The sequence below is a fragment of the Toxorhynchites rutilus genome, chromosome 2, assembly GCF_029784135.1.
Source record: "Toxorhynchites rutilus septentrionalis strain SRP chromosome 2, ASM2978413v1, whole genome shotgun sequence".
NCBI lineage: Eukaryota > Metazoa > Arthropoda > Insecta > Diptera > Culicidae > Toxorhynchites > Toxorhynchites rutilus.
In genome coordinates, this window is record NC_073745.1 from 10,999,539 (window position 1) to 11,071,627 (window position 72,089).

At 37.4% G+C, this 72,089-nt stretch overlaps 2 protein-coding genes across 2 annotated transcripts; both read left to right on the plus strand.

Annotated features, from left to right (window-relative positions):
- Positions 1-20,285: 20,285 nt before the first annotated feature.
- On the plus strand, positions 20,286-21,150 carry LOC129765535 (tigger transposable element-derived protein 2-like). The gene is made up of 2 exons (XM_055765937.1): positions 20,286-20,475; positions 20,544-21,150. Exon 2 carries the CDS (start codon positions 20,551-20,553, stop codon positions 21,148-21,150), a length of 600 nt encoding a protein of 199 aa, XP_055621912.1. The 5' UTR covers positions 20,286-20,475; positions 20,544-20,550.
- A 217-nt stretch (positions 21,151-21,367) lies between these two features.
- On the plus strand, positions 21,368-22,425 carry LOC129765536 (jerky protein homolog-like). Its single transcript, XM_055765938.1, has 2 exons — positions 21,368-21,630; positions 21,780-22,425. The coding sequence occupies exons 1-2, from the start codon at positions 21,368-21,370 to the stop codon at positions 22,333-22,335; spliced, it is 819 nt and encodes a 272-aa protein (XP_055621913.1). The 3' UTR covers positions 22,336-22,425.
- Positions 22,426-72,089: the final 49,664 nt, after the last annotated feature.

The window sequence follows — 72,089 nt, forward strand, 5'->3', positions numbered from 1 at the left end:
ATATTTCTGATCAGAACATTACATATTTTGTGCCAACAAATGCGCACTCACTGGAATCTCTGCTGTTTTGATTTCGTTTGAGGAAAAAAGCATAAGTAGGCCATCGAATGATCCATCAATTTTGATCCATGATCCATCTATTTTAGCCTGTGAATACTGGTTTAGACAGCTCAAGAGAGAAGATTTCGACACATGCGACAATCAGCTTGAAGAAAAGCGTGCAACGGTTGAAGATAATCTCGAGAGAATCCGGTCAAAAATTTTGGAGTAACACATTGCAGGTAGAACGGAATTAATAGAAGACCAGGAACACTATATCGGCCACATGTTGCGAAACCAGTTAAAAACTACTTGAACAATGGTTTGGATGGAAAGTTTTATTACATCTGCTAGACCCAGCCCCCTCGACTTACCATTTCTTGAAATCAGTGCAGAATGCTTTGTCTGGAATACGTGAAACTTCAGTTGATGGAATCAAAAATTGGCGCTGCCTGGGAGGAGGAAAAAGGGTGTTGATGTGGATGGGCTATAGTTTGAATGGAATGTGTTTGCAATTTTTTTTTTTTTGTAAATAAAGTTTTAATTTCAGTTTATAATGTTTTTTGACATGTTTGTACACTCAGTAACTGGAATGCATCGCTAGAGATGATATAAAAAAACAATAAAATTACCTTTCCGAAAATGTGCCAAATTGTCACATGTTCTCAGCTCTAAACGAGCCCTTTCGAGGTCACTCCACATTTCTACTGAAGAGAAAATTCTCAATTTTTTTTGCAATTCTGAAATGGTACGGAACAAGGGAAATGAATGAAACGATTTCCTAGTCCTACGTCAACAATGCGGTTGAATCTTGAACATAACTCTCCTTTTTTTTCGTATCATGACACTTATTTCCAGTCATTTATTTGAAGTTCTTTGACGTAGGACTACGTCTTACATTAAGGGTGCCAAATGAGAATACAGGTCACGTTTTTATGAAATAAAGTTCACGTTAATAACTATTTTTGCTGCGAACAGATTTTAACGATTTGCAAACCAATCGAATCGGAAATTTTCTAAGATTTCTTTCATATGCTATACATTACAATCTCATAGTATGTATATGGTTTAAATTGATGAAAATTGGGATTTCCCCATTTCCCCATACATTTTTTCTGTCCATTTGTGTGCTTTCTCAGAGCTGAGCTGTTAATAACAGGCAACTTATACAGCCGCTAGAATAGAAACAACGAAGAGGGATAGCGAAAAGAAAATATTCGCGAAGTAAACTCCACCCTTGTGTAGTAAGTAAGCTTTCGCTAGGGTAAAAGTACGGCATCTTCTCTGAGAAAAATTCTCAGAATCTTTCTGTGCCCGAAACAACAAAGGTCGCTGATTCTGTTTGTTATGTGTTTTATGTTGCCCCTCGAGCTGTGAACGCTAGCGAATATTTCTCATGAGGTTCATCTGGCATTGCAATTAACACAAAACAGGCGAAAAAAACAAGAGTGCAAAAGATTATAGGTCGCTTCTAGCTATCAGTGTTTGGCTTTGTGTGTGTTGCTTGTTTTCGTTGCGCGAAACTTAGAATTTGTTCATTTCCTGTACATGTGAATAGCACACCTTCGATAATTTTAGTTGCCATTCGTATTTGCTCTCGTACGTATCGGCTCTGTCCTGACGCAACTAGCTCCTAGCTTTGTTGACGGTTTTGATCGAGAGTCGAGGAACGATTTTTTCATAAACGGTCATTCTCGCGATGTTTCATTTTTATCGCTGCAACTGGGTGCATCTATTAGACGCGTGTTTGATGTTTGTTGAACGGAAGATGCCTCTCGTTAAATACTCAGTGCAATACGTGCATTGATATAAAGAAACAAATTGCGACATATGACCACTTAGTGTATTGTTCTTGCAAATCGTTGCTTCTCGAAATGATTCTACGAAACCACACAAGTCATTAAACCTTTTCAGGGTCCCCGGAACTATTTACTGAAGAGTTATTTATGAAATTTCGACGTATTCGTGAATGATATCCGAAATGATAAACCAACAAATTAAAAAAAAAATGATTGCGTAGTCCTACGTCCTAAGCGGTCCTGTGTCGGATACAACCCCTCGAATGTTTTGTTCATCTTGTTCTGTTGATTCGAAAAGAATATTTCTCACTTATTATTCACAAGTTTAGAATGAAATTCCGATCGAGTTGATATTTTCAGTGTTTTCAATGAAAAAGAAACAATTTTAAATAACTTTCCAACAAGAAACGTTATTTACAACGCCTTCCCGTTCGTATATCACAATGCTATTGCCGCAGAGCCCATGTCGATCAGGGAGCAATTCATTCGAGGCAGATAAGGCCAGCATCGGTCAATGGAGAATTAATCGTCATCAAGGCAAAATAAAAAGTCAAACCCAAAGCGTAACTTTTCCTCCACGCTCGCACCGCGAAAGCCACGGTGCAGGTTCTCTAATCGAACAACATAAAAAGTGTATCTACACCGAGGCAACCCGTCCCCGCCCATTCAATAGAAGCGGCGGAGCACACGGGATTTATCAGTCACAAATTATCTGACATTTTATACCCGCTCAGTGTGTAGCAATATCTATCTCGGGTACGACAAAAACTTCCTGCTCGCAACGTGGTTTGCATTGGTTCTAAACACTTGAACACACTGCTCGGCGAGACAGAGCCCACACTATCTCTAATGCACGTTTAACAAACCCCTCGATTTTAAAGTTTTATACTTTCCCATTATTTTGTTTTTTCGTTTTTCCCGCTTCCTATCAGACAGGCATAGTGCCTCCAAAACGGGCAATGCTTCGCTTTTTGTTTTTAATTTACCTTTCGAATCCCTTTAATAGGTTCGACCCATGTTCAAGCAGCGTGAAGTTGACCTTTTCATGTCGTCGTCGTTTACCACTATCACAAACTTCCGCTCATGTTCTACAGCGGACCCCTTTATTTTCACCAAATGCGCGACCATATTTCGGAACAACCTGATTGAACTCGAACACCACGCAACCAATTGCAGCACTGTTCCCACGAATTGTCCCACTTCACGCAAACGATTCTTCGCCTTGGGGTAGAGCGTTGATGATTAGTAGCGATCAGCCTTGGACAAGTGCGAATGACGCAGAAAAAATAATGCAACCTCTTTAAGCGGCAAGCATCAGCTTGACAGACTACAATGTTGCGATCTTAAACAATTTGATTGAATTTATAGATAACCAGTTTTTATTTATAGCCGATTGGGGCAAAGATGCCCGTTTTCACGCACTTGTCTTATTATTGAGGTGGAAGCGTGCAAGCGAGTGAGTGAGCAAGTGACTGACCAGTTCATTACGCCAGCATAACCAGAATACCTCACTGCATGGCACTCTGTCAGAATGATAATAGACCGATACGGTCGTGCCGTTGATAATAGGACCGACTGTTGCCATGGGATGGAGGATGCAGAAGGAGCAGGAAATTGAATACAATGTTTCATCGTCCATTTGGACAAGCAAGTATTTCTGGTTACCGGATGCTAATGTCTTTTGGAGGACCGGTCCAAGGATCAACTGGGAGGCGTGTGTGATTATGTGATCGCTCTATTGTGTTGATATGTACCTGTTTTAGGATTATATTCCTTTTTATATTTTCATTTCGAAGAATTTACTCCGAAGTGGATTAGCTAAAATAAGATGTTGAAATTGTCAGTTACTTAAGAGGCCTCTCTTATTATCTTTTCTTAAGTGGAAGGGGGTTCTATTGCGACAGCTAATATCCGAATCATTAATTCAAACAACTTGCCGTTAGAAAAATGATCTGCACTTAAATACTTTTAACCATTCAAATACCTCCAGCTTCGACACATCTTCATCATATTCCCATCATTTTTTTTATATCATCACATTGTGTCTAGGCGTGATTAGCTCTCTGTGCGAGCAATTTCCGCCGCAAGCGTTGGAGAAAAGCTTAACACTTGAACCCATCTCACCATAATGGCGTCCAAATTACGTCCAATTTCATAACCATCAACGCTCTAAACTCGTCTCGCACAGTGCAGCGTTTGAAGAAGACAGTCGCCCCCCAATACGGCTTCGTCACCGTCGCCGCATTCATCGCCAGGGGAGAGACCACATATTCCCCGCCACATAAACAGCACAGCAAGTCGTTGACATTCACTCCACAAACTCTCGTCAAGTTCCATAAAAGTCCGAGAAAAGAAGAGCCACGGGCAAGGCTTGAACCGCACCTTGACTCTCCGAGACCTGTCGGTCAGAAGTAGAAAGTACTTTCATAGATGGATTTAAATAATTGCAAACGAGTGTACCACCATTGTCAACATCGCCATCATCGCCATCGTCGTCTTGGTCGTTGTCAATTGGCACAACCAGTATGAACATAAAAAAATTATGGGAAAAACGAGAATTCCATTTCATTGACTACATTCTTCTTTCGCCGCCTGCCACTCCCTCCTGACGCAGGGACTCCACGCGCGCACACAGATCTGCGGCCAGCTTCTGCATTCGGACTCCATGACATGAATTTACAATCGGCAAACGACAGAAACAGTTAAAAATCAATGAACTCATCATCTCCCAAGCGATTACGACATCCAAATCGAGATGTCCACCCGAGCAGGCAGAAGGTTAGAATGGGTTAACCTGTTCACCGTGGGGTCAATTGCCAGCGGGAGTCGAAACGTCCGTCGGCAGCGCGTTATGATGAACTGTAATTTTCTGTTTCCCCCCAATCAATTGGCATTTCACCCTAATTCATTTAAGTCGGTTATTATATTTTTATTACAGTGGTTCGTTTCCCGTACATTGCGTCCGGTGTGTGTATGTGTGTGTGTGTGTATGTGTGTGTGTGTGTGTGTGTGTGTGTGTGTGTGTGTGTGTGTTGGAATCCCGTGCTCAATGGTAGCTCGGAAGTGATAGGGGTTGGGGGCAGATGATCACGAAAGGTTCTACCGTGCTATTGGAATAATATATATGTTTAACCTGAGCGGAAATTACTATGTCCCATTGATAGAAATTAAAGTGGAGTCACGTGACAATCGATTGGTTTTTCAGCGGTATCAGGTTTTCAGGACGTTCCAGAGAGCAGTTTTCTAATTACACTGTTCCAAACAGTTTCAATTGTTTTTCAAACCCGTTTTCACAATAAAAAAATTTGAAACATCCATACTGTCATCACTAGATTAGTTGTATACAAATTAAGAATCGAACATCGTGATTTTCTTTAACTTTTCCCACTAATAGTGTTGCCTACATCGACGGTGCGGCTGATACCGCACCTAACTCTGATGCTCCCGTCGTTTCTGCTGTTTGTCGGCCATCATTCACCGAATTAGAGGATACATCGTCACCGTCACCGCTGACTGTTTCCAGCCGTCTATGGTTACTCCCAACGGAATGCGCGCAAAATAGCATGATGGAAGCTCCCAAACCGCCCGGCACAGTCGAGCACCGCTGTCGTCTCTCCGCTGACTGCTCCTGCCACTCAAGACATTCCGTTCCTGTGTCCGGAGCTGGTGAGGGAGTCTTCCAACTAGCTACTTCAGGCAAGTACGATTGCAGTACCGTTTCTCCGCTTCCTGATATTGGTCCCATTGATAGTGCTGCATACATCAATGGTGTGGTTGATGCCGAGCCGAACCTCGATGCCACTGTTGTTCCAGCTACCACAACCTCGCATTTCAACGCTCTTTCCTCCAACCGTCATCAGGAAATTAGTGTATATTACCAAAACGTTGGCGGTATCAACAACAGGGTCGACGATTTCCGGGTAGCTGTATCAGATCAATGCTACGACATAGTAGTTCTCACGGAGACTTGGTTGGACTCACGTATACTCTCTCACCAAGTGTTCGGCTGCGACTACGAAGTTTTTCGTTGCGATAGGAACGCTGATAATAGTCGTAAGGCTAGAGGCGGAGGCGTTTTAGTAGCCGTGAACTCCAGACTTGAGACGAGGGCTGTAGAAAACCAAAAATGGTCTTGTCTAGAGCAGGTATGGACGGCGATCACACTTGGCGACCGCACTTTATATCTATGCGCATTGTATATCCCTCCTGACCGAACACGAGAACGTGAACTTATCGAGATCCATTGCCAGTCAATTTTCTCCGTTCTGGAAGCCGCTAAAGCAACAGATGAAATCATCTTGATGGGTGATTATAATATCCCAGGAATCTCGTGGAAGAAATCACGCAACGGTTTCCTTTATCCGGATCTGGGTCACTCAGCCCTCCATTCCAACGCGTCTTTTATGCTAGATACTTATAGCTTAGCCACTCTCTCGCAAATTAATCACGTCACTAACGAGAACGGCCGTAGCCTGGATCTTTGCTTTGTGAGTGCGCAGGATACAGCCCCATTCTTATGCGAGGCTCCCGCTCCTCTCGTGAAACTTAACCCCACCACCACCCACCCTTGCTGGTTGCCGTTGGCACAAAACTGTTACAGGATATCAATATTTCACCTGTAGTCGTTTCTAACGACTTCCGTAATGCTGACCATCGTCGTATCAGCCAGTTGTTCTCTAGCTTCAATTGGGGCGACATATTAGATACCGCTAACGTCGAGTCTGCAGCTGTAACATTCTCCAACGTCCTGGCATATGTCATCGATAGACATGTGCCAAAGGAGAAGTGCCTCCATACGTCCCGAAAACCATGGCAAACACGAGAACTTCGACGAATGAAATCCATAAAGAGGGCCGCATTAAGAAAGTTCACCAGATACCGCACACAAACTCTTCAATGCCAGTATGCGAGAATCAATTATGAATACAAACGTGTCGCGAAACAATCTTTCCTGAATTGTCAGCGTAGAATACAGAGGAAACTCAAATCCCGCCCAAAACAATTTTGGAATTTTGTCAACGAGCAGCGCCATGAAGCTGGCCTGCCTTCGTCTATGACGTTCAATGGAAATGCGGCCTCTACTCAGCAGGATATCTGCAACCTATTCTCAGAAAAATTCGCCAGTGTTTTCACCGATGAAACATTAACCGACGACTATATCAGGCATGCTGCTAGCTACCTCCCCCGTTCTAACCAAACTCTGAGTAGGTTCGACATCAATACGGAGATGATTTCAAGGTCATTCTCAAAGCTCAAAACGTCGTTCAACCCGGGACCCGACGGTATTCCTTCAGCTTTTCTCAAAACGCACATGAATGACCTATTGATCCCGCTGCTCCACATATTTCAACTCTCTGTAGCCACCGGTGTTTTTCCGACCTGTTGGAAACTATCGCATATGTTCCCAGTCCATAAAAAGGGAAATAGACGAGATATTAACAATTATCGCGGCATCACTTCGCTTTGCGCTTTGGCAAAACTATTTGAGCTCGTTATTTTGGAACCGCTAGACGCTCTCAGCAAACCGTACATAAGTACTGACCAACACGGATTCACGACGGGCCGCTCCACCACCACAAATTTACTGTGCCTCACTTCTTACATCACCGACAGCATATTGAAGCATGCCCAAACGGACGCTATTTATACTGATCTGACTGCAGCCTTCGATAGATTAAACCACTGTATAGCTGTCGCCAAACTGGACAGGCTTGGGATTAACGGCAACCTTCTACAATGGTTTCAATCACACCTCACTGGCCGTCGACTAGCCGTCGTTATAGGTGACTGCCAATCCCCTTTTTTCGCTGCTACGTCTGGTATACCACAAGGTAGCCATCTGGGCCCCTTGATATTTCTGATATACTTTAATGACGTAAATCTGGTAATTGAAGGTCCACGGCTATCATATGCTGACGATTTAAAAATTTACCTTCAGGTCAGCTCGATTGAAGATTGTCGCTTCCTTCAACGACAGATGGATGCTTTCGCCGATTGGTGTATTCTTAACCGAATGGAGGTTAACCCCGCTAAATGTTCTGTCATCTCGTTTTCGCGCACGAGACAGACCATATTGCACAACTATGTCCTGTTCGGCACGGAAATTGAGCGTGTCAGTGAAGTCAAGGACCTGGGTGTCATTTTAGACGTGCAACTCTCTTTCAAACCGCACATCACATACATGGTGAATAAAGCATCCAGAACTCTGGGGTTCATCTTCAGGATTGCTAAAAATTTTACCGACATCTACTGCCCAAAATTTGTTGATGCACGGGCCGAAGGTTGTGCAGTCCACTGATTATTCAACAAGAGTCAAAGGGTGTACCGCTCATGACAACTCTACACGAGCTGATGATTGCGCCGGCTAGTGACCATTCTATCCTGGATTCCTCGAGTCGAGAAAGACGCACCACGCTAGATATGGGGTACAGACAAGGGGGGCGTTGCTGATTAATGGTCAGCTGCATCCCAATATTAAGTATCCCGTGTCGGGCACACGTACAGAGCATCGAAGACTGCGACATACCAATTATGAGAACACTTGTAATACTAACCTCGAGTCAACCGCGAGTAATCGGTTACATATTACTAACATAGTCTAAGCAAACATTGTCAAAATATTGAACTCCCGGCCCCGTTAGGCTGACGCCCTATGAGCCTTAATAAAATATATATTTTGGATAAAAAAAAATCTACTGTCTGAAATCCCTCTACTGCTCCCTCACTCGCTCCATCTTATGTATGGTGCAGCTGTTTGGACTCCACACTACAACAACGGCGTCGAAAGGATCGAATCAGTTCAACGAAGATTTATAAGATATGCTCTGCGTAGATTGCCGTGGACTGACCCCCTCCGATTACCGAGTTACCAGAGCCGATGTCAGCTGATCAGCTTGAAAACTTTGTCGGTTCGTCGAGACACAGCCAGGGCTTTGATGATAGCTGATACTTTACAAGAACGCATCGATTGTCCCGGTCTTCTGGAAAAAAATAATTTCAACGTTCGGGCTCTTCGAAATAACTTGAATAACTTGATCTCGGGCTCTTCGAAATAACTTGATGTTACGATTGCCCGCCCTACGTACAAACTACGGCATGTTCGGTGGATTAAATGGTCTACAAAGACTCTTCAACAGGGTAGCCATGCTGTTCGATTACCATTTATCCCGAACGCTTCTTCGTCGGAGATTTAGCTCTTTTTTTACAGAACAAACAGTCCCGTGATTATTGTTTTTAAGTGTATCTTTAATATGTGATGACTGTAATTTGATGTAATTAATTGTAATACGATGTCATTTGATTCATGTTTAGATTTAAATGTAGATTTTGAATTTTATATATCCTTAAGCACATCATTGGGGCCCTTACAGCCCGTTGATGAATTGACAAATAAATAAAACAAAGAAAATAAAACTTTAACTCAGCACTAGATTAGTTGTATACAAATTAAGAATTGAACATCGTGATTTTCTTTAACACATTTGTCGCCAAACGCGACCCGGCTGAGTTTTTCGCAGCACCCAACCCTCCGAATAAATTTTTAAATGAAGACCAAGCTTTGTCTGTATACAACTTTTACATAACCTAGCAATTTTTTTTTTTTGCATTTGAAGATTAACTGACAACAATAACACATGTAATATAATATGGATTTCGTATGAATATAATATATATAGTACAAACCATTCGTAATATAAATTGATAAAAAGTATAGAAGAAACATTATATTTTTAAGGTTTTGATTTTGATTATCATGCAAGTGAATGATTTTGCAATAAATATTTCCAATAGTAGGGGAAATCAGGGAAAATCGACACATCCTGACTTTTCCAGTTAGAAGCTTTTTTTTAAAACTAGCTGACCCGGCAAACTTCGTCCCGCCCAAAATTTGTTTTTTGTTATCAATACCTTCAAACATTCACGTTCTCTTACTATGAGCAAGTTCATGGGTCCAATCGCAGAACTGTTGATTGGTTGATCTTCTAATCGACCCCGTTGAATTCACCTTTTACTATAAAATTCCTAGTATTTCTAACAAAACTCATCATTATAATATCAGATTATTTTCAGACACAATTCTCGTTCAAGATTTTTCAACCACTTGCAAATAACATGTTTTATACAGAAAATATGATAGAATAATGACAGCCCTAAATTGGACAAACATTGGAACATTGGAACATTGTTTGTTTTTTCGCAGTTTGTGCCTATTTTTACTGTTCTATTAATAGATATTTATGCCTGCAACAGATCCAGTTCGCTTTGTTTTTTTTTTATAATACTGGTCTCTTGATATTTTTAAACCTTATTATTATCTATAAGATAAATCGTCCTGCTCAAACCTTTGTAGGGGTATGATGTGAGCCATCATCATCATCATTACCAATTCCTTCCTCGAGTTCTGCTCTTATCAACACATTCGGCGATACTTTGTTATTGGTAGATATAGGAAGAAGAATATATAGGAGTGCGTTTTATCACAATCATACCCATTTCCACTTTCGAACGAAGATCCATTTCGTTACCGGAAATTACCGTTACCGGAGGGGAAAGGAGTGTCTAACCACCATAAAAACATTTATTGCACCCCAAAACCTCCATATGCCTAATTTGGTTTCATTTGCTTGATTAATTCGCGAGTAATGCAGAAATTTTTGTTTCACTTTGTATGGCAGCCCCCCTTTAGAGAGGGGGGGGGGGGTGGAGTATCTAATCACTAACCATTTTGTAAATTCTTTTTTAATCACTTTGCTTTAGTTCACTTTGTTTAGCTATGTAATCACTTTGTAATTTCTTGAATTAAATTAATAGATGAGTGTATTATCATTCAAGCTCCAATGCAGCTTCACAAAGCGTTCTCAAAATAAGCACAACAAAATTGTACAGTACCAAGCTTGTTTTCGGATGGATTTAGATTTAGGATTACGTCTTTCATTTCTGTACCGGTGTGTAAGTTAAAAGCTTAAAAAACAAGAGGTTACGTCGGAGGTGCAAGTTTTTGAGCGTGAATAACTCTTTGCCGATTGAACGAAGTGGTATGATAATCACTTCATTCGAAAGATAAAATGTCTACGAGTGATGTTTTTTTCATATCAGGAGCATGTTTGGACTTGAATTTGATCATGACTACCTTCTATTTAATCGAGTATATGGGCCAAATATAGCACAAGTCAAAATGTGCCTGAAGGACTTGTACACTCAAACACATCATCTCGCACGACCTTGATCACGCTTTTTTACTTGCCGATTTTCTGATCTTTTATAAATTAACTAACTGACCCGGCAAACTTGGTCCCGTCCAAAATTTGTTTTTTTTGTTATCAATACCTTCAAACATTCACGTTTTCTTACTATGAGCAAGTTCAGGAGTCCAATCGCAGAACTGTCCATTGATTGATCTACTAATCAATAATTATAGGATAATTGCTAAAAAATTCCTAGTACTTCTACCTAAACTCATCATTATAATATCAGATTATTTTCAGACACAATTCTCGTTCAATATTTCTCAACCACTTGTAAATAACATGTTTCTCCGTTACATGGAATAAATGTTTGATACAGAATATATATCCTCTTCTCCTCTTAGAGAAAGTGGGAGTGTCTATTCACCATAGAAACGTTTCGGGCCCTCTAGAGTTGTGTGAACAGCTTCATTTCAACATCATTTACAGATATCGATACAGCTTATAATTTATAACACTAAGCATTTGCAAAAAAGTGACTATCAAAACCAGTGATAAAATGTTTGCATTGGGAAATTTCGTAAAAACAAGCATCGTGAACTGTTCAGTTTTTGTTGTTGTTTTAACTGTTTTGTTTGCTGTTTTCATGTTCAAGTGCTAGAAAAGGTAAGAATCTACTACAAATAGATGCACAAATGATCCAGAAATATTCGCTAAAATTAGTATTTACGGTGTCGGACAAAACATTGAAAAAAAAATCCAATCCAGTGCTTCAATCCATTTATTACAATTTATTTGCATTGTTCGAAGAAATTTATATCATCTGTAGTTAAAACAGTAGGGATCTTTCTGGGAGGTTCGCTTCATGGCCTCCATCTTTCGCGATCGTTTTCCTTGGATGTCCAGTTGTTTCGTTTTTTTTTTTGCGGTCGTGGAGGGCATTAAACAAGAATATTTTGGATCGACCCAAGAGCTCTGTGATTTCGCGTTGACTGCTGCCTGCCTTGGACGTTTTGTGGATGATAATCCGCTGTGTTTTCATGCAATTATTCACGTGACCCATTTTTTGTTGGCTGCAACTAGAATTCGAGAATTAAAACCTTACATACTTCTTGTTTACATGATAAACACTTATCAGGATCCAAGAAACACAAAATACCACCGAGAGACAATCAAATTTCTTCAAAAATCGGTCGTACCAACACTCGAAACAGTGGGAACGTGGAACTGGTCCTAAATTTTGTCGCGTCATTTCAGTTGTTAAGTATGCTTAAAACGCATTTTTTAATGAATGATTTTTGCTCTAACTACACTGTCATTCTACGCATAGCTGTCCCATGTTCCAAAATCAGCAACTGAGAAAAACGCAATCAAAGTGTTCTAGCATATTTGCCTACCAGAAGCTTTGAACATTTCAGTTTAGCAATAAACCGGGTCTTTCATGAGCACTAGACTATTGACGAAGTTCATGCCAACTCATTTTTCTCAAAAACGATTTTTTTTAATTCCCAAAAATATATATATGAATAGCCCTTACAATTTCCAACAAGTCGTCCATACATCGGAAGATGGGCACTTTTACAGGGAAAAAGTTTCTCGAACAACATCTTTTTCATGTTTTCTTTGAAAAAAATACAACTTATCCTAAAATATTGTAGGTCTGATTTTTTTTTCAGGTTTTTTTTAAATTTTGAGTTTTTTCAACTTTTTTTCGAAAAATCTCAATTTAAAAACTATAAAATCTACAAAAGATGGTCAGAGAATGAAATGTAGGAAATTACTTTGGTGTTCATTAGATAATCAAAGAATTTTTTGGAAAAAAAATTTCATTGAAAAAATATATTTTGAAAATTAAAATTCATTTTTCTCGAAAACATATCCTTTTTTTAAAATTCAGGAAAAAATTTATATATATATATATATATATATATATATATAGCCCTTGGGCACATTTACATGGAAAAAGTATTTCTAACAACAACATTTTCATTTTTTTCTTTGAAAAAATACTATAAATGTAACATTTTTATGTATAAATTATCGCAATGTGTATGCTCTGCTAACTTTTCTCTATTTGGAAACTCGTCAAGAACATGTCAAACGTGAGAATTTATACCCAAAAATGTTACGAACAAAACTTTTTTTTTCATGAGTCTTCATACAAAAATGACTTATATTCCTAAAACTATAACAAATAGAAAGTTGACGTCTTCGACAAAAGTTCACAGTAATAAGATCTAAAACTTTGACGAATACACTATATCGGTATCTTGACTTTAAACAAAATTAGGATTAGGATTAGGATTATTTTTTTCAAAGAAAATATAAAAAAGCTGTTGTTAGAAAAACTTTTTCCCTGTTAAGGTGCTCATCGTCCGATGTATGGACGACTTGTTGGAAATTTTAAGGGCTATTCATATATATATATTTCTATATATATATGTATATATATGTTTAGGAATTTAAAAAAATACGTTTTTGAGAAGAATGAATTTTTATTTTTAAAATAACTTTTTATTATCGAAACTTTTTTCCAAAAATAAATTTTTGGTATTTTTTCGTAAATATTTTAACAATTTCCTACATTTCATCCTTTGACATAAATTTTGTAGGTATCATAGTTTTTAAGTCATACATTTTTATAAAAAATTAAGAAAAACAATTTGGCTTTTTCCAAAAAGTTGTCTAATTATTTTTCGAATATTTCAAGTTTGCAAAGTTGGTTAAATGACCCGTGTCTTTACACCCACAACGTTTCACTCTTTTCTGAGATGGTGCTGCCAACGGCCAGTCGTGATGGCATGAAATTCGTCTATTGTCTAATGAAATGTGGAAAATTCCCCTCACTTTAATCAATCAAGCATGATTAAAAGTTTAAAAATTCATGGTGGGACAGTTATGCCTACAATATCAACATGGGACAATTGGACTTGATGTTGTTTTTTGAAATTCTCGGAACAAACAATAAGTTTTTTTTGGTTTTCCGAAAGATTATGCATAAAAACATCATTGTATGAAAAAGGGAGTGATCCGCAACACCTTTGCAGAATATAAAACTCATTGTTATTAGACATTCGCTAACAAAGTGTACACGTGTTCTGTTAAACTTTTTCTTATTTGTTTGAGAATTAGTTCGTTCTTTCAAACCAGAAATGAGTACATTAGCCCTACTGAAAGCATGGCATGAAATTCATGTACTTGAACCGATTCATTCATTATGGATTTCACAAAAATAAATACATGGTTGGACAGTTACGCCTAGAATATCAACATAGGATAATTGAGTTTGGTGTTGTTTTCTAAAAAGCTGGGAACGAACAATCATTTTTTTTTTGTGATTTTCTGGAAGATTTGGCCTAAAAACTTTGTTTTATGAAGAAAAGTAAAAATGGTCAAAAAGTAACATGGGACAACTATGCGTAGAACGACAGTGCAGGTGTTATCAAATGAAAAGAGCTTGTTTTTTGGGAAGAAATATCAATAACTTTGAATAAAGTTTAGATATTGACAAATTCTGCATCGAAAAATGTTTGTATTAGTAAGCTTTAAAAGCCTACTGAAGACAGTTTGCATGTAAAATTTGAAATATAAAAGTTAGAGCAAAAAAACAGTTTTTTTCATGGTGACCATAACGTAGCTTAGAAAAAAGCGCTATATCGGTTATTTCAAGAGATAGAGAAAAACTTTGTTCTACAAAGATGTCTCAAATAATTGGAGCTACAGCATGGTAGAACTATGTTTACCTCTATCTATAAAGATAAGAAAGTTAGATTTTTTTATTTCATCGACAATTTTGGTCACCCTATTTTTTACAACATATACAACAGGCGCTCTATCATGAGTAACAACTTTGTCTAAGACAGTTTTTGTCTAGAGAATAACTGTCAAGCTCTAAATGCCAATTTCCACTTAAATGCATCTCCTGGACCATTGGGCAGTGGTCTCAATGTTTTGTCCGACACCGTATGTGGGAAAACGTATGTGTATGTGTAAGTATCATCACTTTTTGAAATCGTCATACCCAAAAACGCATTAATACGAAATATATAAATCGTTCATTTCGAGAGTACGCATAGCATTTTGTAATTTTGGTACAATGTGCGATGAAGTGTTCTCCAATTCACTCCAAACTTTGATCAAACGGCTAGAAAAAAACCGACTAAACGCATCAAAATGAAACGAATGTCAATCAATATGAATTTCGTGCAGCGTTTTGTACATATTATGTACAACATGCGAAAAAGGTCGGGTCAGCGGACGGGCGATGCGTGGAACTGTTTTATTATTTCAAAAATAGCAATTTTATTTTAAAATATATGGAATAAATTAATGTTTTTGTTCAGAAATGAAAACAATGTTTCCAACTTCGAAAATTCGAAGTGTTCACGAAAGAAATTCTACAGCGAACAACAAGACTCTTCAATTTCGTTTCGGTTCATAAATACATAGCCAATCATTATGATGAACCAACAAAATGAAGAAAAACATTCTATCGCTTGTTTTTTTCAGCAGAAAAACTTTTTCACCGCTCCATATAGGAACAGATGCAATCCAGCTATCGGCGCTGGTGCGAATAAACCTCTATTTCTCGTAACAATAAATCATTACTTCAAACCAACCCACCCTCACTCTCTCTCTCTCTCTCTGGCGCGCGTGGTTATCGCAACTAGCAGCAGCAGCACCAGCACTGGACCTCAAAATAAAACGTCTCCTGCTCTTTTCATTCGACTTGATTCCGCTCCCTATCCACTGTGCGGGGGAGCAGAACTGACCGCTATTGCATTATTCGAGTGTTTCATGCGGCCTCGACGATAGGACTCACGCATTCTACAAATCTGGAACGCTTCGGCATTAAAGCAATTTGCCTTTGCGGTTTCCTTTTGATCCGGTGGGAAGATGTTTTGAATGTAGTTTTCCGCCGTGAAATATGGGTTTTTGGAGGCCCATGCTACAATTGCTGCTGGTTGGGCACGGTTTTGTGGTTTCATGGTGTTGCTTCGAATCGGTAGAGTGTGAAATTTATGCTGAAAGAATGAAACGAAGGAAAAGTAGATCGAGTTCGTCGCTTCAATTTCGGAATCCCTCATGATTATATGAAATTCAAACGAGCTTTATTATCGATGGATTTTCTCCAATTTTGGTGTTAGGCTCGAATAATGGAAATCATCGGCTTCATCAATATAATAATGATAAATTCGATATCATGATCAATACCTGCACAATTTGTTTATTGTAATAAGGCAAACGAATAATTGTTTATAATTATATCGATTTCTATTTCTACGTCGGAATCTCAAATGTTTGTATGTTTTGCGCGCAATCGAAAGTGTTGCGAAGTGGATTCTCCACAGATTTCATTGTTCCCCCGTTTGCATAGTAAAAACAGCAATCCAGATCGGTTGTGCTCTGCTTCCAAAGAAACCCCTTCACGAATTAATCGAATCCGGGTGTGTGCGATACAAAATCGACGACGGACTATTCCACCGCTCACTTCCTAACAGGTCTCTCTCCACGAGCGACTTCATTCAGCATAAACCGTGCAAATTACGCTCGTTATGCTCGAATTATTGAATTGTAATTGCCAGCTCCAGTCAGCCAGCGGTACAAACAATCAACCACGGATGCAGTGTACAAAGCCACTGTGGCCGCAGTCGGTCGTTACAATGGCCGCGTGTGCTTTCTACGGCTCAGCCGGTTTGTGCCTTCTTGGCCGACGGTAGCAAACGCTGGTCGTCGTTCCGTGAGATGGATTTCCCGCCGATCTTCGAGGTTTTTCATTTTTGCCTCACCTGAGCGCAACCGGCTGAATCGAAGCGATCGCCCATAAGATTCACGCCTTGATTGTTCCGTCTACTTGAGCGCAGAGAGCGACAAAACTACGTCCGGATGCAATATATAGAACACAACCGAATCAATGTCACGATTCTCTTTGCATCCGGCCTGAAGGGCGCGCGAACGCCCTGAACAACATGAACAACAATTGTTATTACTAGTCTAGTCGAAGTGCTCCGAGTTGGGCTTTCGCTAAAACTAGTCTGGGAAGGAGTCATAAAAATGAAGTGCGGTTTGGTTGGCGGTGGAAGACGTTAACCTCTCTGTTGTGGCCCGATGAGTCATAAGTCTACCTCAGATATGTGTGAGGTATACGGAGGGAAGAAAACAAATAAATAAGAGAGATGTTAGTTCGAGGCCGCACACACAGAGGAATGCCCTCAGGGTTAGTGAGTCACATGTTTAGTAGAAAAGAAAGAAAAGGAGAAAAAAAAATGCACGGACGTCGCATCAAAATCAGATGGAAACTTTGACATAATGATGAAGCACGCAGTTTAAAATGTTCTTTTGCAACAATATTCATTTATTTCGTTTCACTAAAACATTATTCCTTAAAGAGTTCAAAATTCGACACTGAACAGGTATTTTGATGAATCTGTATTTGTACTATAAATTTTATTTGTTTGTTTGCAATATATGGATATTCAAACGATCACTGAGATCAACAAATCATTCAGATGTATTGAAAAGATATTACATGTGAATTTAGGCCTCACAAGAGTCAATGCGTAATTGGTGAAGATTTCATCTCATATAGGCATTACAATACAGTCAACTCTCCCTAACTCGATATCCAAAGGGACCATCGAGTTAGGGAGGTATCGAGATACAGAACATTTTTTCCTAATTTTTTTTTATGTCTCAAATTGTCATATATTAGGGTAAGTGTCCCAATTATGGTATGAATTTGAATTTTTGATTCATTCCCTTAAAGTGAAAAAACACCTTTCTCATATAAAAAATTTTTTTTTCCAGAATCTTTCAGGAGGTGATAGACGGTTATATTTCACGAAAAAAATCCTTCTACGCATATGTTAGAATTTCAACGATGACAGACTTATAGAACTTTTTCTTTGTTTCGGATTCTGTTGGCTCAAACTGACTCTACATTGAAAAGTATGCTACGTAATCCGAATTTGTTGCTTTCATTTGAAAGATGAGAAAATTTAGTACAAGATATAGTAGTGGAACATCTAAATTAGTGGATTAAGCATTTTTGAAGTGTAAAATTTAAAAGTTTTTTTTTATTTGTAATTATTAATTTTATCCTAAAAATTCATACTAAACTTGATTGTTTCTATCAATTGAATTAAAGCTCTCTAACCTCTCTACAATTTGTTCTTTGACGCCCAACTTCTATCTCTCTTAATTTCGCTGCAATATCGATATAAACAATTCCTGATGAAGATTCAATCAAAATCTTCAAAAACCGCGATTTTTAACCCACTGTACTTATAAAAGCCACTTAAATTTCACCTTAATGCTGAAAGGTTAATTTTTTTTCTTGAAATTATTCATATTTGAATTTAAAAAAAAAACTTTTTTTTTCAAACTGTATACAATCGAGTCCTAAATTTTACATAATCGAATCATATATAATCGAGTTTGTATATAATCGAGTCCGACTTGCATGAGGCACTAGGTTAACAAAGAAAATATTGATTAAGTATGTTACTCAAACTGAATTGTAACGATCACGCAGGAACTGTTCAATCACAAAGAAATGTTCGAATAGTTTCACAGGAACATTTTCAGTTGATTTCAATATTCCGGACATATTCTTCAGGTTTGATTAAACGTTCGAATTAACATCTCAATAGAACTACTATCTTCAGCGTTTTCCTCAGGTTTTTCAACACTTTCCAGTATATCGGTATCTGGCATCAGATCACAGCAAATCACGTTTTGGTCCTTTTTGCACTAATTATTAAAAGACATTGAGCAATCGAACGGTATTGTACCGTCGACATCAGCAAGCTCACGAAGCATTAATTATGCCTGCGGAATATCACTCCTGTCCATGTTGGTTGTGCTTTGAAGTTAGGAATTCCCAGTTTCTGGACAAATTCTTAAGCCATATCCCGAAGAATAGAAGAGGGGTAAATTATTCTGTCTAGCTTGACAAGACAAAAATTCATTGACCGCTCCAGCTTCTCGATTCTGACCAACCTTATATGCCTTTGGTCTAGATACAATTTTCCATTCCGATTCCATTTTTACTTTAGTTTGAGTAGTGTTGATACCGCACTTTGTGCAATACTGAAATTATTTGCAGCTTCAGACCCCTTCCGTCCATATATTTCGACCTGCTCGATGATGCTCAAACCTTGCGCAATGGTTAGCGTTTTGATTGTTCGCTTGAAAGGTTTCTTGTGGTTTTCCATACTTGAAAAGAAATTGTTTGATGACACGAACACTCCGTCTTCACTTTCAAGGGCAATTGAAATCTGAGGTAATAACGCACAAAAACATGTACGCGAAAATCCTAACTCGATTGATTTTCGGAGGTGAAAATCCATGGAAAAATGAATCAAAACCAGTGTTGGAAAAAATCATCTTCGCTAAGATCAAATGCATAGATTTTCGGGCTAGGTTGCATCGAAAACCTATATATTCCAAACGAAAATTAAAATGACAGATCCAGGCAACCATTGAATATGAGCAAATGAACTTTTGTCCTTCGATATGTTTTGGTGTTTATTTTTTCCACCCAGTGTCATTCTCATCTTGATTATCGGAAACGTCAGAACTGAATTTCATTTCAGCCAAATGAATATCAGCTGTTGTTAACTTCTAACCTGAGGCTGCTGTGTGCGGTTGGTTTTTGCAGTTGCCGGATGCCGTAATCAGAAATACCTTATGAAATTCCCGATGTCGCAAATGACTTGACGGTAGCTAAAACCACTCGTTGTATCCATTCTGCATATGCCGTTGCTATCGTCTCGCCAAATAATATTTATTTTGAACTTAAATTCACTACCAGAACGAATATCGTTTCGGATGTGATGAATATCAATTTGTTGCTTTTGATATCCAAAGTATAAATAGCAGCGAAGTTATGAACCCCACTCAATGTCGCATTCATTCATTATAGCAAATTTGCTCATGCAACAGCGATATGAACAAAATGAACTCGTTTGTTATTGTCATCAATATAATGAGGTCAGTGAGTTTCAAGCTGGAAAAAAGCCATTTACACTGGAACAAAATCATATTCGTTTCTCGTGAATATTTGTTGATATTCTAAGACACTGATCAAAACACATCGAGTAAGAGAGGCATCGAGTTAGGGAGGTATCGTGTTATGGAGAGAAGAATGCTTGTAAAATCGAAGGTGCCATGAAATCCATCGAGTTAGGGAAAATATCGAGATACAGAACATCGAGTTAGGGAGAGTTGACTGTATTTCTAAAAAGATGATACAGTCGAATTTCACTCGTTGCACTAAGCTCTTAGCCCAATTTGTGAAAGACTTTCACTCGTTGGGCTGAACTGTCAAAGTCGAAAATCGATCGAGGGTCACACCGATTGTTTGTTGTTATGGGAAACGCAGAAAAGTTTTCACACCACTGACGTTTATTTCATTCGTGGTTGAGTTTCGTTCTAGGTTGGATTAATTGGTAAGTTCTTAATGAAGTTTGATATTAAAATTAGCGTAGATTTAATATACGTTCATTTCGATCGCCAGGCTCAAAATGGATGGTTTGCAAGGATCCAGTACGAACGTTAACCGGAAACGGAGGAGCAATTTCCTGACGCTGGTGGAGAAGGTTCGCATAATTGAAGATTTTGAAGCAGGAGGTGGTACGCATGACTTTCTTGGGAAGAAGTACGGCGTAGGATCTTCTACGGTCACGAGAATAATCCAAAAGAAAGAAGCAATTCGTGAGGCGGTGGACAAGTTCAAGGAATATGGTGTAAATAATCGAAAAACATTGAAAGAGCAGACGTTCCCTTTGCTGGAAGAAGCTATTTACATCTGGATTTTACAGCAGCGGCAGTCCAACATTTTGTTGACAGTGGATATTCTTAAAGCAAAGGCGGAGCTGCTGTTTAAGATGTTCCAGGACCGGGGGCTCTATGCGGTGCACGGTTTTTCTGCTTCGGATGGCTGGATGCATCGTTTTAAGCAGCGGTTTGGATTGCGCGTGAAAGCCGTAACAGGAGAAAAGGCATCGGTAAACGTTGAAGCGTACCTAAATTTCAAGAAGGTTCTAGGAAGATTCAGGAAATGCAGCTATCACTATCCCAAGTCTTTAATGCAGATGAATCTGCCTTGTTCATCAAGCTCCTAGCCACACGCTCTGTCGTTACCTGTGATGAGACCGTGGCAAGCGGACGGAAGCAAAACAAGACAAGGTATACGTTTATGCCTTGCTCCAACATAGATGGTTCCCTAAAGCTTCCGTTGTATTTCACTGCTGCAAAACCACGAGGAATCAACATCGAAGAACTTCCCGTTTCATATAATCATTCCAAAAAGGCTTGGATGACCAGACTGTTGTTCCGTCAATGGTTCCACGAAGAGTTTGTCCCCGCTGTTCGAAAATTTTCGGATTGGAGCCAAAGGCATTGCTGGTTCTTGATAATTGCACCAGTCATTATGACGTTGACGAATCTCTACAGAGTGACGATGGACTGATTCAAGTGATCTACTTCCCACCAAATGTAACTGCTGAATGCCAGCCGATGGACCAAGCGGTCATCAATGCAATCAAGCGAAAGTATAAAAGAAAACTGATGCTCGCATTAATTCTGGAAAACGAACACTTAAGGTAAATTTCCAAATATTAAACATTAAATTTTTGTAATTAATTCCAAATATAAACACAAAACTATGCGCACGATAGTTTTTTGTCTGTGCTTTTTCAAAATTTAAATTCAAATTCTAATTGAGGTTTTATTTATGTACTTTCCTCTTTAGTTTCGATGAACGATTGAAGAAGATTAATCTTCAACAGTGTATTTCGTGGTTGGCAACCTCTTGGGAGGAGATATCTGACAAAACTATACGTAATTCGTGGAAGAAATTGATCGATGGTTTGCCGGAGGATGCTGTTAATGTAGACTCGAAAGCGGCCGATGATGACTTCAAAGCGCTTGTGTCCAGGATTGACAGTTTGGCAGGAACAAAAACATCTGAGCAAGATATTGATCTGTGGATCAAAGATCAGGTGTATGATGCTGATCATAATCCAGATTGGGTAACCAGTGAAGTGTTCTCTGATGACGAGATTTTGTCATCAGTTCTCAAGAAAGATCAACCTGAAATGCAAGAAGAATGGTTGGTAGACACAGAAGATGGAAGTAATTCGTTTGATACTTCCATTACTAGTACCGGAGATCCTGATTTTGGCGATGCAATCAAGTCAATTGATTGCCTAGTTCGCTATATGAAGCATGATGTTGCAGAAGTATGCCGTTTGAACGCGCTACGTTCGAAAATCACTGAAGTTGAATGGCTAAAACGAGCATGTTGAAGAACTCTACCATTTTGTTGAAAATGAATTTACGTGGTTTGTTTAATTTTGTTTGAAACGTTTAAAATAAATATTGTTTTTGTTGAATAATATTCGATTTTATTTATTTCAATGATTCATTTAAAATTTATTTTAAACCTAAAAACACCATCCACGAGCCCCTCGAAAAAAAATTTACGTTGTCAGAATTGACGTTTGTCTTCGATTTAGTTGGGCTATAGCCCAACGAACGGGAGCCCAACTAAATCGAAGCCCAACTAAAGATAGCCCAACGAGTGAAATTCAACTGTAACCATTGTCGCATTTGATTCAATTTATGACACAGCAAGGGGTCTTCGTAGCCTAATTGGTTGCGTGTCCGCTACTAAGCGAACGATCATGAGCTCATAACTCAGGGCCCCTCTCCTGACCATCTTTGTGTGTTATTCTAGCTACTATATCCACGCAACAATCATCATGTGAAGGTAATCCCAGTCTCTTACCGCTCACATTTTCGGTCTGCTGCATCGGTTATTGGAACTATCAATAACTCAACAAAGGAAGCCTCATATCAACAGTCCCGCTGTGAACAGCCCAACTGTGAACATTCGAACAATAGCAATATTCTTACGCCGGAAAAGGCGACATGTGTTGTGCATCGATAGAATAGGAATTCTCTTACGTCCAAACGACTACTGTGTTATAGATAAACACAAATGTTTATCGATAGATAGCGCGATACTCTTACACCATACAAAGGTAACAGTGTAGTATACGACAAAAGTTATCTTAGAATAAAAATGTACACGAATGAATTCGGCTCTGTTACAGCTGAATTGCTAAATGAGCCTAATATAATAAAATTGGGTTGGGATAAAAAAAAAACATACACACCATTGAAGCATCAAATGTACAAGGAAGGGTGACGAGAATGTATTTATGAGTGCGACTAGCGATGTCCGGTAATCGTTCAATAAATCGATTGCAATCGAAGCAATGACTTCGAATGCGATAGTTATTTGCACGATTACCCCGTAACTAATAGTTAAAGCAAACCTACGATTTGCGTTGATTGATCTAGGGTAAATGATCTTGTTTTGTCCGATTTAGGGCGTCTTAACGCAACTAGTAAATACAAACCGATTTTTCTTCATGAAAATCACACATAATCAATACGAGTTTGGGTTGGTTGAAAAGTCCCAGGTCTCTAGTTGCTAGTACTACTATAATTTATCGTTGTTTGAGTTTACTGTCATCATATTGATCCATTCATAATTTAGGCTTTCTTCAGAATATTGCCTTTTCTTAGTCATTTTACAAGTGTTCACCTCAACACACTCAACACAGAGAAACTTTATTTCTGCTATCCGCAAAGGACACCACAAACAAACTGCAGCGCGCCAAGCGGTTGCCATAGAAATCATGTGAACAAAACAACATTAGTGAATCGAACAACTCATAATCAGAATTGAGATCATCGAAATGCGTTAATGGTTTAGCTATGTAAATCGGACACAAACGGTGTGCAAGCATGATGTTAACAATATTTGTAAGTGTTATAATCCAGAAAAGGTCAGATACGTACCAAATAATCATCTGGTGATTGATTAAAAGTTAGCTCAAATCAGGGGCGTATTGACACCAATAGAAGGTGGATTTTATAAGTCTTTAAAACATGTGATTCCGTAAAAATATACTATAAAACTACTGTAAATCATGAAAAAGACAATTTTATTTATATGTTTTGAAACATTCGAATACCTGATTTGACACAGTTGCGCTGAATTGGAACATTCGAAAAAGTGGACAAACCATGATCATATTTTCGACTGGACGAACCAAAATCATTCACCTTAGCCAAAACTCAGAGCAAAAACTATTGCCTCTATTGCAGTGATTTTCAACCGGTGGAGAATTCCCCCCTAGTGGAGAATTTGGTCATCGAAAGGGGGAAACTGTGCGAGGGAATATTGAATTTTTACTTCGCTTTGAAGATGACAATGATTGGCAAAATTTGCCACAAAACCTTCTCGGATATGCTAAAATTTGCGATTTTTGGCAATCATTTCCAAATCTGAAATGTAATGTTCAATTGAACAACTTCACAGTGTTTGAAAGACTTTCTTCAGTGAATGATGATGGAATAGACGACGAAACAATACAGAAGACCATTAAAAACGAAATTGTACAGCATTTGTCAAGATTTTTCATAACAAGTTAAACTTGAAACATATTTTCCTAATATCAAAAAACAAGATTTGGACAAGGTTTGAAATTCCTTCCGACTGGCAATGACGGAAGTTTCGGACCAATTTCAGAGCAAACTCATCGATTTACAAATGATTGATTTTTATCCTGATATGCGGAATAAGCGTTACGAGCGTTGTTGTCTTTTGCGTAGTATTTATGTGAATCTTGATTTCCTACAATGCTGCTATTTGAAACTAAACACCGTAACAGAGTGGAAATCGAAGATGACATGAAGTGTGCTTTTCGACAACGATCTCAAGAATTACGATTTTGGCGGAAATCGTTCAGGCGCAGTTCAGGTGCCATGCTGACTTTATATACCTTTTTTGTAATCAGATACAAGTATAAAATCAAATTTGTTGCGAATATAACTTGAAACCCATTTTTATTCTTTTATTTCACTGAGTATACAGACTTTCTTACAAAATACTGATAGGGGGGAAGCACTGGTATTAATTTTCGTAAAGAGGGGAACGGAGCAAAAAAGGTTGAAAACCACTGCTCTATAGCTCGTTGAAGATTAGAAAGAAAGGTAAGAAATATTAACATTCATTAATCCCGGTAGAATAAAGCTTCATATTAGGTGTCAATCGAAATAAGAGATTCGAAATTCGATTTTCACAACTTTCGCGTGAAGTATTGTCGGAGACAATTTGTATTATATCACATATTCAGCTCTTTGTCTATTTCTGAGCTACATGAATACGCAGTTTGATTCTTGATTCGGCGTAAAAAAAATTACAAATATGATGAAAAATAAACGGGTGGTAATGCTTTTTGGACCACGTTCAGCGCAGGGCAGTCTATGAATGAACAAATAAAGCTGCGTCACCATGAATGATTATGGAAAACGCAATAATTGACAGACTTTTTGGTGTGCTTCTAGCTTTACTTTTCATTATTAATGCCATTTTAGCATAGAAAACCTCGCATTGCTTTATATAATAGTGATATAAATAGCGGCATGACTTCATGAAACTTTATTCGCTACTATCATAAGACTTTTTGAGCATTAAAAATTTAATTTAACTTTTTAACAAACGTTAAGAGTTAAGTTATGGAGCGTATCGTCCCACTATGGCGAAAGAAGTTCTGTTTATTATTAGTGTTACCAAATCGGTCAGAAAATGTCTGCAATTATTTTCTCCCCAGATGGTTTCTAAAATATAAATACTTTTTTTATCAGACCGGTTCTTGATCTTCGTCATAAAAACTAGAACGAACAAAACTAGTACAACATTTCATACCACTAAAATCCGTCCAAATCTGAAAATTCTCCAACACTTTTTTGAACAAGAATGAGAATTTTCAGATTTGGATTTAGCTCGAATGAGGGGCGCATTGACACCAATAGAAGGTGTATTTTATAATCTTTTAAAACAAGTGATCCCGTAAAAATATACTATAAAACTACTGTAAACTATGAAGAAGACAATTTTATTTATATGTTTTGAAACATCCGAATACCTGATTTGACAAGGGTGTGCTGAATTAGAGCATTCAAAAAAGTGGACAAACCATAATCATATTTTCGACTGGACAAACCAAAATCATTTACCAACAACAACGGTTTGTTTTCGGATGTTTTACAAAATGTGACTACTTTCTAATCAATTTGGTGACTATTTTCTATTTATACAATAAGTTCCTTAGGGAACTGGGACCGACACTGAAAGTGTGCAAACGCTCTTGATACGGGGTGAATGGAAAGCGCAGCAAGAAAAAATCAGAGCTTAACGTGTTAAATAGTGGTCTTCAAAAATTTTATAAGCTTTGTTTTGTTAATCGATTTCTTGCGATAGGATGTCGTGCTGGGAATGACCCAAACGGAGTTGTTGTCGATGTTCTTCGTAAACTCCACATTCGGAGAACATGTGTTTAGCAGTGAGCTGCACTCAGCAGGTGATACAAACTGGCTGTTCATTTCTAGCGAACAGGTACTTTGTGTGTACTATTTTACAACGAGGAAGAACTCGATGTTCCATTCTGTCGGGTCGGTCCTTCCAGCGTTTGATAGAGTGTTTCACTTCCCGAAGTTTTGTATTTGCCTAGTTCCAGATGCTCTGCTGACAATCAAACAAGTTCTCTAACTACAACTTTTTCATGTTTTCTTTGAAAAATACTATTAGTATTCAACTCGTAATTTTTTCGTGTGTATCTCGCGGTTAACATGTTCTGCATTTGTTTTTGTATTCAGAAACATTTTAAGAACATGCCGTACGCGATAATGATATGAGTAAAACATTATTTTTTCAGGAGTCTTCATACAAAAATACCATATATTCCAGAAGCCATAAAAAATAAAAAATTTACGTCTTCGATAAAAATCCATATTCCAATCAAATATAAAACTTTGTCGAATGCACTACATCGCTATCTCGACTAACAAAATCAGAATTGGTTGTAATTTTTACAAAAAAACATGAAAAAGTTTTTGTTAGAAAAACTTTCTCCCTGTGAAAGGGCCCATCTTTCGAAGTATGGATGACTTATTGGTATTTGTGAGGGTTATTCATATACAGTGGATCCGTTTATTATGATATTCGCTTAAAATGACGTCTTTGTCAATTCCCATCAATGTCATTAAAACCGGACTCCACAATGAATTTCAATTTAAAACAATTTTTTTGCTTTTTATGAAAATTCAAACAGTTTCCTACATTCCATTCTTCGACCAAAATTTTGTAGGTAGTATTTTAAAACTAAACTAAAATTTTGTAAAAAATTAAGAACAAAAAAATCTTTGGCCCTTTCAAAAAGTAGTCTTATTCTATTTTGAAGATTACAAGTATGCAAATGACCGATGTCTTTACACCCGCAACATTTCACTGCAATTTTAAATTGTGCTGTCAACTCCTAAGACGAGTTGGCATGAAATTCGTCCAATGTAAATATCCATAGACGAATTTCATGCCAACTCGACTGGCTATTGGCAACACTATTAACACTATCTCAAATTGCAGTGAAACATTGTGGATGTAAAAACATTGATCATTCAAGCAACTTTGCGTACATTAAATTATCGAAACAGAATTTCTTTTTTAGAAAGGCCAAAATTTATAACTCAACAACAATAATATCTACAAAATTCTGGTCTAAAGATGAAATGTAGGAAATTGTTTGAATTTTCTTTAAAAATACTTTTTATTAAATAAATTTTAAAAAAATTACATTGAAAAAAAAACATTTCAAAAATTTAAAATAATCTTTCTCAAAAAATTTTTTTTTCGAAATTCTCAAAAAAAATATGTGAACAGCCCTTACAAATTCCAAGATGGGACCATTAACAGGGAAAAGTTTTTCTAACAACAACTTTTTCATGTTTTCTTTGAAAAAATTACAACTAATTCTATTTATTTTTTTTAAATCAAGATAGCGATATAGCGTATTCAACATAGTTTTAGATCTCTTTGAAAAATGAAGTTTTGTCGAAGACATTAACTTTCTATCTTTTATAATATATTCTCGTGTAAATTCTCGCGTTTGACATGTTCTTGACATGTTTCGAAATAGAAACAAAATGCAGAACATGTAAAGCGGGATAATTTATACATAAAAGTGTTACGAGTTAAACATTAATAGTAAATTTTTAATAGTAAAAGTGTAAAAGAAAAAGCCTCTGTGAGTAGAACAATACCAATGATCTTTCTCAAAAAAGCATAAAAACCCTATTATATTTTCAAAGAAAAAATATATAATATAGGTAATGTCAAAATTCACAATAAAATAATATTTGACGCTTCTTGCTTTAACTTCTTGTTCTCCTTGGGACTAGAGGAGGAATGAAAATCGGGTAATTTTTTGAATTCTGAAGGAAAAGGTGAAGAAGAGAAATGGCAACAATAATAATAAAAATTAAAACAATAAAAGAAAAAAATAACATATTTGAAAGTGTATGGATTTGAGAAAAACATAAATCAAAGAAAAAGCATCGATATTACGAGCAGCCAGAACGTCACGGTTCGAAGAATTGAGTGGCATTCCCTTATTGTGAAAATTTTCTATTAAAAATAACCTGTCATTTTGAAACTCATAGTAAAACCAAACAATATGATCAATATCGTGATATCCTATACCACAAACGCATAGATTACTATCATTGATGTTAATTCGAAAAAGATGTGCGTTCCAGGAATAATGACATTACAAGGGGTGTTCATATCTATTTTTTCCAGGATAAAAAAACATTTTTCTGAGAAAAGTGAATTTGAATTTTCAAAATATTTTTTTTGTGAAACTAAAATAATTTCCTACATTTCATTCTTTAAACAACATTTTGTAGGTCAACAAGTCACCCATCAAGTCATCGGAAGATGGTCTCTTTTACAGGGAAAGAGTTCTTCCAACAAATTGTTTTTCATGTTTTCTTCGAAAAATTACTAATAATGTTTTACTCGTAACTGTTTTATGTATAAATTATCGTCATTTACATGTTCTGCAAATCGCGTCCGACTTCAATTCGTACCGCCCAATAGCAATGCTGTCTTGTATACGGAAATTCTTGGAGAAAATGATCTTGTTTCGCCTTGATCGATGGGTTGAAACGAATGGCCTACTCTCAGATACACAATATGGGTTCCGCAGGGGCAAGGGGACGAATGATTGTCTTGTCTTGCAGAAATTCAAATGGCTTTCGCCGAAAAAAAACAAATGGCTTCAGAATTCTTGGACATAAAGGGGGCCTTTGATTCTGTTTCAATAGAGGTTTTGTCAGACAAATTACACTCTCGGGGTCTGCCGCCTCTATTGAATAATATGTTATATAACTTGCTTTGTGAGAAACATTTGAACTTTTCTCACGGAGATTCGGCAGTAAGTCGGTTCTCTTACATGGGCCTCCCCCAGGGCTCATGTTTAAGCCCCCTTTTGTACAACTTCTATGTAAGCGACATCGACAATTGCCTTACACAAAATTGCAGCCTAAGACAACTTGCAGATGACGGAGTGGTGTCTGTCGTAGGATCAAACGAATCCGACCTGCAAGGATCCTTACAAGATACTTTGAACAATTTTTCAACCTGGGCCATCGGGCTAGGGATCGAATTCTCCACGGAGAAAACAGAGATGGTGGTTTTTTCTAGGAAGCATAGACCAGCAAAACCAAAGCTTCAACTTTTGGGTAAACCGATCACTCATGCTATGTCATTCAAGTATCTTGGGGTCTGGTTCGACTCCAAATGTACTTGGGGGGCCCATATTAGGTATCTGAGTAAAAAATGCCAACAAAGAATAAACTTTCTCCGTACAATCACCGGCACATGGCGGGGAGCCCATCCCGAAGATCTTATAATGTTGTATCGAACAACTATTCTCTCAGTGATGGAGTATGGAAGTTTCTGTTTTCAATCAGCTGCCAAAACACACCTCATTAAACTCGAGCGAATTCAGTATCTTTGTCTCCATATCGCGTTGGGATGTATGCCCTCAACGCATATCATGAGTCTCGAGGTTTTGGCAGGCCTACTCCCACTAAAAGATCGCTTCAATTTATTATCTCTTCGGTTCTTCATCCGGTGTAAGGTCATGAACCCATTGGTGATCGGAAATTTTGAGCAGCTGATCGAGCTAAATTTTCACTCCGGATTCATGAGTTCATATCATGAATTCATCTCCATGCAGGTTGATCCTTCTTCGTATATTCCCAACCGTGTTTGTTTTCCTGACTACATCAATTCCTCCATGGAATTCCAGATTATCATCGATCGGGGATCGTTCCTACGATCTTCAATGTAAAGTATGGGCGTGTCAATTGTGATAATATGTACTTTACTGATGGGTCCTCTATGAATGAGTCCACAGGATTTGGAGTGTTCAACGTATTTTTTAGCACCTCACACATTCTTCAGAATCCATGCTCGGTATATATTGCTGAATTGGCAGCGATATACTGGGCGCTGGACAGCGTCGCCTCACGACCTGTTGAACACTATTACATTGTAACGGATAGTCTTAGCTCTGTCGAAGCTATCCGTTCAGTGAGGCCGGAAAAGCACTCGCCGTACTTCCTTGAGAGAATACGAGAAATTTTGAGTGCTTTATCCAGACGCTGTTATGTCATTACCTTTATCTGGGTCCCTTCACATTGCTCCATTCCGGGTAATGAGAGGGCTGACTCATTAGCAAAGGTAGGTGCAATTGAAGGCGACATTTATCAGCGTCAAATCGCCTTCAATGAATTTTATTCTTTAGTCTACAAAAATACCATCGCTAACTGGCAACGGAAGTGGAATGAAGATGAATTGGGCCGGTGATTTCACTCGATTATCCCTAAGGTTAGCCTCAAACCGTGGTTCAAAAGTCTAGACTTGAGTCGGGAGTTTATTCGCAACTTCTCCCGACTCATGTCCAATCACTGTTCGTTAGATGCACTACTCTTTCGTTTCAATCTTGCCAGCAGCAATCTCTGCGTTTGTGGCCAAGGTTATCACGACATCGAGCACATTGTTTGGTCGTGCGAGGTGTATCTGGTCGCCAGATCGAATTTAGAAAACTCCCTTCGGGCCCGAGGAAGACAGCCCAATGTGCCGGTGAGAGATGTGTTGGCTCGGTTAGACCTTGATTACATGTCCCATATATATGTTTTCCTTAAAGCTATAGATCTTCGTGTGTGATTGTCCCTACATCCTTAAACCCTCCTTTCCTTCCTTTGCGGGTAATTCGTCCCCTTGCTATAAATAGTAGAATAAGTTGAAATGTAAATACACTATAGATATACGAATAGATTTAAGAAATGAGTGTTCATCAACATTGTTACAATTTCCTTATATCCCATCCTTCTCCTCAAAATATGTCACCCTCCTAAACTCGAGTACACCGCGAGTAATCGGTTTTCCACCTTACTAACCATAGATGTAAAAAAATTGTTTATATATATAGTTTTAAAATTATATTAAAGAATTCGGCTCCTTTAAACTTAAGTAACTGAGCCTGTAAAAATAAATGAATTAATAAAAAAAAATGTTCTGCAAACTACGCTATATCGCTATCTTGATTTTAAACAAAATTAGAATTGGTTGTAATTTTTTTCCAAGAAAACATGAAAAAGTTGTTGTTAGAAAAAAATTTCCCTGTAAAAGTACCCATCTTCCGATATGTAGGTGTCTTGTTGAAAATTGTAAGAGCTATTCACATATATTTTTTTTAATTTAAAAAAAATATATAATGTGTTTGCGAAAAATGGTTTTCAATTTTTAAAATATTTTTTTTTCCAGTATAATGTTTCTTTAAAACATTTTTGGCGTTTTTTCCAAACAATTTCCTACATTTCATCTTTTGACCAGAACTTTGTAGATGTTATTCTTCTTCTGTAGGAGCATTGTACCACTGCGACCATTAGTTTGATCTATTGTAGTAAGGAGATATTATTATAGGAGTACCGGTAAGTTTCTTCGTTTCTTATTTTTTTCAAAAATTAATGCTTTATTCTGCAAAAATGGTTACAAAATTAATATTTAATGTATTGCCTATCGCTGGTCACAACTTTTTCCGGTTTGACGGCTAACCATGAATCGATCCAATTTTTGACTTCATCAAAATTGGAGAAGTGCTTGTCAACCAGTCCATGTTGCATTCAATCGAAAAAGGTAGTAATCGGAAGGAGCAATGTCTGGAGAACACGGCAGGTGGGATAGGGCCTCCCATTTCAGCGTTTCCAAGTATGTTTTGACCGGTTTCGCGACATAAACCCTTGTTTTATGCCTTTGAAGCAGTTGTTCGCACGTGAAAAAGTCACAGGAGGGTTGTGTCCGAGACACGACCGCATAGTTGACGTAGGATTCCGTTAGGCTATCTGTTGTTTTGGATATGTTTGAAGAATTACATTGTTAAACTCTTCGATAATGATTTGGTGGTCCGGAAAAGAGCCGTTTTGTCTGGTTGTTAGGTATTGTTTGTTCACTCGGCCAGTGTTCACAACTGGGTGATGATGATAGAAGGATGGTGATTGGATGGTGCGTATCACGATAGAAGATGCCAAAGTGGAATGAGATATGATGAAAGCCGCCCTCTGTGGCCCCGAGATGCTCCTGTGTTATTTATGGATGAAATAAAGAAAAAAAAACTCATCAATGTAATATAATTATCATTATCGAACACAATTATCAATTCTCACCAGAAAAAATGCTATTTTATTATAGAGAAAATGTATTTGAAATGGAAAAGGTAATTTCATTTATAATTTTTACTTTCTGAATGTTTATTCAACCCATTTTCATTTTCGCTCTAAACTCAACTGAACACGGAATTTCTTAATTTTTCCAATTTTTGTCGTCGCATGAACTTTCCTTGGGTTTCATATTTCAAGTTATTTAAACACAACCGCTACCATATGCAATTTTACACTCACACTTGTACTAAAAGTACTAAAACTAACTGACTTATTGCGCTCAAAATTGACATTGGTACTACTGATACTACTGCATTTAAATTGTATTTTTTCCTAAACAGTCCTAAATGATTTTTTAACAACTTTGCTTCACATATATATTTTAATCAGATATCTTGATTTCGAGTTACGATTTTTTTTTTAAATTTTCAATTTTTTTACATACGTCCTTATGAAATCAGTCGTAATTAAGATTGATCATGTGATTATAAAAATTGTGATTTTGGGTGACTGCCACCATATGTACAAAAAACTCAAAAAAAATCGGAGAGGGTCGTCCTCGTTCCAACACGACCGTTTTCGGCTGATTTGGTGTGGAATTGCTCTGTAGTAATATATTAATGTTGAAATATTGAGTTTCAGATGTTCATAGGTTTTTTAAAAGGGGTATGAAATTTACGTATGAAATTGCATACGCTAGGGTATAATTGATTAAACAAGTTTTTAGCATTTATTCACATTGTTAACCGAGAACCGAGAACCGAGAGACTTAATTTTCAAAACAATTGAATTGAAAAAAACACAGTTTAAAATCCACGCTATGGATCATCACCATAAAGCAGTGAATCAACACAACAATAGCACAGATAACGATAAATGCGGGATGAAATGAATCATATGACTCCACCCCGAAGGGTTCGACCGGTGGTTTTCAGGTGTGTTTCGTTATGCGTGGGAGTTGATGGTTGCGGCATTTTTAGGTGTTCGGTTTAGCCATGGGGCCGAGATTTATCGATAAAGCATTATTACGTTGGGAAGATTTTGGGCCAATTATTGAAGATACTTACTGCTGCTGCTGTGATTTTCGGAAGTTTTGGTATGTTGACCGCGTTAACGTATTTGTGTTCATCGGGGGAAAATACGATTGTGGTAGGAGAGCTGTTTTGTATGAATGGGATTTTATGGAATATTGAAATAAAAGAAGCGCTCGCCGATTGCGCGATGGGTTGCTTCCCATGGCTATGGGAAAAATTTGATATTCATGACCATTCTTCGCAAATATTGAAATATAAAAATGTAAACAAAGCAACTAAGTGGCTATCGTTGCATTAAAAACACTGGAGTTAACTGTTATCGATTCTGATTTTCGTGTTTGTTCTGTAACCCGATTTGTCTACTTTCCAGAGAAATTCCGGTACTTATCTTTAAACCATAGCCCATTTCCAAATCACTGGTAGTGCTTTCATCCCTTGGAGAAATTCAGAATTTGCGTACGTACAACATTTTCTCAAGTATTAAATTTGCTAATTAAATTGTTCAACTTTGGAGAGAAGCGAAGCTGTGTGTTTCGCTCCTGCCAGCTGGAAAAACGAGGAAAATCTCATCACATCAATTTTGCCGGCAACGATCTGAGTGATGAAATGGGGACGTGATGTTTGCTGGTGTGGTTTCCAAATTGAGCGGCGGAAAAGGTGGAAGCATCTAATATCAGATTGCTGCTGCTGCTGTACAACTCTTGGGATCTACGGATGGAAGCTGAGTGCAGACTCCCACAGAGCACTTTCCTATGCCCTCTCCGTCTCGCTTTCGGCCAAGGAAGAAGGATGGAGCGCAGTGTTTCGTCGAAATGATGCGTTCGCCCGAGAATGAAGAAATTAAAACAATGAGCAATCAATTATTTAATAAAATTTTATAGTTTTATGATGCATTCTCTGTGGCCTCTGATGGGAAGTGATGCAGAAGCGTATGTCGAATGAGAAGTTTCTCGGTGTGCAAAGCATCGCTTATGGCAGAAGATAAGTTGGGTCGATTATTCAAAATTTAAGATGTGGCAGCAAAAAAGTGAACTCGTTGTGAAGAACGTATCTCCGTGGCGTACACGAGAATGCATTTGTCCTCCGAAATCCGATCGGATTCCCGAAATAATCCCGTTTGTATAGCATTCAACAATTGACCACAGTCCAACGGATCATTCGGCAACCAATCAATCACAGTTCGCCGTCGGATGCGCTGTCAAATTTGGAAAGCGAACGAGAATCGAAATGTTGCAGACAATGCGCCAAAACGATGCCGCTGCGAGGAGCTTATTCAACGGTTCAGCGGCTTTCAAACACGACCAGGAGATTGCGAAAATGATGGAAAACGCCAAAACCGGGAGCAAACAAAGACTGGACGGGAAAATCTCTGCCCGACTGCCAGACGGAAGGAATGTACGAAAATTTACACTCGTATCGATATTAGCGATGGGTGGCAAAAGGGCAACGCTTTACGTATTGTGCAATTCCAAATTAAATCGAACTATGCAGATTTAGAAACTGGTATTTTTTATTTGAACGAAAGTTTGTATTCCGTTTGGGTTGGAGGAAATATGAGTTTTCCACAGCATTTGGGAATTTTTTAATTCCATGGGGCGTAACTTTTGAAAAGGGCGTATCGATTTTAGTGAGAGAAATCTTTGAATCTTTTTTTTTTTTTTGATAATTTGTATCTCAAAAACTATGAGCCCTACCGAAATAATGTCTTAGAAAGAGTTATAGAGTATTGATGTTAAAACGTGAAAAAATATACACTGAGAAAAAAATAGTACAGGTCGGATTCGATTATACAGGGTGGGCCATTTAAAGTGGAAGGATTTGTTTTTGCAATAGCAAAGTAAAGAAGTGGAATTTAAATTTTTTTTTTTGAAATTCATTTATTTTGGTCCAAGGATATTTGTTCTAACTACTTTTTGATTATGATATCTCGTAAATGACCGCCTCTAGCCTTGACCGCAAAATGTGCTCTTTTTTCGGCATTTTCCATCACTTTGCCCAATGTTTCGGCCGATATGGCAGCAATTTCTTGTCGGATATTGTCTTTCAGCGCAGCCAGGGTCCTTGGTTTACCTGTGTATACCTTGGATTTTAAATATCCCCATAAAAAAAAGTCAGGAGGCGTCAAATCAGGTGATCTCGGTGGCCAGTCATAATCGCCGTTTTTCGATATTAATCTTCCGGGGAACATTTCGCGCAATAATTTGGTCGTGGCAGCCGCTGTATGGCATGTAGCGCCGTCCTGTTGGAACCAGTAATTGTCCAATTCATTTTCACGAACAAATGGCAATAAAAAATCATTGTCTTATCATTGTCCGATAACGCTCCCCATTCACGGTTACCGTTGCTCCATTTTCGTTTTCAAAGAAGTACGGACCGATGACTTTATCGGCATAAATGCCACACCACACACAGTAACTTTTTGGTCGTAAAGAGGTTGCGTTTCGATGAATTGAGGGTTTTCAGTAGCATAAAACCGACAATTTTGTTTATTCACTCCTCCATTCAAGTTGAAATGCGCCTCATCAGACATTATGATTTTTTGCCAAAAGCCACGTTCATTTTTGGCCATTTCGATGGTCCATTTCGCAAAATCAAGTCGACGTGGTAAGTCAGATGGGTTAAGTTGTTGAGCCATTTGAATTTTATACGGAAACATTTTCAAATCAACACGAATTATGCGTCGGAGAGTGGTTCGAGCGATGCCTAACTCTTGCGAACGATGGCGACCTGATGTCGATGGAGTCTCTGCAACACTGGCTCGAACGGCATCAATATTCTCGTCGAAACGTCTTGGTCGTTGTCTGGACAGATGACGGGCATTACCAACACTACCAGACGATATAAATTTGGCATATAATCGTCGTATAGTGTTGTCTCCAGGCGATGTTTTAACTTTATTTTTATTTTTCCACGCACGTTTAGTTAACACAATTGAGAAGCTATTTTGAATGTACAGCTGAACAATTTCAGCGCGTTGTTTAGGTGTATATTGTTCCATGGTTAAAATTGTACTGAAATGACGCTTCCAACGCGGTATAACATTTGTTAATCTGACATCTCTGTCAAAAGTTATGGGGTTGCCAGATGCTTCCACTTTAAATGGCCCACCCTGTATACAGATTTGATTATATGTGATTCGATTATATGCAATTTTAGACTCGATTATATAAAGTTTGAATTTTTTTGTTTTTTTTTTAAATATGATTCATTTTAATAAAAAATGTTACCTTTCAACGTTAAAGTTAAATTTAAACGGCTTTTATATGTACAGTGGTCAGGGCTTGGAAATATTGAGCTTGTTAAGTAACATTGAAAATATATTTTTATCAGTGTAACGCGTTTATTTTGCTTGTCGATGCTGCTGTCATTCATTCGACGGCAAACAAATTTACAACTGTGTTCATTCATGTTCATTCTGTGCCCTCTGAGCTTTCCTTAAAGCTCGAGTCATGAGAATTCATTCACATTTATTCATTGCCATTGAATTGTCAGGAATGTTGTGACTGTTCATTTTCTATATACCGATATGTGTGTGATTTTCTCATTGAGTCAGTGCCTTGCTTATTCAGTTGTTTCTGAAGTTACTCCGAAAGGGCAACGCAAATTGGTGACGCAAGCGGAAATGCCAACAAAAGAGCAAGATCTGCATGCACACTCACAGCTAAGGATTGCTTAGGCTTGGACGGCGAGGGGACATTCTGCAGAATCGATCCGAGTAGCGAATGCAAACTTCGTCAGCCAAAGCTGAATGTTGGCAATTTCATCCGCTAATCCTATAGCATAGTTTGATCCGTTTGCAAAAGGAAGCTCGAAATATTCCCATTGCGGTCATGTCTTGGACACCACCATTTTTTGTTCGTGTGTTCAGAATTTAAAAAAAAATTAAATGTTTGAAATTTGAGTCAAGACGGTATTTTTTACATCGGAATTCTTCTTTTGAAGGATTTCTGACAAGTGGAATTGGAATTGCATATTCACTATGTAAAATGAAAGCAATTTAACTGAGACAGAAACCTTACATGCTTGAACAATTTAATTTCTTGTCACTATTATGAGCATTCTGTACTTTCTTATCTTCCTCAACGAATTTCTCCGTTTCGTCAGTGTCCGAGAACGATGCTGATAGTGAATGAACTGGTATGTTAATGTCAATGAATGACAAAACTAGGGATATTTTCTTTTGCTCACATTCCGTGAACGCAGAACAGAACGAAAAACAGAATGAACAAAACTGGATGTGTCAACTGTGAGTGGCTTGCTGTGATTGTGAGGTTTGGCTTCAGCTGAAAAGATTGATCTGATACAGATATTTCCAAGCACTGACAGTGGTACAGTATACATTATCGTGAGGCAACAGAGTCCGAAGCAACGAATAAATTCTATAACTTTGTCATTGTTGAAATTCGAACATAAGCGTAGAAGAATTTTTTTCATCAAATATTAACCTCCTTACTGAATGAATTCGGATTTTTTTATGAGAAAGGTATTTTATGACTTTGAGGGAATGAAAAAGATTAAATTTTTATTTTATATTCAAAAAACGATAACTATATGCATTAAAAACGATTAAAAAAACAATTTTTTTTTTACTCTATTATTTACAGGATTCGATTATATACAGTGAAAAAAAATCCGAAACTGTATATATGTATTTTTTTAGTTTATTCAATTTATTTCATATAAAATAGAAGTCATGTAGAACATTTAAAAAATGAGGTTGGCCTCATTTAGTAAAACTATTTTTGACAAACTTTGTGGAATATCGAATTTTTATGAATTTTCGAAACTCCGAATTGTTGTATGTTATCAATAATTTTAGCCACAAATTATGAATCCTGATGTGATTTAAAACAAAAAACCTCTTTATCAATCTACTTCTAAATGCAGCTGTTCTCCAGATATTTAAAAAATATTTCTAATTTGTTGTCTTTTTTATAGTAAATAGGCTCTTATAATATGTTTATCGTGTTATACCGCCATGTTCATGAAATTTCCTCAACTTTTCCGAATACATCATTATGGTAATACTTTGTGTTTAGGAGTTACGTTGAAAAACATTATCGCTACGTTTTGTATTAACCCACATGCCTCCAAATGTAACTCCTAAACATATATTTTTACCATAATGATGTATTTGAAAAAGTTTTTGAAAATTATAAGCCAATTCATAAAACTTCATGAACATTGCGGTATACCACGGCAAACATATTAAAAGAGCCTTCTTCTTGAATGGCACTAACGTTCCCAGTGGAACTTTTGCCTTCTCAACTTTATTTTTTTTTCTCGTTACGTTATATCGAGTTACGTTATATCGAAGCAAAAAAAAACATTTTTTTTATTGATGCAAAACTGTTTATGATTACTCAAAAATGCTCAAAAACTCATTTTCTACCACCCAGCAGTATTAATAAATCTTTCTTATGCCCATTTAAGATAATTTTCGTTGACAAACATGATCAGTTTACAGTACAGGAAAAGGTCTGAAAACATTGAAGTGAAATTAATATCAATAAGTGATGAAACGGATAGTTGTTTGGCCCGATACCGGATAGACTTCAAGACCTGATAACTGGATATCCGGCAGTCAAATATTCGGTTTTTTATTTGCGAATATGAAACTACATGACACTGCATGAAGCGCTTGAAGCGAATAAAGGATTACATTTTAAAGCTTGAGCTTGAGCTTGGGTAGACTGTACAATTCGTAGTTGCTCTCCGTGATTGACCTGAACCAACCAAATTGCACAAAGAACACACAGAATGACGCTTGGGACTAGCAAATCATTCTCGTTGTGCAATTTTCGGTGATTCGAGCTTTAAATGGTCAATAACGACGCCGGCCACGTCCTTACAGTCACCGGGGAAAGGGAAGGAATGTTAGTATGATATTCGCCGCCCGAAGGCCAGAAGGGTCGCCTCTATAGCGTGGTTCCCTAGCGTTTATCATGGAAGGAATATTTGTTAGTGGGATAGGTTAAAACTCAGGATTCACTGTGGTAAGTGAAGTGATTCTGTAAACGCTAACTCTAAACTGCTCGACGAAACGAAATCTCAAAAATCGAAGGTATTTAAGGTAATACAATGCCGGACGTACGATTCTATATTTTCTAGAATATTATAACAAAGAATATGATGCGATTATATATGATTATATATGATTTCGACACCCGACAGCAGAGGTTATCTAAGGAGAAACCTGAGAAGGTCACCAAGAAACCCCTCTGCAATAAGAAATATCTACAATACATATCGTGCCTTATTAGTTCGAGAACTTTCTATTTTCCACATATTTTGACATCCAACGACGGAGGTTATGCATGAGAAACCTAAGATCACTTGGAAACCTATATACAATAAAACGAATCTATTATATATTTCGTGGACTATCACATCGCATGCTTTGCAGCTTTCGGAAAATTCTAACACCCAACTTTCTGAACTCTTGGAATATTTCAACACCACTCTACAGTAATCAATCCAATCTACGCTTGGCAATGTCTACAAACAACAACAATACTTACGGGTGATGCAAAAATCCACAAACAAACTCCACCAAACGGTATGAAAACCGACGCGATGGATCATTTCATCGAACCTCTGCCACTAGTTTGAAATCGCATCCAAAATCGTTCCGCGCTGTATGACATCTCTCATTCACAACACACTCAATAACACCTTATTTAAAAGTCTAAAAGTCTGAAATATTATACATGAAATTTGCTTTTTGGCTAACTAATTTGCTCACTTAAAACATACAGAACTAAAAAAAAACTTAATAACAAAACCACAGATGTATTCATATAAATATATAGTTATAAAAACAAACGAAAACAGAACACAATACTAACCAATCAAAACTATATACGTGTATCATATATTTGTGCGCAGTCTTCCATGTTTCACAAAAAACACTGCGTCCGGAATAAACATGTCCACGCTGCTGTTCACAGTTTTGTGTTTGAGTACAAACATGATTTTTTCGTACCTATGTTAGAAAATGTGATATGTTTGTATTCGTGGTATGTTTGGACATACGATGTTTAATCCCCATGTTTCACATGATGTTCGAACATGGTGTACAGTTTCTCTTGCATTTTCACCCCAAGCACCGGCAGTGCGTAGAGTAGAAGAAGCGAATCGGACACCACACCACCACCACTCAACGCGTGGTGTGTTGGTATGTTGACATGGAAAAAATGCTTTCCTTTCATGACAATGGGTGCTTCATCAAAAATATTGGGCAAATAAAATAAACTTCTTTTTCTGTTCTGAACAAAATAAACATCGATTGATATGAGAGTTTTTCACATTTGATATCATTATTTAGTGGCTGGATTTTTGAATACAAATGGCCAATACTGCTTGTTCGCGACGATCGCGACCCGAGCTCTAAAACGAGCGGAGAAGAGGAGAAGAAAGGATGATGCAATCGCATGCACACATAGCATATGTAGTGCAGTGTAAGTGTAGCTTTTAGTTTTTTCCTTCATTCAGTTTGTGATAACATCGAGAAATTAATGGTGTGTTTTAGCCGCTGAAATTTCTCTGCTGGTTCTGCTGTGTGCCGCTGAAGGTTGCATCTAAAACTAATTTTTGGGTATTTATTTTTTTGGTCAGCATTTGTACGACGTCGCCCGCTATGCAGTCGGCTCCCCACACTTTAATTGCCAACATGCACGCAAAAAAAATAGAAAGCTTCTTTCTATTCAGAGAATGTTTTCTTTGAACGAAACCAAGGATTATTTAATCAGACTTGCAAAATGTGCATGAACGATCTATAAACTTTTACTTAGTCGCGGCAATACATACACACACTCTTTACAGATACACGGGCCGAAGGTTGTGCAGTCCACTGATGATTCAACAAGAGCCAAAGGTTGTACCGCTCATGACAACTCTACATGAGCTGATGATTGCGCCGGCTAGTGATCATTCTATCCTGGATTCCTCGAGTCGAAAAAGACGCACCACGCTAGATATGGGGTGCAGACTAGGGGGTCGTTGCTGATTAACGGTCAGCTGCATCCCAATAGGAAGTATCCCATGTCGGGCACATGTACAGAGCACTGAAGACTGCAACATCCCAATTATGAGAACACTTGTAATACTAACCTCGAGCCAACCGCGAGTAATCGGTTACATATTACTAACAATGTTGTAAGCAAACATTGTCAAAATATTAAACTCCCGGCCCGTTAGGCTGACGCCATATGAGCCTTAATAAAAATATATATTTTGGTGCATGAACTTATAGCCTCTTAGTTCGTGCAATTTTTGAAATGCGAACTAAATTTCAAGTTCGTTTCTGTGAAAAAGCATTCTATGTTTTGGGATGAATAATTTCTTTCCGTGTATGAAAAGAAACGAAACGAAAGCAATGAATACTGCGACATCGGGTGATATGTTTGTACATGATGTTCTTGAATTATAAACATCGTGTTTGTTTTCACATGTCTATGTTTGTGTATCATTATTCGTGTTGGGGATAGACACTCAACACTAGCGAGAATCATGTTCGAATTCAAACAAAAGCATGGAATTTTCACATCGCGTGGACATGTGTAAGTGTTTTTCGGAAGACTGTTTGTGCGACTTACCTCGTGCTGTGTCCGTGGGAGAGTGACGAATCATATATGGAGGAGTAGATATTCGGCTCGTGAGTATGTGTGTGTGTATGCGGTGAAGCGTTACCCGATTAACGGCTGTATACTGTTGCGCTTGCGGTGGTGTATAATGGTACTAACACGTTATAGGTCAAGCCCCAAGTTAAGTTATATTGACATTGTGTTTTATAAGCCACACAATATTCAATCAAAAAGTATGTATCTATTTATTGAAATATTTTCATGCATGAAATGAATACTAAAAAAAATGCTTATCTTACCATCAGAGCGATTATAATTGCAAACACACATATATATACTGTTACTATATTCAGAGTACAGGTCGGATTCGATAATATACAGTCTCTGATTTATTTTCTTTGTTTATAATCGAGTCAAAAAACAATTATTATTAGTTTTTCACACACATATATTTTCGTTTCTAGTATATAAAAGAAGAATATAATTTTTGATTCATCATGATTCGTTCCTCGAAACCGGAAAACACCCTTCATAAATAAATTTATCCAGATTCTTTCAGGAGGTGCTAGGCGACCATATTTTATGAGAAAAATCCTTCTACTCATATGGTCAAATTTCAACTATGACAGAGGTATGGAACTTTTTATTTATTTCGGACTTTGTTTACCTCAAACTGGCTCCAAATTAAAAATGCGCAATTTGATCTTTAACACCCAACTTCTATCTTTTCTAAATTTCGCTGCAATATCGTTATAAATAATTCCTGGTGAAAATTAAATCAAAATCTTCAAAAATCACGTTTTTTACTCCTCTGTACTCATAATAGCCAATTAAAAATAAAAATAAAATTCGAACTGTATATAATTGAGTCCAGAATTGTACATCGCGAACAAAAACGATAACAACTGATCTGTGATTATGGACAACACCGCCATAAATGACATGTCAAAATTCGCAAACAAACAAACGATTAAACCATTTCAATACCTTTCGTACACGGCGATTTGAGTATTTCTCGAAATCCACATACACAAATAAACGAACCCTCTGGAATTCCTGTATACAATGCACCGAAAGATCGTATACGTAACAGCGAGATAGGACATTTGATACAGAGTACGTATTACAAAAATGTCTTCACGAAGCACATAAAAATTGAAATTTAGAACATCTGATAACATAGAAAATTTGGTGTTCACTATTCGAAGCCTCTACGAGGGAAAAACTGTTATGTACCCCATGCCATACACACATAGCCACGCACGATTCGCACACATTTACACAGCCATGCAACCACCACCATGTCATGGAACCAACCGCTGTGGCAGAGTAATATGGAGAGTCAAACTGCACACTACACTACACACTTCGGGAGAGGAGTAGAGGGAGGGAGAGAAAAGAAAGATAGAAAATGAATTTTGCATGCAATAACTTAGCTTAATCTTCCTGTTGTTATCCGAGTTGCGGTGTCCACAATCAAAGTGATAATATCACTGCTCAATTAAAACACTGAAACGGCTTAATGTATATCCGCAAGACGGGCCGAATTTTGTTCTGCCCTAACACCGCTTCGACGTAACACATCACTAATACACTAATACACTAATACACATGTACTTTTCTAACAGCACGAACACGAATGAACGTAGAATTGTACGCCGGGAATGAAAAAATATTTGCACGAAACTGAAATATTTCCAGCAAACCGATGCACAGCCTGGATCCTCTTGACAAATCGGGTTTTATTCTGTAAACTGCACTCGATTTAGATTCACCGTGTATCAAACTTTTCCAAGAACAAACGATTTGTTCCAAACCCCGAAGAGCACAATAACTGACACAGCGAGCAGCACACTCGACTATCTCTCACCGCAGCTCAACCCGAACTCCGTTCTGTATTTTAGATACTGAATAACCAAATAAAGGATTACATTTTAGAAGAAATAAATATTAGAGGCGAATGAACTGCAAAGTTTAAAGCCTCTTAAAAACAAAGAAGAAGAAGAAGAAGAAATAAACACATGTTTACATAAAAATAATGAACTATGAATAAATTTCCCCTTTCCGTGGATATCCTTTAATAGAGATTCAAGTTTTCGGCAAGTAATCTTCAACAGGGTTTTTTCTGATAAGGATTCAACTACTTAAGAGAAGATCAGAATTAATTGCAACCTTTTTAGACCCGAGGATCAAGTCAGACTATTCATGAGTTCTTGAAACGTAAACAGTATTGCTGGCAATGTTATTGGAGTACAGAAAATATCTTGCGACGAATCTTCTGAGAGTAACAGCTCATCGTCGTCTTCTAGACCTGTAAATGAAACAAAAGAGACGAAACTGAATCAAACCTTATACACGAAACTCACAACACACCTTTCAGGTTTCTTTTAACGAAGTGGCAAATGAAAATAAGAGTCGCGTTCAGGAAAAAAATCGCGCTGCTGACGAAATCGACGAAATGTGATTCACGCTTGCATTCGAATCTAAATTTGATGGTCATTAAAATCTAAAGCCAGCGCTACACGGTGCTACGACCACCCTCGAATGCTGGACGCTCGATGGTTCGACGCCTCGTGTAGTCGACTGACGAGCTACGAACCTCCAATGTCGAGTGTCGAATATTCGCGTTGGAAGGTAATCCGTTCGTTGTGGATTACCTTCCAACGCGAGTGACACGAGTCAAAGGATTTTTGTCTACGTTGATTCGACACTCGATGACATTCGATACACCGGATTACGATTCGTCCGAATCTATCTTTGACAGATTGGTTTGTTTACAAGTTTTATGTGAAGGAACTGTCAAATTGATTCTCAAAGTTCAAAATATTCGGCGAAATATTGCATTCTAATAAGGTTGATTTGAAGCATTTTTAATTTACAGCCCGATATCAGTACAATTGCTACGGCAGCAATTTGAATACTCGCATCGTCATTCAGTTTCCTAACGTTTTTGATGGTAAATAAAAACAATAAACATTCGATCCAAATACTCGCCGATTGTTTGGGCCGATTGCTTTGAATCGAACATTCACTTCACCGTGTAGCAGCACATTCGTCACAACATTTGACGATTCATCGAGTCAAATGTTTGAGTCCAACATTCGAGTGAAACGTTGGACGAATCGTGTAGCGCCCGCATAAGCAGTCAATCGAGGGCAAGGATTGCTAGAGTTTATCTTTCAGCTCCTTGCAGTAGTAAGTACTTACTTTTGCCCGGTTAAGTTTTGCCTAACTAAAGAATCGCCTCCTATGTTTCAAACTAACCGGGCAATCGATGGAACACAGGTTTGCTTGCGAAAGGCCGCCGCTTCCGATAACAAAAGACTACAAACAACAAAGCAGCAACAACACAAAAGATATCTGAGTGCCAGTTTGTACAATAAAATTGCTATCGATTGTATTTCGGCTTCGGTGACGCTGATACGAAAGTACCCAGTAGTATTACAGCGAAGACTGTTCTCTGAAGTTAGCCTGGTTTACGAAGCAAAGCGTAATCGATTGTCTACATCAACTTCTGAAAATGTATTATTTTGGGTAATTTTGAGTACTGTTCATAAATTAATGTTATGAGTAAATATTAATTGAATTTGGAAACAAAAACCTGGCATTTCAGTAATCAAACCTAATTTTTAATTATGGATAAATGATTTTGCTAGGCAATGCTAGCTAGCTAATGAGTTATTTTGTTATGATTTATGTTGTTTTTTTTATCTTCGCTTATTTTTTGTCGGCCTATTTCCGCCATTTCAGTACCAATCACCTACATCAGCGACGCGACTCATGAGCCGGACCAACTTCTTTTACTTGCCAGCCGAAGCAAGACGTACCCAGAGATTTTTCATCTCAGAAAATCCCAGCGACTCCAGCTGGGAATCCAGGCCGATCGGATTGTGAGGCTGTTATGTTAACCACACTACCACTGGCGCCGTCCGTTATTTATGTTGTGTTAATGAGTAATTGCGGATTTCTTCCAATATCCGGTATCCAGTCGGATAGCAAATATTAGCCGAATAGGCCGGATATCCGTTTCATCGCTAGTATCAATGTTTATTTTATAGTTTCTATGTTTACTAACTTTATCTCCAATCAGAAATTCCTCTGAATTTTGTTCTTGAAACATGTTCAAAGTTATGCAAAAAGTCCAAAAAATGCCATAACAATACCAACTGGAAATACCGCCCATAAATATCAGGTTGAATTCATGCGTATGAAATCATAAGGGAAATTGTCGTGAACTGTAATACAAAACAATCCGTACATTGCTTTTCCACAAGCTCCTTTTTATCAAAAAATAAAATTGAGATCCAAAATGAAAACTACCAATGCTACACGATTTTACGCTACATATTTGTTTGAAAACTTACTAGAAACATTCATTCGAAATAATTTATACTCCAAAAACTATTTCTGTATTGTTTGTATTTACATCTCAAAAAGTAACGTTATATCGTTATATACGTTATACATATACGTTATATCGAGTTACGTTATATCGAGGTTGCTTTATATCGAGGTTGCCTTATATCGAGGTATGACTGTATTTGAAAAAGTTGTTGCGAGTAGGAAGCTTTATTCAATGAGCACAATGAATTATTGACATTCATCAAATCACATATGCTTGGATTGCACACCAATACCAACTGGAGAGCATATGAGTAGATCCAATGCACATGTTATTGAAGACATTGCTGGAATCATGGAAAGCGACTGCACGCGAGAAATTATGAATAAAATGGAATTCTAAAGTGAAATAACAATCCGGAGTCGGCGATGAGACATACACCGTTTATAAGACACTCTCCATCGTCTTCTTTAATGGCACTAACGTTCGCCTTCTCAACGTAGTATTACTTGCGTCATTTTTATTGCGATTTGTATGCCAAGCAACACGCCTTGAATGTATTCTGAGTGACAAGCTCTACAATATGTGTGACCAATGTGCAAATCAGAAGAGATTTCTTTGGCGAAAAATCCCCCAGCTATCCTGAACGAACAAGACGGATACTGCACAAGTATTTAGCAAAAAGATCCTGCTATAGGAACTTCATTCACTGTAAACTCACTAGTCTTTTGGAATAAATGTTTATGAACATTATGAATAGAGAAGACAAAATAAACAAGAGAGTGCGCTCGATGGATTTTTATGTGTATCATCATATGATGATTTAACGCGGTCAGGAATACGTAATTCTACGTTGTCGAGAGCTGCGTCATGGTCCACATGTACGCGAAGGAAAGAGCGAACGATTGCGATTCCAACGAAACAATCAACAGAAGCGGTGTAAGAACGAATAGATTCTCTTGCGATACACTATCGTGAGCAACGCCGACACAGCCTTTGCTATTGTCATGCCAAAACGCAATTCATTTTCATGATATTACAGTATGTATTTGTGAAAATGGTAAAAATAATATATTAAAATTTACTCTAACGTATCAAATATGTGTTCTATGTGAAAGTATATGTACATTCACTGCTGGACAATCTTCAACGAAAATTGTGTCTGATAATGATTTAATATCAAAAATCAGACACAAAAAATCAAAAAGATTAAAAAAATGTGATGCTGAGCGCAAAACTCGAGGAAAGAATCGTCCGATTTGAGCCGTCTTTATTTTTTTTTGTATTTGTCTCTGACCATAGATCAATGTTAAGGCGAAAAAAATCTGCTTTTTTTTTTTGTAAAACTAAGAAGGAAAATGGGAAAATTCGGAAAATTGCATTCTCGTATGTCCTGAAGTAACACCGTTGAAGGCGTTGTTAGTCCCATTGAAATTCGAGTTGACGGAATTGTTTTTCATGTTGTGTTGGTGTGAAGCCTAAATGGTGGTGGATTGTCAGGGAAATATGGTAACGGATTGTTAGAGAAAGAGAAAATTCTAAAACAGCAAATACTAAGACCAATTGATGAATATTTCTAGGATTGAACCCATGATCGTGCTTAGGAAGAAAATATAACTATGTTCGAATGTTTTCATATCGAAAATCTATTTTAGGAGGAACGAAGTTCGCCGGGTTAAGCTATTTTATTAAAAAAAAATACAATAAGTTAGAAATATTTTTTTTAAATAGCTCGGGAATGGCTGCAGTTCGATGAAGAGCTTTTTTATTTTAAATCACATCAGAATAGTTAGTTTTGCCATCTTGAGCTTGAGCTTGAGCTTGGGTAGACTGTACAATTCGTAGTTGCTCTCCGTGATTGACCTGAACCAACCAAATTGCACAAAGAACACACAGAATGACACTTGGGACTAGTAAATCATTCTCGTCGTGCAATTTTCGGTGATTCGAGCTTTAAATGGTCAATAACGACGCCGGCCACGTCCTTACAGTCACCAGGGGAAGGGAAGGAATGTTAGTATGATATTCGCCACCAGAAGGCCAGAAGGGTCGCCTCTATAGCGTGGTTCCCTAGCGTTTATCATGGAAGGGATAGTTGTTAGTGGGAATGGTTATCAAAAGTTAGGATTCACCGTGGTAAGTGATGTGATTCTAAAAACGTGAACTCTCAGCTATTCGGCGAAATGAGATTTAAAAATATACATTCTAATCGGATCGGTCGTGCATTTCGTTCTTTCTTTTTAATTCGCTAAAACTAAAACTTGTATTATCTATCAAAATATTATTAAATCGCGACTACCGAGGTTATTTTTAAACCTATATTTTGTGATTCATTACTAGTATTATGTTTTAAAATTATGTAAACGCAGTGGCTGATATTATCTCTAGTCAATCTGAAAAGGTGACCGATGAAACCTAATCATAACGGCGGAAAGTTATCTATTGAAAACCTGAGAAAGTAACCTAGAGAACCAATCTAAAATCAATCGACCTGGCGATGCATTTCGTTGCTCATTGCGCATACGCTTCATAGATATCACTACAGCGTTACATTTAGGAAACCTGAGAAGGTAACCGATGGAATCCCTCTAAAACTAGAAACTAATCGACTTGGTGATATACTCAGTTATTCATCGTGTGTGCTTTTTTTTATTGAGTTCCAATCGTAAAGGCGGATAGTAATTATATTTTGGAAACCTAAGAAGGTAACCGAGGAAACTATTTTAGAAATATTCATTCCGGTTATATGTTCCATTATGCACCTCGCGTACGCTTTATAGAAATCTAATTATGGTGAAGAAAAATTGTCTTTGGGGAACCTGAGAAGGTAACCTAGAGAATTTATCTAAAATCAATTGCACTCTTTATAACTTTATCATTCGCGACGGCGGGAACAGATTAAAGAATTAACGAATGAGAGAATAAAAGAAATAAAAGAAAAGAGAAAAAAAATTAATAAAAAGGATTATAAAATTGAAGGGTTGGGGAGTTACAGAATTAAAGGGTGAAAGAAAAAGTAGAATGAAAAAATTAAAGATCCAAGAATTAAATCAATAAGGATTTTAAAATTGAAGAATAAAACAGTTGAAGCATTTAGAATTAAATAATTAAAACATTAGAGAAATAATGAATTAATGAGTTAAAGAATTAAGAATTAATGAATTAAATAACTACGGGGTTACATGATCACCAGTGCACATTTATAAACGCGACAATAGATTTAAGATCATACACACAAACACTTACATGGATACCTATATAAACATAATTATTCTTACTTGTACATATATAAACGCTGATAACATATTATATATACATATGCTACAGATAGTGCTGACGTTATGTTTAATACATCTATAAAATTATCACAAAAGCTAGTGAAAATACATCTATAATAATGATCATTTAATGCTGTTTGACATAAATACATTATTATAATAGAGAAAATATTGCAGCATGGAGCAAAGCACATAGCTCTCATTCAGCTTTTTAAATTCGTTATGTTTCCAGCAGATCTACATCTATTCGTAAAACGGTCAATATTTGAATAATTCTGAAATATGTCCATGATAGTAATATATTACAATGATAATTCCTACTTATAATCTCTATTCTACTTATAGCGACAATTCCTATAAAGTAGAGTGAACACAAATGAAAATGTCTGGCGAACTTTATTTATCCTTGCATATTCCACCATTCGATCCCGCGAGGAGAACCCTCCGTCAAAGATAGAACCTCTGCCCTAATACTATAACAGACATACTTTCTATTGGTTGTTTATGTTAAGAGTCATCTTTAAAGAAGAAACATCAAACAACTCGCAAATTCAACCAGCTTCCCAACCATATTTTTAGTCTGAATATATGATATTTAATTCTTGCGCGTATTTGGTATGCATATAAACTTTCTTCGAATTAATACTTTCAATCAAGTCCATTCAGTTCTATCAACTTTGCTTTCAGAGAACATACAATTCGATAGCAATTGTTTGCACACCGTAGACTTCGAGATTTGTCTTCCCTCTATAATAGCAGTTTGCCACCAAGGTTGGTTGAAACTAGTTTTATTTTATGAAATCTTAGTGCAGACTCTGTATACATTTCCAGTACACAATGGAGCAGATTGTGGATATACAAGGCAATCGATATTGGCTTGTGATCATTCCCGGTGATGGGGATTGTTTGTTTGAAGCAATTACGCATCAAATGCATGGGATAGCTTCGTCACAATCGCTCTATTCTCTGCTCAAACATCATCTGAGAGATATAGCAGTGAATGAAATAACTTCCAATCGCAGTCTATATCATGAGCATCTTGCTGCATATGCCGCAGAGTTTGTCCACGGTAATATGCCAATTTCCAACAAAATTGACTCATATATAAGACAGTTATGGTCAAGTGGATTTTGGGCAGGAGCTGAATGCATAGCAGCTTTGTCAAATCATTATAAATGTTCAATTCAGGTGATTCAGGATAATGCGAAAATAGAGTTCAGCCCAATACTCTCCGAAAATTTAGAGGATGAGATCCCAAAATATAAAATAGTTTATCGAGGATACGGCGGTGAACGAAATCATTATGATAGCATTTATATAATAAGACCTCCACATCTGAATTTGAATATACAAAATGATTTGATTACTCGTGTATTGAATATTCCTGAGCTTGGAGTTCGACTCTCCACGAGGTGCATTAAAGCCGGATCGGATTCCCTCATAGGTTCAATCCTTCATCAGTTAAGCGGAGATATTCCAAATATGGCCGACATGTTCACACTTCAATGTCTAGTAGCTGATTATATCGACAAACAGCCTACTTCATACTTAATGTCCTGTGGATATCCATGCAGGAATAGCGAGGATATAGCTAACTTTATTTCCTCCATAAGAGAAGGACGGTATAGTGGGGGGTATGCTGCTATTAGTTCATTGGCTACATTACTAAATATCAGTATAATAGTATACACACAAAAAGGAGCACAACGAATTATTCCTATAAACCAAAAGGATGCTAATGTGACGGTACATGTGTTCGAAAATCGTGCTAACACCCCATATACTTATGAGAGCATAGTGCGGTTGTTTCACAATATGCCTGATGAAAATTCCCTACCATCCGACCGAATAATCTTAAACAAAGATATCACAGCAGAAGTGTTGTCCGATTCTGTGGTGGACACATTGGTGCAGTTGCCAATCGATGAAATCAACGGATTGAAATTCGCTTCTTTTAATGTGAACGGATGTCGAACTTCAGCGAAACGAGAAGCTATCAATGAGTATTTGTCAAGCTCTTTAGTTCATGTGGCTCTCTCACAAGAGGTTAACCTGGATGCAACTCGATTGGTTACCCGAAATTATGTTTGGCATATGGGACATACATCGCTGAATAGGAAGCGGGGCTTATCCATATTAATAAATCGGGGTACAGCCATAGCAATCAAGCGCAATAATCATTGCGGACCGTACATTCATTTTATGGAGATAACATATAAGGTAAAAAACAAACATATTTTCAAATGTTATAATAAACTATATTCAAGGTTGGTTCTTCGTCACGTACCCTCTTCGTCGTTAATGTACATGGTCCCAGTTGCAAGACAAACGTCGACTCATCATTGCTGGTGACTTTAACAGTCATTTAAGCAACGTAGGAATATCAAAAGAATAAGCTCGTTTCATAGGCAAATACACAGCGCACTCTACTTTCAACGAGAATGGAATGCAGATGCGATTATTTCTTTGCTTGCATAGCCTCTCCACACGCAATACTCAGGCAAACTCTAATTCCAATTTCATGTATACATGGAGTAACGGATGCATCAACAGTCAGATCGATCATCTTCTGACACACGTTCATTCAACGTTGTTCTTGCGGCGCATGCAGTGTGTACAATCACCCACAGTCAGCTCTGATCATAGAGCATTATTTTGTAATATCATTGATAATCGCTCAGAGAAAGATCATCGATCGCTCAGAAAAAGATCATCGTATCAACACCGAACGAACATTGAACCAAGGATTTTGCAGGACAACGCCATTAGAAAGAATTTTCAAAAACAAATCGCCCAGAAAGCGGTACCGCTAGGCCAGCAGGTTGGTATCGAAGTACAGTGGATCGACCTGAGAGATAAGATTCAGGAAGCTGCGAATATTACTCTCAAGAAACCCACTATACTTCCCCCAGAGCGATCGTGTCGTGTAGCACTCGCACAAGTTAAAAAATATTCGTTTTGGGTCAACCGCTCAGTTAACCCTAAGTGGGTTTAGAATAGTTAGTTTTGCCATCTTGTACTCATTTTTCGAATTTTCTACATTTGTATTTTGTATGAAGAAAATTTCTATTTTGTATGAAAAAATAATAAAAAAAAATAAAAATATATATTTTAGATATTGCACATTAGAGGTTTTTTTTTGTAAATTGAAAAAAGAGTACTAATTTTTTTTTCTCTGTGTATATTTTTTTCACATTTTAACATCAATACTCTATAACTCTTTCTAATACACTATTTCGGTAGGATTCATAGTTTTTGAGATATAAGTTATCAAACATTACTCTTACTAAAATCGATACACCCTTATCAAAAGTTACAATTGAGTCAAAATAGTCCCAAATGCTGTGGAAAACTCATATTTCCTTCAACCCAAACGAAATACCAACTTTCATTCGAATCAAAAATAATCATGTTTTGTCATTTGTCGATTTCATTTGGAATTGCTCTATTGCAACAGTGGCCGGTGTGCTGGGGGAGAGACGGAAACAAACCCTGAAGGCTCCGTTGGAAATCCATAATTAATAGTCCTTGTTTCCAAACTCATTCTGTCACGTTTGATCTGATTGAAAAAGAGTGTTCCGACCGACTGCGGCTGGAATTGCACCGGACTGCAGCGCATTGAAGCGAAGCGAGCATCCAAAGCTCACTTCCGAAAATTTGTTTGGCTATCGACTGATAAAACTCATTGCCAAAAAAGCAGTCGACGAGAAGAAGAGCAGGAAAAGCTTACAACACACAAACATACCCCAAGCAGGAGCCGTTTTGGTGCACCTTTTCGATCAGCAGAGAGAACTTGATACCATTTCACCGAGTGACTGCACCGTCGCTCCCAATTGCCGATATCGACAGCAAACGGCCAACAATCCTGAAGCTCCAGAAGTGAGGCTCCGTTTGGCTAAGCCGAAGAAAAGGTTTGGTCTATCTACCTATTGATCTATTTGTCTTTCATCATAGAAAATTGTCTATTTTTACTCGAAGCAATATTCTGGCATATATCCTGTGACTCCTTTGTCTTGTATATTTCATAATCACCATTCATCCTTGCTCTCATCATTTCCCCCCCCAAAAAGGCAAACAGTAAGCTTCAATTATTTGACGCTTCATCGGAACGTAACAGCCGCTCCCAGCGAAGCGTGTGTCGAATCTGCATGCTGGGGACCATTTTGTGTACCAAACCTTGCACTTACCGTGAAATCCCAAACACATTTCGTTACCACTCTTTGTGTACACTATCGGGATCGGACATGGACGGAAGAGTGGGTGGTCCAGCCGAACGTGCATCGCGTAAAGCAAACGAGCGTGCGATTAAGCCAAATCGATTGCCATTGCCCTGGCCTCTACTACTGGACACCTGCTCTGCTCCCCTTGCGTTCGGAGTAGTAAACTGCGGGCACAATTTCAAAAGCGACCAGTAGTATTAAAGTCGTCACATGCCGACGATACGCTAGATTTGCGTGCGATAAAATCCGTTGGCATTTGGAATTAAACGCAGCACTATTGCACCCAACTGTATGGCACGAGCTATGTATGCCTCCACACAGGATCAGAGAACGCGGACACATACACACAGGATGCAAAGCTACTGTAACATCATCATCATCATCATCGTGATTCCGGGCCAGGATCAGCGAAAATAACTGAATCGAATTAAAACATGCATTCATAATTAATTAATGTTAATCAGTTTAAACATGCTGGTTAGACTCTGGTTCCGCTATCCGGCAGGACTGGCCACTGGGGAATTGGCTAGGGATGTTGAACACCCGCCACTGGTTGCATACAAAAATGGCGGAGCACGGAATACGTATCACGTAGTCGTCCTCTGTACTTGGCCAGTGCCACTTCTGCTGAATGGAATGAGTCCTGTGTAAGTGGTGGCAATCGAACCGGAGGGATTTGGGACAGAAGAGAGCAAATAGGCAATTATCTGCATGGCTTGGTCATTTGTTCTAGCGTTTTAGATCGAGCGATATAATCAAGCCCTGCCGATCCGCCAGGCAGTACTTTCAAGCTGGCAAATTATGAGCAGTGCTGGGAAAATGATTTCATCGATTTAGAGATTGACAGGGGATATTTATTACGTGTTTCCCCGTTGCTGAAACTAAACTAAAGCCCAATCAACGGGCGCAGCGTCGAAAAGGAATGGGAATCTGCGGCTCTATTGAGCTTAGATTGGCGAACGAGAGTGATGCGTCTGAGGGAAGCTGTAATTATAATTCTCGCGAGGATTCATAATTTCATTAGTTGTTAACGCGTTGCTACTCCCAGGTCAGGTGCTGGATGGGGAAACATTTCTCCTGATATCATTGATCTGGTGGTAGAAGCCGTTCAGTTGGTTTTATGAAGTTAGTCGATATCGAGATTTGAGATTTATCTATACTGCTTTGATAACAAATTCAACAGCCACGATATATGCTTGAATTTTATATTTTAATGATCCCAGATATCGTATTTATGATATTCCTGTACTGAAGTCCTCAATTTTACTCAAGCTACATGTATGATAAAATGGTAGTTCTCGTGGCCGAGTCACATGTCACAATGAGACCTCGGACATACTAAACGGACTCGATTATGAACAGCCTCGAATCGAATCGAGAAAAAATATTTCATATATTTTAAATTGTTTCATATACATATATTGTTTTGTTTTTTGAAAGAAGAATTTAGTTTTTGGTTCATCACCTTAAAGTCATTAAACACCTTTCTCAAATAAAAAAATTACATGTGTTCGGATTTTTCAGAAGATAATATCATATTTAATGAAAAATACAATCCTTTTACGCATATGATCGAGATTCAATAATGACAGAGACTTTTTCGGGCTCTATTTATCTGAAACTTCAAAAACTACGCTACATAGAACAATTCTGTTTATTCCATTTGAAAGATGAGACAATTGAACACAGGATACAGTTGTGAAACAACTAAATTAATAGATTTAAGTAGCATTTTGGAAGTGGAAAACTTAAAAGCTTGTGATTTTTAAAGTGTTAATATTTATTTTACTTCAAAAATTCATAATAATTGTTTCTGTCAGCCGCATAAAGCTCTTTAATTTGTTCTTTGACACCCTACTCCTATTTTTTTTTAATTTAGCTGCAATATCATTTTAAACAATTTCCGATGAGCCTTCATTTAGAATCTTCAATAGACACGATTTTTACTACACTGTACTTATAAAAGCCAAGTACAATTAACATTCACGTTGAAAACTTGATTTTTTTTTCCTGAAAAAAGTCATATTTGAAATATATATAAAAATATATCAGAACTGTAGCTGTTATTAAACTTAGAAACTAATAAAACTTATTAAACTTATAAAACTTTTAAAACTAATAAAACTAATAAAACTTATAAAACTTATAAAACTAATAAAACTTATAAAACTTATAAAACTTATAAAACTAATAAAACTTATAAAACTTATAAAACTTACAAAACTTATAAAACTTATAAAACTTATAGAACTTATAGAACTTATAAAACTTATAAAACTTATAAAACTTATAAAACTTATAAAACTTATAAAACTTATAAAACTTATAAAACGTATAAAACTTATAAAACTTATAAAACTTATAAAACTTATAAAACTTATAAAACTTATAAAACTTATAAAACTTATAAAACTTATAAAACTTATAAAACTTATAAAACTTATAAAACTTATAAAACTTATAAAACTTATAAAACTTATAAAACTTATAAAACTTATAAAACTTATAAAACTTATAAAACTTATAAAACTTATAAAACTTATAAAACTTATAAAACTTATAAAACTTATAAAACTTATAAAACTTATAAAACTTATAAAACTTATAAAACTTATAAAACTTATAAAACTTATGAAACTTATTTCTATATACATATAAAAATGGATTTCTGTCCGTCTGTTTGTCTGTCTGTCTGATTCTTATTGACTCGGAAACTACTGAAACGATCGACATGAAAATTGGTGTGTAGGGATTTTCGCGTTCTTATGATAGTTCGAAACCCCTCCCCTAACTCAAAGGCGAGGGGGGGGTTGTCATACAAATGAAACACAAATTTCTGCATTACTCGAGAATTAATCAAGCAAACGAAACCAAATTAGGTATATGGAGGTTTTAGGGCGCAATAACTGTTTTCACGGTGCTTAGACACTCCACCTCCCTCTCTAAGGGGGGCTGCCATACAAATGAAACAAAAGTTTCTGCATTTCTCGAGAATTAATCCAGCTAATGAAACCAAATTTGGCATGAGGAGGTTTTCGGGTGCAATAAATGTTTCTATGGTGAATAGACACTCCTCCCGAAACATTTCTAAGGTGGTTCGACACTCCTCCCCCCCTCTCTAAAGGGGGCCTTTCATACAAATGAAACACAAATTTCTGCTTAACTCGAGAATTAATCAAGCAAACGAAACCAAATTTGGCATGTGGAGGTTTTACGATTCAATAAATGTTTCTATGGCGGTTCGAAACTTCTCCCCTCTCTCTTAGGGTGGGCTGTCATACAAATGAAAAACAAATTTCTGCATAACTCGAAAACTAATCAAGCATATGGAGTTCAATTTGGCATGTGAAGATTTTAGGGGGCATGAGACGTTTCTATGGTAAATAGACAGAAGAGGGGAGTCGTCTGTCTTTATTCTATCATATCTTCTGTATCAAACATTTATTCCATATAACGGAGAAACATGTTATTTGCAAGTGGTTGAAAAATCTTGAACAAGAATTGTGTCTGAAAATACTTTCACTAATACAGGTCAGACTCGATTAGCCGTAATGTTGATTTTTTTTGCTATCTAAGTCAATAACAAATCCAATTAACCTTATCAAACATATTCCATTTGATTCCTAGAACATTCCTGTAAGACCTTTCAATACAGAGATATTTTTGTTTTAATGAGAAAAATTAACCCTTCGTATTTGATGATGAATAATTCAATAAGTAATGATCGCACCGCAAATTAAAAAGCAGTTTCGAAAACTTATGTAAAAGGTTGATTTGTTACTTTGATGAAAAAAAAATTTAGGAGGTTGTTTTCAAAACACGACCGCATTGTTGACGTAGTTTTATTGTAGAATCATTGGACGATAATTGTTTAATGATTCATTCTTGTGCTCGAGATAAGCGCAGCTGTCATCCTTAGTGGATGATGCTTTGCTATTGGCAAGCGAAACCAAATCACATGCAAAATTCCAGAACGACATTTACTTTCTTGGTGATTGAATCAACGAAATAAACTTTATCTGTGAATCTCAACAACCTCGAAAAGAGTAGCACTGCTTGATTATGATCAAGATTAGCGCAAATGCAATCCTAGTTGAAAGCAGTTTTGCGACTGGCACGGGAATTCCCGATTCGTTTGGTATAGAAATCAGCAAAATCCATTCGTGGCAAAAATAGTTATTAACGTGAACTGTTTTCTGATTTGGCACCCTTAATGAAAGACGTAGTTCTCCGTAAAAAAAATTTTGAAATTTGAAATTGAAATTTTTTACCTTGATTTAAAGAAAATTCCAAAAACAAGTTTTTTGTAGTGTTTTAGAAAATTTACTGTAATTTGGCAAATATTGCAGTAAGTTCTAATGTTAGCAGAAAATGTGTTAGCCTGGTGTAACTCCGAAACCCCTGGAACGTTTCATATTGATACGTTTAGTCATGTTTTAGCCGAACGATCAAAGTTTTCAGTAAATTAGAGGAGTACGTTAATCGTTATTTGTATCAGTAGTTCAAAATGCAATGTGTATCCTTGTGATAATCGATCCGTAACTTCCTTATTCATGCTTGTTGAAAGTTCAAGCATTCAATCTTCAAGAGTTGGTTTTTCACGAAACTACTGCGTTTCAAAAAAATTTAAAATATATCCTTCGCATACTACTTCTTTTTGTCGAGTGTACTTTAAAATCAAATAGAATCAACAAATATAAAAATAACTTATTCAAACATTCATTTTCACTAATAATCCTGGAACCAAATTGACATATTATGTATATGGTCGAGCCATTTTATTCTGGGGATTTCTCTCGGTCACCTTCTCAAGTGTTACGAAAAACGGTAAATTTCTGTTGCTATTTGACTACTACCAATAGCATTCCATGATCGGATATGATAATATCGTGATCGAATATTTCATGTTAACGAGCATCCCTGAGGAATCAGAGAGAAAGAAAGAGAGAGAGAGAGAGAGAGAGAGAGAGTATGAAAAATTTATTCCGAAGTTCTAGTGGTCACTGTAGCATTGATCATCTTCATTTTCACGACCAAAAGACATCCCCCGACCTGCCGTCGAAGTCCGTGGATCAGTGAATCCGCACCCAATACAGTTGTATCTATCAACGGCACTGCTGAAAATGGTTGATTTCATTGTCGTGATCATCGGGGTCTAGCGCCTCTATTGAATAATATGTTATATAACATGCTTTGTGAGAAACATTTGAACTTTTCTCACGGAGATTCGGCAGTAAGTCGGTTCTCTTACATGGGCCTCCCCCAGGGCTCATGTTTAAGCCCCCTTTTGTACAACTTCTATGTAAGCGACATCGACAATTACCTTACACAAAATTGCAGCCTAAGACAACTTGCAGATGATGGAGTGGTGTCTGTCGTAGGAGTAAACGAATCCGACCTGCAAGGACCCTTACAAGATACTTTGAACAATTTTTCAACCTGGGCCATTGAGCTAGGGATCGAATTCTCCACGGAGAAAACAGAGATGGTGGTTTTTTCTAGGAAGCATAGACCAGCAAAACCAAAGCTTCAACTTTTGGGTAAACCGATCACTCATGCTATGTCATTCAAGTATCTTGGTGTCTGGTTCGACTCCAAATGTACTTGGGGGGCCCATATTAGGTATCTGAGTAAAAAATGCCAACAAAGAATAAACTTTCTCCGTACAATTACTGGCACCTGGTGGGGAGCCCATCCCGAAGATCTTATAATGTTGTATAGAACAACTATTCTCTCAGTGATGGAGTATGGCAGTTTCTGTTTTCAATCAGCTGCCAAAACACACCTCCCTAAACTCGAGCGAATTCAGTATCTTTGTCTCCGTATCGTATCGATCGGGGATCGTTCCTACGATCTTCAATGTAAAGTATGGGCGTGTCAATTGTGATAATATGTACTATACTGATGGGTCCTCTATGAATGAGTCCACAGGATTTGGAGTGTTCAACGTATTTTTTAGCACCTCACACAGTCTTCAGAATCCTTGCTCGGTATATATTGCTGAATTGACAGCGATATACTGGGCGCTGGACAGCGTCGCCTCACGACCTGTTGAACACTATTACATTGTAACGGATAGTCTTAGCTCTGTCGAAGCTATCCGTTCAGTGAGGCCGGAAAAGCACTCGCCGTACTTCCTTGAGAGAATACGAGAAATTTTGAGTGCTTTATCCAGACGCTTTTATGTCATTACCTTTATCTGGGTCCCTTCACATTGCTCCATTCCGGGTAATGAGAGGGCTGACTCATTGGCAAAGGTAGGTGCAATTGAAGGCGATATTTATCAGCGTCAAATCGCTTTCAATGAATTTTATTCTTTAGTCCGTAAAAATACCATCGCTAACTGGCAACGTAAGTGGAGCGAAGATAAATTGGGTCGGTGGCTTCACTCGATTATCTCTAAGGTTAGCCTCAAACCATGGTTCAAAAGTCTGGACTTGAGTCGGGACTTTACTCGCACCTTCTCTCGACTCATGTCCAATCACTGTTCGTTAGACGCGCTACTCTTTCGTTTTAATCTTGCCGATGGCAATATCTGTGCTTGTGGCCAAGGTTACCACGACATCGAACACGTTGTTTGGTCGTGCGAGCTATATCTTGTCGCCAGATCGAATTTAGAAAACTCCCTTCGGGCTAGAGGAAGGCAGCCCAATGTGCCGGTGAGAAACACATCTCTCACCGGCTCGGTTAGACCTTGATTACATGTCCCAAATATATGTCTTCCTAAAAGTTATCGATCTTCGTGTGTGATTGTCCTTATATCCTTATATTCTTATATATACTATACTTATATACACGAGAAATCAAATCCCTTCTTACTAACAATAGAATAAGGTGAAATGTAAATACATATTAGATATAAGATAGGCTTATGAATTGAGTGTAATGAATGTGAGTGTGAATGTGAGAGTGAACATTGTCAACATATCCTTTCATCCCTTCCTTTTCCTGAAGAAAATATGTCACCCTTCTAAACTCGAGTAGACCGCGAGTAATCGGTTTTCTACACCATTAACATTAGAATTAAGGAGAAATGTTTATATATACTTGTAACTATACAGATAGGAGTTTGGCTCCTTTAAACTTATGTAACTGAGCCTGTAAAAATAAACGATTTAATAAAAAAAAAAATTGTCGTGATCTACAATGACGAAAAACGTGCGGCACGTGCCTTCCTAGTTATGATATCCAATGACTAATGAACTCGTTCTCCAATTTACGAAAGAAGTCATCGTCTTGTCGGGAACAGCTGTCACACAAAACATGGTTGACTCAATTCCACTCTTGGAGTGAATCATCACTTAAGGTGATATTATACCATCCAGCGCGTACCGGCACGGGTAAGGGTAAGGTGCGGGTTAGGCGGACAGTGAAGGTGACATCATTTAAACAGTAATATTTAGAATTTCATATTTATGTTAACGAGCACACCTCTTACATGCTATTCAATGACATTTGACAGCTGCCAGTAAAAGAAAGACGCACAATGATAGTTTTAGACACATCTGTTCATTATATTCGTGAGGAATGTCTCGCGTCTATAAACGGAAATCAAATCGCCAAATATAAAAATCACTTGACAGGTTACGGAGAAATGAGAGAAACATATTATGTGGTATGGGAAATGCACGATATCTTCTCTAGGTGGTGTTTAGATAGTTTTTTAAATATTTAACGAGAATAAGAAATTATTTCATACCCTAGTGGAATAAATTAATTCCTCTCGCCAGTCAGAAAGCTATATGATTCGTATATTACATTACCTGTTTGTCTTACCTCCACAATATGACCGTTTTACTCACACCACAAAAAATATTTAACATCCCAGTCGGAAAACTTGGTTTTTTTTTGGAAAAAACGTTCTTCCATTAAATGTTCACATTCATTTATTAGTAATTTTTTTCTATTTTATTTCTCGATTTTCTAAATTATTAATCATTAAGCTTTATTTCACAGAATAGTGTTGTTTTGTAGTCAATGGTCAAACGGTAAAAATTATCGTGTTAACCACATCTTAGAAATTATAGTGTCGAAAAAGTTTTATCGAAACCCATAAAACGGATTTTGCTACCAAAAATGTACTCATATCGCAGGTTTAGCAATGCAAACATTGAATATTACCTTGATAAATAAGCTGCCTCTCTACAAAATTCACATATCACCCGTGATTCTCACGAGATGCGTCACATAGCAGAAACGATTATATCCGAAATGAAAACAAAAACAGCTTTTTTAATGCAATCATTTATATTATTTTCAATACTCTCTTTTTACATGTTACAAAAATGGATGAATGTTTACCGCGTCTGTAGGGCTGCCCTGTTGAAGTATCGATAAAAACCGTTAGTTCCTGTTCAATCTTTGAAGTGTGCTTTTTGGAAAACTCATGGTCCCTTCAAAGCTCATGTCATATGACACGCTGCACGGTATGCCAGAAAATATAAGCCATAAAACCCCAATTCGCACCACCTACGCCAACATTTTTCAAGAATAATGGCTATCATTTTTCAGCATTGGGGATGCTATCTGCAATCTTCCAATTACCATACCGTTACTTACTCAAAACGATTGTCAGACGGAAGCACCTTTCCCGCAAAGAGCGAATCGTCAGCGACATCCGTCGGCACACGCAAGAAACGAAGCTTGTCGGTTGTAATTAAATTTGTATATAAATGATTATTATGCAAATTTTAACTGACGAGAGTAATGTACGTTATCGGCAGGATTTCAGTCCTAGCGAATAAAGCACAACGAGAGAGAGGAAGAGAGGGTGGGAGATAAAGCACTCGATAATGTCGCTTATAATCCTGGCGAATCACCGACGGAAGACCGACTTTGGGTGGGCCGTTGGTCACCCAAGAACGATTGAGGGAAGGGACGGTCTTCGATTTGTTCGTTTGACATTTGATAAATTTTCATACACTCTCGGGCGACTACTGACTGTCCCACTAGAAGCCAGCCAGTACGAAGAAGCTGATGCCAGGCCAATCGGAATGATACGATGATAAAGTCATCCTCCAAAAGAACGCCAATCGATAGTGGTGTCCTGCGAGTGAGGTGAACAGATTAAGAGCGGGGCAAATGTTGACTTGTGCTTCGGTACCGTGTCCTGCTTCAGTGTAGTATCATTTATCGTACTAGAAACATATGTACTTGAGCTATAAATGAATGAATATATTTTGAATGCACTTATCGGTTGTCTGTTTCTATATTTCCATTCAGAGGAACGCTTCGAGAGCGCACCAGCATTGGGTCGGTCTTGCATAAACATGACGTGGTAGGTGCATGGGCACTTGCCCTGAATCGAATGCGAATTGTACGGAGGACCTGTGTCGCCACACCATTGCGTTGTAGAATTTACAGCACATTCATACGACGAATAGACCCGACCTGAAGTTGGCAAATTAACGTAAACAGTGGCGTTGGGGTTGTCACTGGCGCATGATTCACTATATGGAAAATGGAAAATTATTGTAGTGAACAGGAAAAAATGATGCGTAATTTAATTAATGTACTATTTGTTGTATTTATAGCTCAGATATTATTTCTTACGGAAATTGCGAAGTGGGTTTCAACAAGCGCTCTGAATTAATGTATTTCGTTCGAAAAATTGCAGATTCTTTTAGATTTTATTAGATTGCGGTTCCACGCCAAATTAGCTGGCCGCTGCTCAGAACCTCTGCGATTATTTGAAACTTTGTACATATAGTAACAGCTACCCAAGATTATAATTAACATTTTTATAATTTACATAATTTTTTAAAACACGTATTCAAAATCATTTCTTCAAATTCTAACCCGATATCTGATTAAAATACGTTGTAAGGAAAAGTTGTTGGAAAACTAATTAACAATTTAGAAAAAATTATATCCTGAATGCATCGTTCAACAATAATACTCAAAAATTGGATTCAATAATAGAAACTGTTTATCTTAAACACCACACTTCTGATTTCATCTATCACATATTACATATGCTTCAAACCGCGGTTCCGGAGGATATTCAAGGAAAGCAATCGAATGATCCCCTCTCAAATTATGTGACATTTATGTGACTCTTCTCCAGGGATGCCGTGATTGAATCGGTGTTTTGACTGAAAAAAAAATTTCATATCATAGTTTTTTTTTTCAGAAAATCTGTATCGATATCCGTATACAAATGATGAGTTCAAGTTTTGAGAAAAGTCTTTGGCGAATTATTTGGTGTTTTTTTTCCCATCTGTTTATTTCGTTAGGCTCATTTAGCAATTCAGCTGTAACAGAGCCGAATTTATTCGTGAATATTTTTTATCACACGATAATTTTTTCTTTGTATTCCTATCTTATCGACACATTTTTTATCTTAAGACAATCTTGTTGGTACAATTCGGCTGAAAAGTCTATAAGGTAACACAGTGAAACTATTTTTTTTGCAAAATTCAAATTTATTATTCAACATATTTACCTTCGAGGGCAATTATTACGATTACAGCGGTCTTGCAACTTGTTACCATTTGTATAGTACTCTTTCGGTTTTTCTTCAAAATAGGCATCAGTTTCGGTAATCACATCATCATCGGTCTTAAATTTCCTGCCAGCGAGCATTCTCTTCAGGTCTGCGAACAGAAAATAATCATTGAGAGCCAGATCTGGAGAATACGGTGGATGCGGAAGCAATTCGAAGCCCATTTCATGCAATTTTGCCATCGTTTTCATTGATTTGTGATTTTTCCATTTTTTTTACAATAACTAAAATTGCTTCACTCTCAATGCTGTAACTCACGAACCAATCGGCCGATTGCTGTCAAATGTTGACACGTATCCATTGAAAGATGGTGCTTTGTGATAGTCACGTAGATTTTTGCAAGAGGCGCCATATAGATGTCAGCCTTATGAACTTTTCGGCCGAACTGTTATATAACACAGTGGCCATTTAGGCATAAGAGTATTACTATCTGTAAATATATTGTAAATTACACAGTGTCATCCATTGTTGTGTTATAAAGGGTATGTCACATCAAATTGCATCACCGAAAAAACGCTGTAGAAATTCGCCCAGTAGACCGATCCGTTTGAAAATTTTAGACAGTAAAATAAAAACTATTAAACAACTTTTGGGTTCTTCCGGAGGGCCTGCTTCATAATCGCTCAATATTTCTCTATTGGGCGAAGCTCTGGCGCGTTGGGCGGGTTCATTTCCTTTGGCACGAAGGTGACCCCGTTGGCTTCGCACCACTCCAACACGTCCTTTGAATAGTGGCACGAAGCGAGATCCGGCCAGAAGATGGTCGGGCCCTCGTGCTGCTTCAGTAGTGGTAGTAAGCGCTTCTGTAGGCACTCCTTAAGGTAAACCTGCCTGTTTACCGTGCCGGTCATCACGAAGGGGGCGCTCCGCTTTCCGCAAGAGCAGATCGTTTGCCACACCATGTACTTTTTGGCAAACTTGGATAGTTTCTGCTTGGGAATTTCCTCCGGAACGCTGAATTTGTCCTCTGCGGAGAAGAACAACAGGCCCGGCAGCTGACGAAAGTCCGCTTTGACGTAGGTTTCGTCGTCCATTACCAAGCAATGCGGCTTCGTCAGCATTTCGGTGTACAGCTTACGGGCTAGCGTCTTCCCCACCATGTTTTGCCTTTCGTCGCGGTTAGGAGCCTTCTGAACCTTGTATGTACGCAGGCCCTCCCGCTGCTTGGTCCGCTGGACGAATGAACTTGACAAATTCAGCTTATTGGCGACATCCCGGACCGAACTTCTCGGATCACGTCTAAACTGCTTAACTACGCGCTTGTGATCTTTTTCACTGACGGAGCATCCATTTTTGCCGTTCTTCACCTTCCGGTCGATGGTTAGGTTCTCGAAGTATCGTTTTAGTACTCTGCTGACCGTGGATTGGACGATTCCCAGCATCTTACCGATGTCCCGATGTGACAACTCCGGATTCTCGAAATGAGTGCACAGGATTAATTCACGACGCTCTTTTTCGTTCGACGACATTTTTCCAAATTTACGAAAAATTGACAGTGAAGCATGGCCAACGTGATCTATACACTCTTATCTGATTATAAGCGAAAGCTGAAGATATAATTCCTAAAAATTAAATTTCTACAGCGTTTTTTCCGTGCAGCATATATTTACTATCAATAAATATATTGTAAATTACACAATGTCTTCCATTGTTGTGTTATAAATAGCATCAATTTTCGATGCAGCAGACCGTAATGAGAGCGGTAAGGGACTGGTATTACCGTCACATGACCATTGCACAATGGCCCAGGAGATGTATTTAAGTGGAAATTAGGTTTTAGAGCTCGACAGTTATTCTCTAGATAAAAACTGTCTTCGATAAAGTTGTTACATACAATAAAGCGCTCACTTTTATGTTATCAAAAATAGGGTAACCAAAATTGTCAATGAAATAAAAAATCTGACTTTCTTATCTTTATAGATAGAGGTATGAATTGTATGCAATTTGTATACATTTTATTCCATTTTCACCGTGAAGTGACGTTCGTGATCAGGCCCATAGTTCGACAATGTTATAGTCCTAGTTATTTAAGACATCTTTGTAGAACAAAGTTATTTTCTATCTCTTGAAATAACCGATATAGTGCACGTTTTCCAAGTTACGTTAGGGTCATCATGAAAAAAACTTTTTGTTTTGCTCTAACTTTTATATTTCAAATTCTACATTCAAACTGTCATCATAAGACTTTTAGAGCTTCCTAATACAAACATTTCGCGATACAGAACTTTACAATATCTCAGCTTCACTCAAAATTATTGATATTTCTTCCCAAAAAATACGCTCTCTTCAATTGTTTATCATTCTTTCTGGGGCAAACATTAACAATGTTTATTGACGGCATTTGAAAGAGCATATTTCACTCTACATGATGTGTGATTTTCAACACTATATTATTTTTTTGTGAGTAAATTAAAATTGAAATCATGAGTTTTTGGGTAAAAAACCTCAATAACTTTAAGTAGGAATAAAATATGAACAAGTTCTGCATCGTTATTGGAATTGATGAGCTCTAAAAGGCATACGAAGACAGTTTTGATGTAGAATTTGAAATATAAAAGTTAAAGCAAAAACACCGTTTTTTTCGTGGTCACCCTAATGCAAGTTAGAAAAAAAGCGCTGAATCAATTATATTCAAAGATAGAAAAAAGCTTTGTTCTACAAAGTTGTTCAAAATAACTGGAGCTACAACATTGTCGAACTATGTTTATCTCTATCTATAAAGATAAGAAAGTTAGATTTTTTATTTCATCGAAAATTTTGGTCACTTTATTTTTGATAACATAAAAATGAGCACTCTATCGTAACAAATATCTCCCACAAAGTTTGTTTTTGCGCTTTCTATCTAAGTTGCATTAGGGTAACCATGAAAAAAGGTTTTTTTTTTTTGCTTCAACTTGTATATTTCAAAGTCTACATCAAAACTGTCTTCGTAAGACTTTTAGATCTTATCAATACCAATATTTTGCGATGCAGAACTTGTCAATATCTTAATCCTACTCAAAGTTATTGATGGATTTTTACCCAAAAACTCATGATTTTAATTTTGTTACGAAACCACAGGGCAGTTTCGTCTGACAGTTGTGTGAATTCCGTACAATTCCGTTTTTCATCGCATATGTCAAGTGGAGCATAGCGGATAACTTCACTCCAAAAGTGACAAGCAACATCATAATCGAAAAAACATGCTAGTAGCTACAGCTAGTCTATTTTCAAATTCAAATTTAGTAAATTGCCATTTCTATTAATTCTTTAGTTAAACTAAAGTCTGCAAAAAGGTAAATATGGAACCTCCATCGATGAAATATTGCCCAAGTGAATGCAAGTTAGAATTTATTTCCGTTTAAGTTCGACCAGATTTATCGCAGCATACAGGTAGTCAGCAAGGTTTCAGGTAGAGCATCAAAAAGTAACACGACAATGTAAGTGTACAAGTAATCAGTTTGAAAATGTCAAATCAGTACAAATATATTATCAGCTTTGAAGCTGCGTAAAAACTGCTATCAAATTGCGTTTCGTCTGTCTGAAAACCTATCCGAACAAATTTCAATTTACTCAAACACAAAAAATAACATAGTTTTGAAAATCACATAAAAAAATCTGTGAAATCTGTTCTTTCAAATTCCGTCAACAAACATTTTTTATATATGCCCCAGAAAGAATGACAAACAAATAAAAAGAGCGTGTTTTTTTGGGAAGAAATATAAATAACTTTGGGTGAAGTTGAGATATTGCAAAAAAAAACTTTTGTTTTTCATGGTGACCCTAACGTAAATTAGAAATTATGCGCTATATCGGTTATTTCAAAAGACAGAAAAAAACTTTGTTTTACAAAGATGTCTCAAATAACTGGGACTACAACATTGTCGAACTATATTTATCTCTATCTATAAAGATAAGAAAGTTAGATTTTTTATTTCATCGAAAATTTTGGTCACCCTAAATGAGCGCTCTATCGTATGCAACAATTTTGTCCAAGACAGTTTTTGTCTAGAGAATAACTGTCGAGCTCTAAGTGCTAATTTTTACTTAAATGCATCTCCTGGACCATTGTGCATTGTTGCGTGGACGTAGTAGCTAGAATAATACACAAAGATGGTCAATTCAGAGCTCAAGATCGTTTGCTTAGTAGCAGACACGTAGCAGTAGCAACCAACTAGGCTACGAAGACCCCCTATTGATATGTTAGTTGTTCAAGGTTCAAGGTTCAAGGTTCAAGGTTCAAGGTTCAAGGTTCAAGGTTCAAGGTTCAAGGTTCAAGGTTCAAGGTTCAAGGTTCAAGGTTCAAGGTTCAAGGTTCAAGGTTCAAGGTTCAAAGTTCATGGTTCATGGTTCAAGGTGGGTCAATCGTCAATCGCTGCACGGAATATTCCAGGTTGAAGTTCACGGGTTACTTTCTCTATTGAATTCTTGAACGATTACAAGTTTCGATGAGACCGTGCACAGGCACGTTCCCCCAACTTGGTCCAAATTGAATAATCCAGTGGATTAAGGCCTGGACTATCAGATTGCCAATAATTTGTGGGGGTGTTATTTGCGCTGAGTATTTTTACAATGTGGAAGTACAATGTTAAATATGGAGCCGTGAGCCGGTGCGCTGAAAAGGATCACACAGGTTTGTACACCAACGTAAAGCAAACCTTTGAGTGGATTGATGCTGAAGCTCTTTTGGGTTCCGTAAATCGTCGGTTTTCATACCATTAGATGAAGAGTGTTTGTGTACGATTGAATCACACGTAAGCATTAATTTATTCTATACATTGAAGATCGAGATTGATAGTGATGGAATATGTATACAAAAATGGTAGTGAGTGTCTAGAACAAGAGATACATACTGGCAGTAAGAATTCTAATATTGTATATTGTTATTACGAGAACAAGAATAAATCATGTATGAATCATCTTTAGTGATAATTTCATAATTATACTTATCCACTCACACACTTACCATAAAAATTTGGACCAATCTTTTAAAATATTCATTCATTCATTCATTGAGAATTGATTCAGATACAATTTCAAACAAATTATTACTAAGCAAATTATTACTTGCATCTAGAGGTGTGCAAATCAGCTCATCATGATAAACAGCTCTGATCATATCAGCTCATCTAAATGAGCTGTTCTTTATGAACAGCTCTTCAGCTCAGTTGTCAGTGCCGACTTTCAATTTGGGTCCCAAACTCGATAGCCACGAAGCCAGTTTGAAAATGTTAAAATTCAAATGAAATTTTTCACACCATATTATTAATAACTTGAAACACGTATTCCAGACTATTATTTACAACAGACTCGGCGAGTACAACATTTCCGACATTTTCACTGAGGCTTTACATTACAATAGAAAGTTTTCTTCAAAAAAAAAAAAATCTTATGAGATTTTTGCACCGCCTGCAAACAAAGTGTTTTTCATTGAAATAGAATACTCATTTGATACACAGAAGTTAATTTTCATTAATAATTTGAATTTTAAAAACGTGTTCATTCTGCCTGAGAGCCAATTATTATTTTTGGCGCCCCCTAAACTGGTAAACAAAGCTCAATGCCGTCAACGCGAATATAACAGTTGAAAAGACGAGGGACAAATGAAACTAAACTGATGTCTTAACACGAAGAGCGAGAGATGGTCAGTTCATTTGAATCTTACAGCTCACACACTCTCTTCAATTCTACAGCTCTTTTCTCTCCTTCATCATCATCAAAGTGAGCTGAAGAGCTGTTTGATTTTTTTTGCGAGCTGTTCCGCGTCAACTCACTTCAAAGAGTCGATTCTTCGGAACAGCTCATGAGCGGATGGCACATCTCTACTTGCATCTACCGTGCGGTTATATCACACATATAACCCACCTCTAGTTTTAGACCTTTTTTTGATGCAACAATTTTGAAAAGCGACAAGACCAAATACCAAAATTCTGGTTATAATTGACTGACCTTCATAGAAAAGCAGTTTGCAGTTGTTGAACATCTAATTATACGTTGCTGTCAGCAACATTAGGAAACTAATAACATTTGAATTCGTAGTACTGGGAATACTACCATCAACTTTATGTTCCAAATTATATTCCTAAATCGAAACAAAAAAAAATTATCATCAGATATCAAGACCACCCTAGCCGCCGGCAGCAGTAGGACACATCAGACAACAGCAGCGTCCGATGCGACGACGGACAGATCGAAGTCAGAGTTCAGGTGAATGGCATTCACCTGGCGTCGAGGCCCAAAGGGGAGCGATATTTATGTGTTGAATATTTATGGCAAAGCCTCTCTCTTAAATCCGATTTGGAAATAATAATCACATAATCACATTTGACATGTCCAATATGGAATTACCGTATAATGTCTGGTGCTATCTCTGCCTCCTAGTTATGCATACTAAATTTGCAGCAACATGTCAGCCCAAGTATTGGCTCTCGGTGGCTCTCGCCTGATCGGAATCCATGATGATGCTGAATAATGCATCGCAAAACAACGGCTAGAAAATGACACCTCAATTAGAGGTCAAGTTTCGGCACTGGAAAACCCAAAACGACCAAGCAAAAAAATACCTACGGTAGAGCAAATGCAGCGTATCGTATGGCCGTTTTGACTACCGAAGTGCGCGAAGTGGAAATCGACAGACCAAAATCAAATTAACCCACTGAACCATATAATTAATTTCTGCGGATCATGAATAGGTATTTTTCCCGCCCGAAGCGCTTTTTAGACCGCACTCCCACGGTGGGAATTTTCTCTGCCATCATTTCATTTTTTTTTTCATTTCATCGTTGAAAGGCATCCAATGCAACAATTTGACAAAACTATAACTCGATTGAATATGATAAATGAATCGAAGATGAATGTGAGATCGAGCAGAAAGTAGGGAAAAAAATAACTGGAGCGCATATGGAAGTGAAATTAAATTTCCTGATCCGCTGGAAAGGGAACGATTGCAGCGATTTCGAGCGGAAGTGTTGGAGGAACGAAAAAATAAATGAATCGCGTTAAAGGGGTTGTCATAATGGGTAACAGTGGAAAAAGATTATCAAAGTTTTAATTTCATGAGTGATTGATTTATTTTCCTGGCTATGGCGAAAAAAAAGGAATGCGCTGTATGCGCTGGAAACATATGGCGACGAAACGTATGAACGGAGGTGACATATCGAAATGAGTTTGAATAATTACGGAGGGGAGACACATGACGCTTGACAAGTCAGTGCTGCATAGCTCATATATTTAAAAGTAATTTCATTATAATAGGCGAATGAAAAGCTTACGCTAAAATCATTATTTTGAACATTGAAATTAAACATTCTACCAATCAATTGTGATGTCCATATCACTTAGTTTCTTTTCCCGGTTAAACTAGCCATCTCCCAAACCCTTTGTTCAACCAAATGCGAGTCAGCTGGAATGGATGCGACATCAATTTTCATCCGGTATCGAAGAAGAAAGATATTTAAATCAACGGAAGCGTCACAACCA

What these genes read in the sequence shown, in the direction of transcription:
- LOC129765535 (XM_055765937.1), top strand. Translation starts at nt 20,551, where the DNA reads ATGGATGGTTTGCAAGGATCCAGTACGAACGTTAACCGGAAACGGAGG.
- LOC129765536 (XM_055765938.1), top strand. Translation starts at nt 21,368, where the DNA reads ATGGTTCCACGAAGAGTTTGTCCCCGCTGTTCGAAAATTTTCGGATTG. An exon ending in CTGGAAAACGAACACTTAAG is followed by an intron (nt 21,631 to 21,779) that starts GTAAATTTCCAA and finishes TTTCCTCTTTAG; the next exon opens with TTTCGATGAACGATTGAAGA.